Below are 60,948 nucleotides of genomic sequence, written 5' to 3' on the forward strand. Positions count from 1 at the left end.
TCAAGATGTAATTTATGCTGTTAGAATCACAGACAATGCAGTTATGTTATTCAAAGAGCACTCAATGTTAATTGAATACAAATATGATGAATGGATTTATCAGGTTAGTTAGGCTTCTGTTTAGAAGACATTACATATCATTAATGTGTGGTTTAGTCTGTGGCGATGTAAATTCCTGTGAAAGCACGTTAAGCCGTCGGTCACGCGCATTACCATTAGCATCTTTTCGGAGAAGACTGGTGCGTTCTTCTTCTTCTTATGTTCCTCGGCCAGTGTCCGTACCTATTTCGTTTGCTTGAGCCGTCTATTGTAAGTGTGGCCGCTGGCTCCCCACTGCATTACTCCAGTCAGCCGAGCTTACTCCAGAATCTTAGTAGGCCGCCCATGTCGTCGAGTGCTTCATTAAATGTTGCTGAGAAGCCAAGGTGTGCTGCGCATTGTGGCTAGAAATCTGGCAGGCCCTCCTAGCCTCCAAGCTGCTTCGCGTGTTTGTCTTTTATCTATTAATCCATAACTCCAAGTGTGTTGTGTAGTGGGTTATTCTCTGCAACCATTGTCATAATGTAGCCCGAGGAAAGGGAAAATAAAACATTAAGACTCAATTGCCGAGGCTTACATAAAATTTAGGAAAAATTGGTTGTGTTCATAATTTAATGTAATTCAACGTTTGTTATCCAACTTTTCTGATTCTAAGGCTGATTTAAAGTTTTCACTGAGGTTCAAAACACCTCCACATATCTGTGTTTAGTACCACGTATAAATTAAGTACCTGCAAGGCAAGGGTAATTAGGCTTTTCCTTAGCATCCATTCTCCAACCTATAGCTCATCATACGGCTTTTCATGACACATGATTCTTATTAGCTAAAATAATAAAAAACACATTCTGCGTTTATTTCTCTTACTATTTTGCTGTGACAAAGTACGCCAAGCTGCTATTGTTTGACATTGTGGCATCTAATTTGAATACATACTTCATTCTTCTTCTTGGGGTAGCGGTTAAGAAGGGCTTAAAATGACGTCGCGTCACGTCGAGCGTTGGTGATCTATTGTGATCTCCACTCTCTATAGTACCCAAACAATATCTTGGTGACAGCAAAACTTACTACACCGTTAATTGCTTAGCTACACCGTACAGGGCTAAATTATGGTTAAATACATTGTTGGCTTAACGTAGTTCTTTACGTTTGCCGTAGCTGAAAAATAATACTTGGTAATATGCTTCAACAAGTATTGATAACTCGATTTCCCGCAGCGATAAAGTTCAGCGGCTCCCACTAATTAGAGTACGAAGATTATGAGCACGCTACCGTAATTATGTCATAATACGTACTGCTAAGGCAAGCGTTAAACGATATAATTAAACAATAAAGGGACCTACTCCTCTATGTATATAATAGCTCTTTGCTAATTCAGCTAAGGTATTTAGTAGTCACCTCTAAGGGCTATCTATGGCTGCGCGACGGAAAACAGGAGTAGTGTGTTTTTCAGCCTATGTTTGTACATACAGAACTACTATCGTATTAAAGATCTCGTAATGAATTATAAATCTTCCGTTGTGTTCATTAACAGCCAGCACCTGGCTTAAATTCTTAACAGTCTAAATTTAAAGAGTCCCGAATATAATAAAAATTTGTTATTTATAGAATTAATTATTTATTTTAAGTTTATACTAATAATTCAATGATGTAGGTAACAGTTATTAAATATTACTTAACAGAATTCTAGACTAACGGGCTTATTTTTTCTGTTTCAGTTTTTAAAGTTAACTCGTTATGCGAACCGGTTATTTGATTTTTTTATTTACTTTGTTTTGTATAATTGCTAAATATAAAGTGAAAAATGTCGTATATTTTCACTACGTTTCGAAAGTTTGTTACACTAATATATTAGAATTTAATCAAACTTTCACATTATATAATAGGGTGTAATTTAAGTATCACGTTTTAAATCGATAATCTGTAGACTAGTGTGGTAAATAAAAACTACAATTTAAAAAAAACCTGTATCCTGTAATAATGCGCTCATATTCGTCCAACCGCCCGCCACCGTGCCAACTACTTATTTTCTCCAAATACACTTGCTTGATTGGCATAAGGAAAAGCGCGGGAAACGCGGTAATTTCTCATTATTGGCCAATCAGTTATGATTTGGTATTCCAGTAATACTAAAGAATAAAATGATTACTAACGCCGTGCCACGGAATATAATAAAAAAAATCATTACACTCCTTTACTTATACACTATGTACGTTTCTATGTCACTACTTATTATTCTCTCTCTCTACGTCGTGTTCCTCATTGCTGAGGGTCGTGATCCCGCGACCCCTTCCACTTACAACTTTTTGGACGATTTTGTGCCATTTGACTCGGCTTTGAGCAACGTTTAAAGCCGTATGCACTTTGGTGTCGAGAGCCGTGCGGATTTGATCCGACCAACGAATCGGGCTACGTCCTCGAGGTCTCTTTCCTTCCACTTTGCCAGTGACCACTATCTTTTCAAGATTGTCTCCATCTCTTCTGGCAATGTGACCGAAGTACTCGAGAATCCTCTTAAGACAGGTCGTTGATAGCCTTCTTGTAATTTTAAGCTGTCTCAAAATCGATGCGTTGGTCCTGTGTGCCGTCCACGGGATTCGCAGCATTCTCCTCCAGCACCACATCTCAAAAGCGTCAATACGTTGTCTATCAGCTGCTTTAATGGTCCATGTCTCAGCTGCATACGTAAATAATGGAAAAATAAGTGCGCGGACCAGACGCACTTTTGTCTTGATTGAGATATTCCTGTCTTTCCAAGTCCTATGTAGCTGTGACATTGCGCTTATTATTACGTATTGAATTAAATTGTGTCAGTAAATCATTTAGTTGTTTTCTATTTTCGACGGGCACTTTTAGCTGGGACATGATTAAGATCGTCACGCTATCGCGATGGGAAACCTTGGGCGTGACCTATGATAACCAACCTCCAATAACTAACTAACCTTACCATTTTGTTCTATTTCTAGTTCTATTTCTGAAATGTTTATTTTTAAACAATAATAATTAAAAATTGTATTATTTTCCTAATGAGGTAATGTTTATTAAAAATATGATACTTAACAATGAATCTGCAATGAAACAATAAATATCATCATCCACGTTTTGTTTAAAGAAAAAAAATGGATAGCATACCTTTCCAGGATCATCCTCCTTTACATTATTCCATTCATCAACATTATCATCATAAGCATCAACGCATTACCGACCCACTACAGGGCGCGGGTCTTTTCACAGGATGAAAAAGGTTTAAGCCGGGTCTACCTTTGAGGACATTATGGAGAACTCTCAGGCATGCAGGTTTCCTCGCGATATTATCCTTCACCGTTGAAGCAAATGATATTCGATTGCTCAAAACGCACATAGCTCTGAAAAGTTATAGTGCTGTTGATCAGAAAGCCTTCCCCACTAGGCTATCACAGCTGTTATTCCATTACTGGATAAATAAATATCTAACTCAAGCGAAACTAGCTCTCGGAGATAACTCCGCAACATTTGTCCGTAGATCCATCAGTCAATTTGTAATTTTTTTAATGAAAGATAGTTATTATTTTAGTAGTAGTGGATTTTTTTTGTGACAAAGGTCGTTAGGTGAAGTACTAACGCCTTGCTGATCTCTGCCTCCAAGCAGCATTGCTGTGTTCCGGTCCGAAAAGCGTGGTTTCCGTTGTTATAGGCATATATTATGAGGTGACCGGATGAAGGCGTAGGTTATATGGTGGCATTAAATAGGACGTGTTCCTGCCCTGCGAAGTGTTGCTCTGTTTATAGGCCAACACTAGGTTTTCCCACTGACCAACGGGTAGGCCATCTGTCTGGTCCGACAGTTGTACAACTAAAATAAAGTTCCAATGTCAATAAGAGTTATAAAAATAAATCCACATGCCGATTTATTAAATCTTATTCAAAGGGTTTATCGTTATAATTGTAGTAAGTTTGACTCAAAACTGGCTTCATCTCAATATTTACTTATCTTCAAATCAAAATGTAAACAACAAAAAGTATATTAGTATAGTCCATTATCAAAAATAATAAAATTAAATAAAGTATAAACTGAATGTCAAAAACCTTTCAACGTGAGAAATCATAACATTTTTTTATATCATTAGAAAGCATCATCTCTTAAGAAGAACTCTTTGTATCCACAAAGTTATATTTACTCCCGCTCTTTTCCATTACTAACTTGAACATAAAGAAGGTGTTTTATTTCTCTTGTAGTTGCAACCTTACTCGGATAGTCACGAGCAGGTACAAATGACACATGTAGGTAGACGAGTGCCTTTTTCCTTTGTTATCATATTTTACATAATACTTGCAATGCATTTTAGAGTCGTACTAAAATTATATGCTTCATTGAGATAACTTTGAATGCCTCATTAGATTACGAGCTCTTTATACTTTCTCATTCTATTAAAATCACGATATGACAACAAATTGACGTAATCAATTATTATTATTATATTTAATGTAAGTAGAATATTTCATTAAGGGTGTTCTATATATATCTAAGTATATTTTAAGCGAATGACAATATTAAAATTTACTCTAATGACATGAACCTTATAATAGTTGTAGCTTATACCTAAAATTAGAACATTCTTAATGTGCTTCCATAGGTATTTTTTCTTGCAGGCTTCCAAAACCATTTAGTTTGAGAAAGGATACATTTTTTTTATGTAATGGGCACTTACAATGAAGTGAAGCTTTGTATTTTTAAATCAATTAGTATGGATATGAAGTCTCAAATATTAGATAACTAAATATTATTCAACACTATGCAACAACGCTGCTATTCACGCTGAAACTCGCCTAAGATACCGTAGTTCCGCTTATCTAAGTAGTATTTTAAATAAGTAAAAATATTGATCTGTCAGCAGACATAAGCAGCTTTTTTGGCAGCTAATATTGTACCACGCTATTTAATCCAGCATAGGCTTTTTTCGAATATCTACCTATCACGCATTTAACGAATTTTAGTAGGTAAGTATTTCGTAACGTCCCATGAGTCATGCCAATTTATCTCAAATAGGCCAAGCAGCATTAGGTAATTACAATATTTCAACACTTAAATTATTTCCCATTATACACAAGAAATTAAGTAGAAATATTTTTTTAGACACAGCTTCAACTGATATAAAAGCAAGATATTGTAATTTATTATTTACGTTAAGATATATTTTTCATGCTATACTTTATTTATATTAATAGAAACGTACTTAAATGACATAAAATATCTTGCTATATTTAATATCAAGTTATTATAGCTGTGTCTGTAACAAGCCTTAAATTTTATTGATATGAAACCAAAGATACACAGTTACATAGAAATTAAAAAAAAAAAATTGTGCTTATGTTATGTGCAGTAATCATGATCTTTACCTGTATATCTCGGGTTTTGTAATACTATATCATAAATTTTATCAAATTATAATGTGCCAATTAAATTGTCAGGCTGCACAATGGGAGGCTGGAACGGCGTTAGGCGCGCTGCGTGGTCTGTCGACGCAAGTTCGTGCAGCGCGAGCCAGAGGGGGAGCAGACTCGGCACGGAGAAGAGCTCTCGCTGCCACGTTGCGTGCCCTTGTAGAAAGAACCCACGACTTCACAGACTCCGCCTATACGTCGCACGAACACAGACAAAGGATACTAGCCCTAGCTGAAAGAATAGCCTACGAGCTGGAAAGATTAGTAGCGGTTGCTGTGTCATTAGTGAGAGTCCTAACATTTTTTTAAGTAACGGCTCTTTGATATTTAAAATAATTTTATGACCGATATGTTGGATGGAAACTGGCGTTACTTTAAGGAATTCCATGATATACAATGAACATTCAGCTTCATTTGCTATAACCCACAAAAACGGGCAAATCCGCACGGTGCAACTTGTTACACAATTTGTACAGTCACTAAGAAATTACTTAGCAATTTTAAAGTAAATATTTCCTCGGGATGCTCCGGCGTCGAGACTCTCAATCGCAAGGTGTGCATTTTGGGAGATCAGTGTTTTAAAATATTGAGGAGATCATATATTGAACCGTGCCGATTTGTCTGGTTTTCGTGGATTGTAATAAATAAAGCTTAATGTTTATTGAACAGCATGTTTCTGTTAGCTAACGATATGGTGAATATTTTTCTGCAGTTCGTACGTCTGCGTTAAATGTTGTTTGTGCAGATAAATAATATACGTATGAATTTTTAGTTTAGGACTTTAACATCTGCGCACGTAATCTGCATCGTAATTTCATGTATTCCATGATGTAAGTAAAGTGTGACTCTTATAACATAATTGACAGTCAAGAATCGCCTCAAAGATGTCATGTACTTATAGTTTAGGGATTTGATTTTTTTGACAAGGTCCTGTTTTTGATTTTCGGATCGGGCAAAATCAATAAGTATAAGGTTTCCATTTCAACACGTTTGCACTAGCGGAGTTTCATTTTCGAAAAATCCGCGTTGCCTCTAAGGTACGTTAAGACGGTGGGCCCTTAACGGACACGTAAAAAAATCGTAAAAGCCCGCCAACCTGCATTGGAGCTGCTTGAGTTTAAGCCGAATGAATGACGAATATGAAGAATCTATACATACTTATACAACATGTTAATGAAAACCGAAAGGCTCTAAAGCCTTTATGGCACATTATTTACTGGCTCTGAGACTTATCGGTAAAACCGAAACGCTAATAGTTTTTGAGTATACCACTGCCATAGTTTTTACTAAAAACAATCCGATACAGCCTAACATCAATGCAAGATTTAAATAAAGTGTCTCTTGTCACTTATTTAATCTATTAAAAAAGGTACGCGTTGCGTACAAAGCACCTACGTACTATGTCTGTATTTCTTTAGTAAGGACGGCATAAGTAACACTTAGAATGTTTGGAATAAGTTTGTATGGAAAAATAAATATGATTCTTTTGATGTAATATTTTTACAGGGTGATTCCTTATAAAATATACTTATGCACCCTTCAACAGTATTTCGTTATTCGGTTAAACGTTTTTTCGAATATTGAATAGGTACAAAAAGGCTCAGGATGATAATGACATATGAACCGTCAAAATATTAAATTAACCATTTTAGGAGGAACAAAATGGAAACAGCAGCGGGGCTGCACTAGAAAGCGCATGTACTGGAGCCACCAGTGCAGCGTCAGAACTAGAGCGAGCCCTGGTGGTCGCAGCGAGAGATCAGGCCAAAGACCTTGCGCCCCTCGCTGAAGAAGCGAGGAAACTCGCTTCTGACCTTGCGCACATAGGTAATCGTCAACGCAAAATAGGTATAGTCATACTTGTATGCAATGCGAACACTTACATGTATACAATGCATTTGATTATGATTATGATTACTAACTTTATTTGCCATAGATACTAGCCCTTGTGTTACGAAACTTTGATGCAATCAATGTAATGATCACAATCCACCTACTAACACGCTTGAATGAAATTCTTTAATTATTTATGTATCAACCTAAATCTTAAGGTTTATGAAGAAAAAAACGGAACGAGTTCGACGTTTATAAATAAAAATATGCTTTTATTTTTTGGTTCAGGGGGGTTACCTACTAAAGTTAAGTTTTAATATTGTTTTGACATTTCATACCATGACATCAGTTGCGTGCACAGAGGTTATGCACAGGGTATGCAGAAGCCATAAATTGTAGAAAATCTCTAGTACGAGTTTAAAAAACCTCAAGGATAGGCATTGTAAGAGTTATAAAAAGCCTACCTTTTAAGATTTTCTTTATTTTGTATCATCTGCATACCCTCTGCATACCCTCTATGCTAGCCACTGCATGACATACCTAAATAAAGCTTTTAACAGCATACTGTTCTTTGGCAGCAATATTTTTTTCATTTTAATTCTAAGTTAACAATTACTTTGTTAAATGTCTCTTGTTATGTTTCACTCTATAATATATGTAAAAACCTAATAGCTGGTTTCCTTGCCATATTAGACGGTAGCTGTTATGATTTTAATGTTTTTTTATGCCGTTTTTATTATAAATGATTCATTTAGAAACTTGGATTGAAATTACATTGACTTTGTATTCATAAAATCTCATATCTTCTTCTCAATTTACAGTACCACACAAAAATAGTGTCAAGATTCACAATTATTGTGATGATTGCAATTCATCAATCAAAAATTTGTAATACACAGGCTAGTTTTTTAATGACAAAATTATACTGTAATACAAAAGTGTTCGCTCGTTTTTAACCAGATAATATTTTTCACGGTACATCCAGTGTATGTTTAAATTTCAGCTAGTTCCTGTGGTGAGAGAGAATCAGAGAGACTGCACAGTATAGCGAGCCAACTTCATGAGCAATTAGATCATATAATTGAGGCAGGTTATTTTTTGATTGGTGACTACTCAGATTTCTTTAAGTTCTAATTGTAAGATCATCTACAGGTTTGCAAATTGCTCAGGCATATAGCGATGTCGGAGACATTACAAGTGAGTGCAAAATTTGCGGAAATCAACTTGCGGATATACGGTCCACAAGTGGTGACTGCCGCTCGGACGCTGGCGGCACATCCCAGTAGTGCGGCAGCGAGGGAAAACCTAGATGTGTTCGTAGATATGTGGGCGTGGCTGCTCGCCGATGCAGCGCGACTCGCGAAGGAACTATTAGATTTAACGGACGAAAGACCAGACAAACAACAGTATAGTAGTTTACCTAGACCTGGAGTAAGTACTACACGCACTTACTAAACATTATTATATATATTATAACTAACAAAATTAGTGGAACATATGTATAATTAAACGTATTCAATTAATTACAATTATACAATTCATTATTTTTTATTTAAATTATTTTTCTCAATAGAAATAGTCTCCTAAATACCTCTTGTTTATCGAATTTAAGTTTCAATGTGTATTGTTTTTCTACCATTTTTTAGCTATCCTATAAGCAGCGTCTTTTCTTTAAAATGCTCTGCTAATTTTGCCAGTGAGTGTAATATAAATTTGGTAACATCTTTATTAAAAAAATTAACTACCTAGCACAAAAATAAATATCTATTCAGCATCCTTAGAAAAATTAATACAATTATTGATAAGTCTATCATTCCGTTGTTATCTACATAGAAACATGGAACAACGACAAAGCCTTTAAAAGCTGTGAAATTAGATTCTGACGAGCAAGCGAAAATTGCGAAGTCGGGATTGGAAATGAAAATGATGTCCTCTGAGATGGACGCCGAAACTGAAAAGTGGCAAGGAGCTGATGAAAATAACGATATTGTGAAAAGGTATGTTTTAAACAACTGTCATAACTTTTTATTACTATTCAAAAAGCTTTCAGGATGCAAACTGTAACTTTTTGCAAAATTCGATAAGATCGGTTGATGCGTCAACCACAAAGGCAATTTTTTGTAGGCTCCTTTTTATTATTAAAAGAACCCTATGTCCATCTCCTGGATGCAAACTATCAAGATCGGATCACTTTCATTTGGCTGATATTAGAAATGATTGGCATTGCGCTTGGTTTCATAAAATATATAAGATATTTACATTAATAGGTTACCATCAAATTTTATATCAAATAAAATATTTTATACAAAATCGAGTAGATATTTAAGTGATAAGTTTTAATGCGCATATACATAAGGTTATTTGGGAAAAGGTCCTAGGACTTCACCAATAAAAAGGATCAAAAATAATCGGTTCAAAAAAATTATTATAATTTGAGATATACATTTCAGTTTTAAAAAATCTATATCAACACTAACTATAGTGACCTTAAATGACATCGAAATTTAATCTTCTTCTTAAGTCTTAGTAATCCGTAGCACCATCAGGCCCTAAATGAAAACAAAGAAACAAATGTTTTATGCTATAATTATTGTAATGGCCCGTTTGCATAGACACCCTATTCCCAACTATACGTGTACATACACTCTAATATTATAATTTTTAGGGCGAAAAATATGTCTTCCATGGCCTTCGCTATGTACCAGTTCACAAAGGGTGAAGGTCGTCTCAACACTACACAAGACCTCTTCACACAAGCTGAATACTTTGCAGAAGAAGCCAATAGACTGTATAAAATCGTTCGCCAATTTTCCTATCAGGTAAAAAGTTGTAGTAAAAAAAATTAATTCATATTATTATTTACAGATTTCAAAGAAGGGAAATGGTACTCAACCCAATCTTTTGTATCTGAAATACATATATGTTAAACTCTTTGTTGTTCCTCCGATTTTAATGATTTGTATCTATTTACTAGTCCCTTACAAGAACCTGAGATACCTTATAACTATGAATTGGATCTAAGATTTGAGATGAAGCATCTAAGATCAAAAATGGTGCGGGATGAAACTTTTCAATATCCTTATTATATTTCACTAAATATGTAACTTAAAACACACAATACACTATAAACTTGGTAGCACATCAAAATCGTTTTAATTATTGATTAATATTCCGTTTATTATCATAAATACTTTGGCGACCGATGTTCGATCATGAAATTTAATTTTTTCCGGAAAACAGAAAAACAAGAAAAGAATGACGGTAACAAAATATAAACTTTCATCATTACGGGATGGAAAAAAAATCTCTTTTGTTTTTCTGAGTCTAATTTAATCTTAGATAAACTTAAAAAACCATTAGCGCTTTTTTTTCCGAAATAAATTTATTTATTTAAAAAATAGCTCGTCTAAATATATTAGAAAGAAGATTTACAGTTCCAGCATATTTGGCATAGATCACGGGGGTTCGATTTCTGGATCGGGCAAACATATTTGAAATGATTTCTTAAGACTAGCCCGGAGCGCAAGTTAAGCTGTCAGCCTACTTTATTATCTCTAACATGTGGTGAATTATTATCATGTTAGTGATAAATCCCCAGCGTGATGGGGCTTAGCTCTAAATCACCTCTCTGTATGAGAAAGTATTTATGCTTTGGCCTGGCAGTAAGATTTTAATAGGGGATAAGGATTTTCTTTAATATTTTTATATCAGTGCCATAGTAATGAGTACTTAGTGAGCAGATTTGGCAAGGAATAGGTTTGGGGAGTGCGGCGTCAACACTCAGCCTACGACTTCTGTGATATCTATTCCAGCTCGACTTTACTTGCGCGCCGTTATTCTCAATGAGTATAGAAGTTCACACATTATATACTCATTTCACACATGACAGCTGTTTTAAGTAACGTCCAACACTATAAAAGGCCAAACGTCAATCAAGGAAGTCTATACTTCTATATATCTTTCTAGTCAACAAATGACATTTGTTTTGATCTATATTTAATTTCCTATGTTAAGGTACCTGCCGGAACGATAAAAAAGGAGCTGTTGGAACATTTAGACAAAGTTCCTACGTATGTTCAGCAGCTTCAATTTACCGTGAAGGAGCCAACTGTGGGAAGAGCGGCAACCTTTAGCAAAGTCGACAATGTAATTCAAGAAACCAAACACCTCATGAACGTCATTAGTAAAGTCGTCACCACATGCTTTGACTGCGCAAACAAGGTGACATATTCTACCCTTTATTGTTGTGTGAATAAAATTTTCTACCTTTTACAAGCAACACATGGCACATTTTTGAAAGTATAGACTATTTTCTAGGAAATATTAAAATTTTAGTGCATCGGAACGTAATGTTCCTTAGGTACCTTTGGCGTGGGAGACGAGTGTGGGAGTGATAAAAAGGCACCAGAGTGTTGCACCCGTTAAGTACTTTAAAGATTATATTTCGTTCATGACTGTTAGACTTTCGGGGGTCAAATGTACAATTTTCGACCAAAGATATATTCTTGTTAAATATAAATTGATCTGCCTACTTAAGGAACAGTTAATTTAATGTTTTTTTTTATAATAAAGTTAAAACAAGAATAGATCTTTTTAGTAATTAGTTGTTAGATTGGTTTAGACATAGAATACCTACTTGAATTTAATTAAAGTCCCGTTTTGATTTAATTGTATACTATATTGATTTTTATTTCTGTTTTCCTATCGCCTTACTCTGGGTGGTTTTGAACACTCAGGGTCTTATACTGTTGGACAAAGCGATAAACAAAACCTCAACAAATACAGGGGGCGATTCGGTCTGTCTCAGTCTTGCACTATCAAAAACACCAATATTCATGTAACTGTGTGTACCTGTGTATGTAGTCACTTAAGCATGCATTGTGTAATTATTCTTCTTGAGAATTGTGTATAGTTGATCAGATTTTTTGTTAGAGAATATTACTTTATGATTATTTTTGATTATATACACAAGCAAAGTAAGCTAGAGAGCTAGAATAACGAAAAAACATTGTCATTAAACAAAAAAAAAATTACATTGGATTCTAAAAACAAAGTTCCCAAGAGCTCTTCCCCTGTCGCCGACGAGACAGGCTCTACGGACGATATTCTGACGTTTTATTTGTGGTCCCTTTTAAGTTTCTTTTTATTTTCGTAATTTCAGTACTCCCTCTGTATGCCCGAGAGAGTTCCTATGCATTGGAAGCCAAATTTACGAAAAGCATCCACATTTAAGAGTGAAAATAGTGTATTAAATGGATAACGTAGGTATTTGTGTGGATTTCAGTTTGGCTTTGGCGTATAACAAACCATTAATAGTACGATAATGTACTTTAACATGAAAATTTGACGTCGTGGTATTTATTGGAGATTAGTGTAGAAATGTTTGATGGAGTATATGATAGTTAATATCTGGATGTTGTTTATGTGATGTTGCAATTAATGATTTACTATACTTAGTTTAGAATCTGTGTGACTAACCATTAATCTTGAAGTTTATAAAGTGTCTATCGATCATTTTATAACTTTAAGTCATACGCTATCTCTATTATGGAGTTAATCGCTAGTAATGAAGTCAGCCCCTTAACTGGCGCTACCATTGAAAATCGTATTGTCAGAATTATTGGTTTGGTTATATTAGTTGTTCATAAACAGAATTGATCAGCGTGCATGGTGTTTATTGTCATTTCAATGGGTGCCGTAGCGGTGTCGTAGGCATCGAACTGGGCTTCGGTCTCTAATATAAAACGCGTCAATTCATTTCATCGATACAACACTGTGTCGTTTTTTAACAAAGATGAAATTTAAATACACGTTTCCGATTGAATAAACTGAAAAAATATTTTCAGGCGATTTCATTTTAAAGTTAAATCTTCACGAGTTTCGTTTATCTTTGTATAAGAATTGTTGGTAAATGTTGCGTTGCGTTTTATTTTCGAGCCGCAATGCCTCCAGCGTGTACGGATTAAAGTGGTGTGTTATTAACATAAACATTATTATGCAGTACAAATTGGACTTCACGGGTCTGTCGGCGGCTGGGGCCGGGCGGGGAAGCGCGCGGGACGAGGAGGCTGCGGGAGGGGCGTGCGGCGACGCGAAGCCCGGCGGAAGCTCGTCCGACACAGCCATGTGACAGTACGGCATGGGCCGGCGCGGCAAAGGCGACGCGCGCCGGACCAGGGTCAGCTTCCTCTTGTTTTAAGACAAACGTCTTACAACAACTCGTCGCCGCCGTCGGCTATGCAAGCGGTAGAATCTGAGTGTTCTTATTTCTGGTGAAACAAAGCTTTTACATATCGATCAACTAATACTTAGATACGAAACTGAACTATTAAAAACAACTAAGGCAAATTGTGCTTAAAAGTGCATAGCCGCAATGATTAACGCTTTGCAATATGTCATATTGCATTTCAAACTTATATCTATTTAGAAAATTGAGTTAACCCTAAAACACCTGATATTGTCAGGTCCTAGCGTTAATTGATCGAAATATTTTGTAATTTTTTTTTATCTTTCCACTATAATTATATGATATATTCTGTTAACGATATGGAGATATAATATACTTTAAAAACATCAATCTATATTCTCTTTTACGATTCCTACTAATAGGAAAAGCAATTTTCTAAAGTTTCAAACCGAGATAAAGCACGTCATTTCACCGTTTGCCCTGGGCGCCACAGAATATGCTAAACTTTATAAGTTTTATTTTTTTAATTTTTTCCATTTATTGAAGGGCTTGGTCACTTGAAGATCATAAAGAGACTCATCGATATCAAAATAAAAGAGAAAAGTTTTGTTTTTAGTGAAGTAGCGCAAATTACATGAAGTACTACGGTTTTATTTTAATTTTATAGTTAGCTGCCTATTTTTGTGGCGCCCTATCCGACTTAAATAGTTGTCAATGTGTCCATTAATTCGTTAATGTTTGGCGATTACTGGATGGATTCCAACTTCTTTTAGTTTAAGATGGATAGTACGATATTATATAGTAAGTTTTAGCAGACCACTTGCGACACACAAAAAGCGGACTTTGTTTTTACATACATAAGCGAAACACAACACGTTTGGCTGTGGCTCTAAAGTAATAGGTGTTATGATATAGAAAATAAATTTTATAGTTAATGTTACTGTATACCACGATTCATACTTCTTTCATAATCGTAATCTGTATAAGCTTGCTACGAAATAAAGTGATGCTAACCGTTAATACACTCAAGTTAAGAATTTTTTCTTGTTATAGACATAATATTGTGATGAGTAAGTAAAGAAAGAGTGAAAGCGTACAATAATAAATACGAAAACTTGTTACACTTTAATAATGTTACACATTGTTACAAAAAATACGTAAGCTACAACACAATGGAGCCTTTATTTTATGTTATCCCGAGCCTGTAAAATATTATATCCATTACTCTATTCTGTATATCTTTAATAGTATGTACCTATAGGCCAATAAATCCTCCCAGACGTTACATTATTTTATCTTTAAGCGATCTCTTGCACCCTGCACTTTCCGTGTCCTGTTTGCACACAGTTTTACGTTATCTATGCACGTTTGCTTCCTTATTTTATTTCCGCATTGATGTTTAGAACTCTACATGCTGCGTCAATACATTCTACTTTCATAAATACACATTCTGATCTTGCATTCAATGTTTGCATACCTTTTAATAGGCATTATTTTTCAATAATAAAATATGTATATAAAATAATATTTGGGGACGTTTTAATACGCCACCAACGAATTGGCAGTGACGGGAAAGTCATGCATTCATTGCATGAAATTGTGAACGATAAATGTAGATGTGTGTTGCATGTGTGTACGTGTTAATCGTAATGGATGTCGTACTTCATCTTTTCGACGGAGGATGTTTGGTATTAAGATGGGGGAAATTGACTCTGGTGGCTGACTACAGCTCCCACGTTGCCTGGAAACGTTCAGTGTTATATAGACCCCAAGGGCTCGAAGCTCATACCGGTACACCATAAGCGGTATCCTTTCTATGTCAAAAGTCAAATAAAAAACATCTGTATTCACGAACATTGCTACGAAGTCACAGGTTAATGTGATGTGCCAGTGCGTGGTATTTTCATCTTTTTGTACTGTGCTTTCGTATACACTGAGAGACTTTTTATTAATGTTTGTGAAAACGGATGTGTTTGACCTATATAATAAAGTGTTTATTAGATAATACCAGATTGAGCTTTTTTCAGTGGCGCTATCACAGAATACCTACACAACACAGAGTCCCTACCTAAAAGTTAGGCTATATGCAATAATTTAAGTATATCGCATCGATACACATTTATTTTGAATAAATTATTACACTATTTAATGTTATTGTAGTCCTGTGATAAGGCCACATGCTACAGACAAACTTTTGCACACGTGTTTGCATGCTACTGTGTGAATTGCGGCTGCTACGATCTGCTACGAGGGCTACGCCAATAACGCTTGGCATGTCACCCACTTCTAATAGCTGCAGTGTTAATTGTTACCACCATGGCAATAATAAACATATCAATGTAAATAAGCCGCTACTACTATAAGAAGCGACGAATCGTTATTTAGTGTTTAAGTATTTTATTGTTTAACGTGAAATACATTAGGTTACTAACGATCGTGCCTCGTTGAATTGCATTCACGCGAAATAACTCATACGAGTAGTTTTAACCTTTGATGTTAATTGGCAATGGAATCGAAATAAAAAATTACAATGAAAATATTAGTAGAATGGACACAGTATGCAAAATAAGTGAAATTCGAGTCGGCTTCTTGATATGAGTAATGTACGGGACAGCTTTTGTTTCGTAAAAACAACACGACAAGTATTTAGGCTTAGCAGGGCTCGGTAGAAGAGCAAGCTAGTCGATGCCTATTACTTTTCTAGGCCGAGAAATAATGACAACACCTTTGTTCAATCATTCATTCATTCTTTATAAAGAAAAATGTAAAAACTAAAACGTTTGAATTGTTCTTTTAACCTCGACATGACACGCCATTTATTTAAAATAATAAATTTAATTATTCGATAATCAATTGCACATCATTTTAAACAGTTGATCATAGTAATCACGATGGTAAATCTTTTACTACTCAAATTATACCTATGAAGGCGTTTACAATGTCACGTTAATTCGAAGTATCCCCTGATAAGAAAGATGACATCGAGAGGGATGGAATAAACTAGTGAAACTACCTCTATGGTAACTACAGATTTCGGACGGTTCGGTGATATAAATACTGAATACCTACTCACCGATTCAACTCAGTCGGCCTAGTGGAATTTTAATGTCTCACCACTGTAACGTGAGACAGTTTGATTAAAGGGGCACTGGGTGGAAGCAGGGGGAATCTTTACCAATGCACCCACTGCCTTATGGCATAAAATACAGCGCGAATATCATCTTTTTTAAGCGAAACGATAGCTATTTAGATATTTACTATAAGTTTATAAGCATAGTCAATAGATAGACATTGTGTGAGTGTGGGGCATTACATTATGGTTCTTAAATGCGTGTGGAATGTTTACCCACCTCTTAAAACTGACCTAGCATTAGGTTTATTAGGTATTGAAATAGAGTTATGATGAACTGCATTAGAATCGCTTCATGTTTGTTGTTATTTCCAATGCGTAAATTTTGTCTGTGGTTTGCATTCGACACACCTACTTATGCGGTCTATATAACACTTTCGTTTAGTGAAATTATCAATAGCATAGTCCTAAACGCCCACGCACTGATTTATAATTATTATCCGAATTCATTTGGATTTTTTAGTATATGAAATCGGCTAATTGCGTTAGTTGCGTGAGGGTTCGGAGAGCGAATAATTTAGTCAGTTAGAAGTTATTACCTCTAGAGCCCGCAATATTCCACAAGAGTGGTTCAAGCAGATAGACGTGATAAATATATTGAATCGCTATGATGCACGCCTGAATCCTAAAATATACTATTAAAGCTCGAGGCTCGATACTCTTGCTGTAATATAACACGACTTTTTGATGAAATACATTTTGAGGTGAATACGGATATGCTCATTTAAGATCAATTTGTAAGTTGTGTCTTGGTAATCATTAGATTGACTAAATCCGCTGATTAATTTTATAGCTCTAGAGGTTACAACATTTGACTGTAAAAGATTGAAATTATTTGTAAAATTTCTTATGATATTTGTAAATTGTTATCTAATAATTACATTTAAGTACTAATGTAAATTCTTATTTAATAAGATTTCTCACTTTTTTTTTACTCGAAATAGATAAAATCTAATCATTATATTATTAAGTAGATAATGTAATGTTCATTTGATACTAATGTCGGTCCGTATATGTAAGGAAATATTTATAAGGCTTAAATGACTAATTATTAGGTATATTTGATTAATTTAAAGAGCTTGACAAAGCTTTATAATAAGAGTTGTGAATCAAAACTTGTGGCCACGTATTGATATAGACTCAAACAGTACCTACGTAGTACTTAAGTACGAGTAGGTGTAAATCACTTACAAAGATTATGAATACTAACCCAGTTATTATAAGGATTGAGTAAATAAGTCATTCAATTCAAATAATGAATAGTCATAAAGTTATTAATGAAATTAATAAGAAATTTAGTTGGAAACCAAAGTAATTTAAATCACACAAAATTAAATCAGAAATTATTTAGATAGGTATGTACCTAATTTTGGAACAAATTATTTTTAAAAGCTTTTGTTTCAAATAATAAAACTTGGAATTAGTTTAAGGCTCGATTATCAAACATTTTTGATAATAACCAACTGTTATTTATTTCCTTTAAAAGAATCCAAATATCTAAATATAGTGTTCAGAAAATTTATATTTAACTAGGTATTATGTACTTATATAAATGCTTTTTGGCCACTTATGCAACTAAGCGTTCTGCGGTAGTTTAATAAAACGGAAGTGATAACTCAACCTATAAATAATCGGTTGTTTGTAGAATCAAAGTGGCATCGACTATTATAATGTCATAATCTACTACCATATTATAAATAATTATACTCGTCACTATGCAATAGCAGCCATCGTGCCTCCTAATGTAGTTAATAAATAAAACAAAACTGTATAGTCATCGCTGAAGGCAATAACTAATCGCACATTATTACTATACGGTTTCAGAATTTATCTTTCATCGAATAATATAAAAGTTTATTTAATTTTAACAGATCACTTTCCTAGGTGCGTTTTACTTTTGTAGTATAGTGCACCCAGAAAAGCTAAAAGCACAGCTAAACAAAAATTCGATCATTGGAAAGGTCAGTAACGGATAGGCATCAGTTTCATTATAATCCGACAACAATGCCCCCAGTGTAACATATGAAGTTAACAAACATAGCTCTAGTTTCTTAAGTATAGTTTCAACGGGTACACACCACGATAATATTTTGGATTTGTCGATATTTCGACCCAGTTGCATGGATCGTGATAACGACGGGACGGGGGTCCCGACGATCTTGTTGATGACGAAGAAATTTTGATTAACCACGAAAATCTTAGTTTAAAATCTTTAATAGCTCTTGTTAAATGACATTCCCGGTTCTCCATATAAAATGAAAGATTTACGCTAACTTAATCATAACCACATGGTTACGTGTACCATAGTCATTTATAAGTCTTGGTTTACCAACTATTAATGTCCGAAGCAGGTTCTAAAACGTGATATGAAGTTTTATTGACATCACTTAGTGGGGAAAATTTATGTCTAGTTCTAAGGTACTCAGTAGAAACCTATTTTCTTCATTGGAATATGAAAATTTAAGAAAAGTGAACAACAAAAGGTTATTCACAATCAGGCTTTTAGGGCTGTCTAATTTAGCTTCTCTTGGCTGCACGGTATATCACTCATAGTTATAACGTACCTACCTTCGTACTATACCTAATTCTTAAGGCTTCAAGAATCTTAAATTTACCTAAAACCTATTAAAACTCTATATAATAAAATACTGTTCAACTTATTTCAAAAATCGATTTAACTAACGTTTAAAATATTTGGCTTTCATAGGGTGAAATATTAACATTATTTTACTGATTAGTATAGTAACTAGAGATACAGAGATTTGTGATATTAAAGAATACTTTTTTGAAAGCTAGTACAACGTCCTTATGATTTCAGAGATTTTTAATGTAGAGACTTTAGTAGGTCAAAAAGAGAACACCAATAATAGTAACTATTAATATTAATACATAGATTTTACATTTAGACAAAGCTTAGTTCGGGACAGGGTTGGCAATAAAGATGGATGCCTGAATACAAAGCTTAGGATGAGCTAAACTTAGTATGAGATTTCAACACAATCGTAGAGACCTTATTGAGTAATGTAACAATTACATTACTCAAAAAGGTCACAAGGTCAAAAGTTCTAAAAACTCAAAAAGGTCTCATTGTAATTGTAACTTCAAAATAGAATGAATCTTATATTTCTCGTTTTAAAGATTAAATTCGTCCACACTTCAACAGCTTATAATCGTCGTCGTCGGAACGTTTGCAATATATAAATTAATGATCAAAAATGTGTATATTCAACAAGTAAAGTTCATTTTATTTTAAAGGGATAGTGTTTCGAAATTCGAAAAGGACAACCTATTGCGAGTGTTCAAATCTTATACTTAGGGCACTCAACGATAGGGAATTTTGTAAGATGCCTAATTACCTACTTACGAGGTAAGAAGGTACCAAATGACCATTTTGATTTAATATTGGTTCAAGAATTTTAATCAAAATGTTTTAATCGAAAATAATCCCATAGAAGTTACCAACTTACGTTTTTAAATCTTTCTGTGTTATAAACCTGAATCATATCAATATTAAAATTAACCTTATTTATTTTGGCAGTGACTTTTATTATCTTCTAAAGGCAAAATGGATTGTATAGATAAAACGAAACAAATGACGTTCGCCTTAAATATAATTAGAAATAAATAGTGACGTCGATGTTAGGGATTTCTTTTTATTTTTTTTGGCACTTCCTAGATGATCGATCTACTAAACCTTCTAAATGGCACAATTTTGCTAAAAGTTTATGGTTTTTACATTATTTATTCTTTTTATCATTTGCCTATTATCCAAAACCATAGTGAAGGGGTCAAAACTCAAACGAGATTCTTGAATATTTATTAAAAGCGTTAAAAGTTAATCAGGTATAACTTAACAATTGGGTATAAATAAAATCCACATCTTTGTGATTATGAATATTCGTAACACACTCTCAACTAGAGCTTGTTCACCATTTAACATGTATTGTAAAATTGGCAAAACTTGTATGAAATGCTAACAAAAGTTCACAAAATGCTTTTAGTGTGTCATGCTGTTAAGATTTCCATGCCACCGAGAATAAGGAAAAAATTTTTATTACATTGGCAGATATAAAAAAAAACTGTTGTTTCTTAACTGCAACTTATTTTTATTAAGAATGATAGTTAAATCTCAACTAGTTTTGGAAATTTGGGCTGTTTCAGTTTGTCATGAACCCATCTTCGAAACAGCAGAAACGTGAAGACAACAGATCGACATATCTTTTTCTGTTAGACTTCAAGAAGTGTTCTAGACTATTAACCAGGCAGATAACTGCTACTATAAAATAAAGACATGGCCTTCGAACCGCCAGTTCTATTAATTTACGTAACAACATCCAATCAATAGTGGGTAATTAATAGTTAACTACGTACGAGCGCTTCATAAATTATTACAGAAATATCGACCAGTTCCTTAGTAGGTAGATAGGTAGTTAGGTAGGTAAGTAATCGTCTCTACAAACAAACTATGCGCCTGGAAATATTTGACGCCCAAGTTTCGATCAAAAATTGACTTGAGAATTAAAGATGCAGTCCCATACAAAGTCTACCAATAAAGGTGACGGTTTTTTTTACTAGGTCTGTATTTAGATGTTTCAAGATTTAGTTAAGGTATAACTTATAAAAAGTTTAACTATTTACCTAGTACCTATATAATGAAAGTCCTTACTTAGAAAAATACATTTCGACATTTTAATTGCTTTTTCGGAAGTACGAATAGGTTGGCTTCTAAAGTAACAAAATATAAAAGTAAAAGTGATAATTTGCAAATAAAAACTTATTTTTCACGGAGACTTTTTGACGACTGTCATTATTGATCGTCGTAGTTTTGAATCTTAAAATCGTTTTGAAACTTAAAAGACTAATAGCCTAGTGTTACAAGAAATAAACATTCTTTTTTCGAATTTAACTGCAAAGAAATCCTGACAAAACGGACTGCCCAATCAAATTATAAGTAGAACCTAACAAGGTTTTAGTAGTAACGATCATCAATGGAGCGCCCTATTATGTACGTTAAGCCTGAAAGAGTAAACCCCCGAAAATTATAATGTAAATATTCGTGATAGAATTATTTAAGTCACAGATCGATAAAGGATTTAAGTGATCTTGGTCAACGCGTAGATATCCTATAATCGAATCAATAGGTACGGTAATTTGTTAAGAGCGATTAAATAAAATAGTATCGTCAAGAAACTGTTGTGATTGTTATAAATATATTCGAAGTTGCATTTTCATTAAAATAAATTACAAATATATTTTCCATAGTGCTGCCAAAGATTTATTATATTAAATATAGATTGTAGTCATGTTGTAACGGTATATTTCGAGGTTGTAAGTGGGTTTTTGGATTGTATATCGATGTGGGGTATGAATGTATGATGAAAATGTACTATGGCCCAGGATATTTGTGGAAAAACATCGAAACCGAAAATGAATGATGTTTATCACAGATGACACTATTCATTTATTATACAAATACTGACGTACCGTATAATATAATAAATGTATGGATGTGGCATGTATATGATCGAATACATTACCAAATAAATTCGTACAAAATACTTTGCGTTTTCTTTATTCTCTGATGTTATTGTTCCCATAACACGGGCACGGTCGTAGAATAATGCACGGCATTACAAAGCGCCTGGCTTTTTCATAATAGCAGTTAATAATACCATTATCACCATCATCGTCCTGCAGCTGGGCACAGACCGTCAACAGAAAAGGTTTTTGGTGCATGAACCCACCACGCTGTTTCGATGCGTATTTGTAGACCTGAAAGGCTATTTATTATAATAATATGGTAGTGTTAATAATGATAACCGGTACCGACGGCTTGACATGATCTTCAAGGCACATGGACGGACAACACCAATTTCCAAACTCCGGCCTGGCATTGAAAATTTTCTTGTCCGAACAACTCAATACCCACTATCGCAATAACTAGCCAGACACGGGAATCAAACCCAGGACTTCGTTATACTGTCAACCACCAATGACTAGGTTAAATTTTCATATAATAATTAGTAGGGTAATCAGAACCCCAAGGGACTTATGAGGTACCTACCAAAAATTGTTATATTGCCCAAGTTATACAAAGTTCCTTCATCTTTTAATATCAAAATGGGAATTCCGCAAGGTAAGAAGAAAAAATGCATCGATTTCCTATATATTACGTATTTATTTATATTTATTCAAAGGTACAATATATTACATCGTCTCAACTGTGCTTTCCAACATACAATCACATCCTCCGTGACTAAGCAAAAGATCGTATGGTAAAGTGGGTAGTGACCCTACACAAAATACAAAATTAAGCAATATACTTATTACTAAAATACCTAAGTATAACACGGAAGTCAATACTGTGGTGTGGAAAATAATACAAGTTTAACCATGGCATGTCGATTAAATAAAGATTATGCATGTCGTTATAAATTACGAGTAGTAGTATTCAGTACTAACTTGATAACAGTGAGATGTTTGTACCCAAGAGGTATCATCATATGCTTCATTATGCTTGAACTGCTGGATACTTCTCTCCTATCACTTAGGACAGAAGAATAAAGATCTCTAGCGAGCCTTATTTTTTTACAAATTTAAACAAATAAGGCTTCAATAAGGCTGACCCGCAAACTGATGTGTTACAAAGCCTCAAAAGGAACAGCATTTCACAGAACATATATGAACAATCTATATCTCTTTTTTCGGGTTACTTTACTGAAGTCATTTGATACATAATATTCCACATAATCCCAGACTGGCATACCAGCCATTCAATCTGACCTGTGTCCGTCGACCTTAATGAGGCACAACCGTTTTTGGACTCCTGTGGTAATAACATCTACTGCTTGTTAATAATATATATTTGTATTAAGGATAGTGACTAAAAAAATATTTACAGAAAGTCGAAGTATAGCAATATAATACGATACGCTATTTTTAGTTGAGTAATACAAAGTAACGTAATAAAGTTTATTTATTTTTAGCAGGATAGGAGTCCAATTTACAATCTACGAATAAACAATGAATAGAAAAACCATCGCCGTTATCTGTTGAGCAGTGCCCTTCATTCCCTTACGATATAAAGAACTAACCACCTAGCTAGAGCTAAGTTCTATCTCACACCTGAACTATGGTCTATGAGCATATTAATATCACTAAGCACAATATACCGAAGTATGCATCGAACGCCGTGCCAAAACTCGGTCAGGTATCAAACTGCACCGAATAAGCTGACTTTTTAAAACACCATATTATTTTTTATAAAGAAGTAAAAAATATCTTATCCTCGTTAAACTGAGGTCACGATAACTACGGCATACATATTCAAATCAGGAAAATGTCATACAGAAAATCCGGTCAGACTATAGAAACTGACCCGTTCTCATCCATCCCTTGGGTTGGATTTCTTACTTCGTAGTGTTTTGCAATCAACAAATAGTGATCAGATAATTTATTTTTATGCCCACCAGATGGCAAGAGGAGAACCATTGCCCATGTACAGAACCAAACTTCATGCAAGGATCATGTCCTACGAAGTCGCTCTGTGTCCTTCAACTTGAGGCGTAGGTGTTAAGTTTTTTGTGCCGGTAATTAAACCGGCAATCATTCCGGCGTTCGTACTTCCACGGCCAAACTCTCGTTACATAAACTATTAAGATCAGGTTGGCAGTGAAGTAAAAACAGATACTTCCACAATGCCTGTTTATTATTAAATAATATAATTTGTATGCCGTGGCTATCGGGACAGCTCCAAAAATTTTTAAAACGGTGTACCTATAACTTCGTATTTGAACTACAATGCGTAACTTCTAATATCATGAAAACTTCAAAGGAAAATCATTATTTTGCCTAGCATTATTAAAAATATGCTACCAAATACCACAATATCTTTAAAGACAAATATAGTGCCTACCAAATATATCTCACACATTTTGAGCTGAAACTATCACTTCGACCGCCGAATTCTGCTATCCAATTTGCAAAGAACTCGGCAAAATTTAGCACGCAAATGTCAAAACCTGAAGCACACGTGCTGCTTTTTGTTCGTTTGTTAATTCCAAAGAGTTTTAAAGACCCTAATTAAAGACAAACACTAAATTACCACTCCTTGAACTTGTTGTACATTTATTTGTCTTTTGTAATGTTTAAACAATTTGCAAAGGACCACTTTTGCTAATCTTTTTAGAGACTTTTTACTCAGACGTAGTTAATTATCTTTATTAAAATAGAATAACTAATTTCCATTTATCATCACGAGTTTGTCATGACCTGCCACAGATTTCGAAGTCTTAATAATCGATTGCAGTTAAATATACATTATTAAATATGATAAAGGTTCCTTTTATTTCAGCTTTAATCAAGTACCTCGCTTGGCACGTTTTCGATAACTTTGAGCGACCTGTCACGTATAAGAGCGGTGCAGAATCGCCTACCCAATCATTTTTCACAGTTAAACAATGGAATTGATAAATATATTGCTAACTCAACGTGGTTCAGCTGGTAGATCCTATCCCATCTTTAGGGAATATTATCGACCTTGACCTTGAGCTTTATGAAATCAACCAATCAGCTTCAATCAAATATTAATTCAAATTACACACACCATCTCTGGCTACCAGGACTTTTGATCTGAGATACTCATGATGTTTTTATAATTAAATCAGTCGGGATACCAATAACCGACTTAAAATGATCTTGCATGAACCCAATAATAATAAGTGCTCAAAAATAAACAAAGGCTCACGAAAACGGATTAATGTAAACGAATGTGTATAGTTGTTTGTATGGAAAAGAAAAGTAGTATATTAGCTGTGTATTGTTTACGTTAATTATCTTTTTTCGTTGGCAATTGTTTAATAGCACTACAATCAATATAATAAATTAAAATTGGCGTGTAAAAGTAACACATTAAATATATCATAGTAAGAGTGATTTACAATGTATTGTAACTTGTTTTATATGTATTTTTACATAAATCAGCAAAAATTCGCGACATAAAGGATTATCCCCACGTTATTTTTTATAACAATATGAACTTTTTGTGGTACATCCAGGTAATACTAGGAAAAGTGCCCGACGTTGTCCCATCCATCCCATGGGAAAATTGCTCACATACAGTTTTTATGTACTGTTTTACTTGGTCTATCCAGACATATCAGTGATATACTTGATATGTCTGGATAGACCTTAAGCAGTTTGTTTTAAAAGCTACTTTGGCAACTTTGTGGACGTATATCAAGACTCTTAAGCTGAAGAATTAAGAAATTATTGTGCTTTATCCGTAGCTTCTAATACCTCTTAATTCGATAATAGAGAAAATTTTATAAAATGCATGTAAACATTTCCTTGAAAGAAATTCATACAAATTTAGGCCTCACTTATCAAAATAAATGCTCTGTCATGGAAAAATCTTAAATACATAAATAAAAAGTTAAAATAACATAGTGAATATTGACAGCTTCATACACGTATTTATACGTGACATTTCAGTAACCATTTCCTATTGGCACATGACGTATTGGTTCCGTTTGGTGAAATAGTTCTCATTTAAACACATATGCAGATATAAGCTAAGATCACCGTACACCGCTTATAAATGGAAAAACACTATATTGAAATAAAATAAATAATTATTTTTGTTCAGTTAGTAATAAATACTAACTGAAAAAAAGTGTGAAAGGTTATACAATCACATGTAAAAACAGTTGTGTTGCCAATGCTATTTATGTAGCTTGGTTTTTCTTAGAATATTCATTTTTGAAAGGTTGAAATTTTTTCACTTTCAAAAGCCTGTTTCTTACGAAATACTACGGAACAGACCTGTGACTTTCATACGGCTAACGAAAAATTTTCCATAGGCGATTTATTTAACTATATTTTTGAATCCTTTGATGCAATCGGCATACTTATAATAAACAGGTATGACCAACCTAAGGCCAACATGTTGACGTCAATAGCAGTGCCATCATAATATTGACATTGGTGTAAACTGAGGTTTGTTTTGTTTACCTATAATTCTATATAAGGCAGTATTGATAGCTTAATTATTTACTTACTAACGAGGGAGGTAAAAGTACAACCTTTGTAGACCTTTCTCTAACATCAAAGTTTGTTTACATTAATTATCGCTTCTCGTTGACCAAAGCTTAATACCCAAATTAGATGCCGCCAAAATTAAGCGTATGAAGCTGTCTAATGATTTTGGTAACGTCAAATGTTTTTTGTTATAGTTTAAAAATTAGTTCCTTTAGTCTTTATTATCGTTGCTCCAGTGCAATATTATAATCATTGGTCTACAATTAAATTTAATTAGATAAATAAATTGTTAATAGATCTTCCACTTACGTTTACATACTTATTCCCGATGTGACATTCTTAAATGACCAATCTGAAATTGTAATAACGCATACATTCAACTTAATGTAATTTGGTACGAAAAAAAAGGAATGATATAAATAGATTGTACAAGAAGAAAACCACAAAGGTACTAAATAGATACAATTTAAAGAATGCATCAGTGGCGTCCATTGAGTTTCATAGAACCACAAAAGAGGCACTCTAGATTTCGCGTCGCACCTCTTTTACTCTTTTTTCCTTTCTTGTATTATTATGTTAACAATGCTATGAATTATTTAATTGTAAAGCAAAGTATGTATACAAAATATAAATAATTTTTTCTGTCATAACAAAAAGTCCTGATGTTTGTATAATGCTTCCAAATTATATTTATTTATATATATTTAATCTTTAAAACTTTAATTACGTCATAAGAAAAGTGAGAAAAAATAGACTATACATCACAGCTGTTTTAACGCGACGTGAAATAACCTCCTTTTCTGATCCTTGATTTAATATAAATAACTTTGACATTAGCTTAAGTTAACTTTACCTTATTCTTCACAGCGTCATAACACAGCATCATTCTAAATAGTTCTTTAGAATTTTGTTTTGTGGTCTAGTATGTATTAAAAACGATCGATCGACGATCATTGATAAAAAGTTTTGTCTCGAGTTGAAAACGGTTCGATCATGGGGTATGGGGGCATCTTAGCAGTGGAATTTTACTTATCGCCCCATGTACACCACTACTTCCATATCCTGTAACTTTTGAGACTGGTTGTCGAACGCTAGTCGTCATACCTAGCTCAGAAATTTGCGAGTCGGTTGTAAATAACCTCGTAAATTTTTTATGGAGATGACAAATCACTTCCGATTAGCAACTGTCAGAAAAGTTACAAAATACGTAAGCTGAAAACTATAGACGTGAGTAGTTCTCAGGGAGTATATCTATTCGTCGAATAATGACTTTAGTAAAAGTTATTGCCAACTTTTTAGAAACCTAAAGCTTAAAGACGATTTTACAACTCCTTCACAATCCCCCACAAAGTTCTCACCCTACCAACTTGGATATTTTATAACATAAAATAAACTTAGTTACGCTTACGGTATATTATATTACTTATACTAACATACCCTTATAAATGGTACAATTAAAGACATAAATTATATACAACAAAGACGTAATTTTTTTATGTTAAGAGTCGGTTACAGGAAATTTTGGAATAACTATAAATTATAATAGTAGTCTATATTTTACAAAAAGTAACACAGACCGAAACCATGTTAATGTAAAAAAATAAGGAAAATAAATCAACAAAGAATTACACAAAATAAAAATTAGCGACATCAAATATTTTATTGAAATGGCACTGCATTTAAATAAGTTATATAAAAAAACACCAATCTCGTGGAATCTCGAAAGTATGGCTATAATATTATTGCTTATTTCATTTTATAAGGTACGTTTCTTCAAAATATTACGATATATCGGGTACATACCTTGAAAGTATAAATAAAATCTCATTAAAACCTGCATAATATTATACAGAAAGTAGTTTATAGCCATTTTGGAAGCATTATACATGCCCCGCTTCAGTGATTTCACTGGTAGTACAATTTAAACTTGCTAAAGAATTGAATCGATAATAACTATGGCCCAAATAAAAAACCCTCTTAAAGATTCGATTAGAATAATAACAATGCGAGAAATGTAATTTTAATGATCAAATACGTTTAATTTTTTCTTATTAATAACATTTTTCGTTTCAAGTCAAGACACATCATTTACATATTGGTGTTTTTTTTCTCGTGTCATAACGACCCCTAGAGGGTGGTTTACACAGGGCCAAAATAGTTCCCCCCTTACTAATAAACGTTGTATAGCGGTCGTATAGTTACGCAATTCTGTCTTCTTCTTTCGTATGTCGAATTACTGATGACAGAAAGAGTTAGATCGTTGTGTAAGTATTTATCCGCTGTCCAATGTTTGTTAGTAAGGCCGTTAGTTAAAAGGTTCCCCCGAACGTGTCCTGAGAGAAGCATGTAGACAGTCAACTCGATGTTAGTCACGCAACAAGTACGGTGGGTGCGAAGCCGACGCGATTAAACGCGAGTTTAAAACAAACCTTTCTTTTTCTTATCCTTTTTCTCCTTGCCATCGACCGTCCTGAAATCAAGTTTTTTTTGTGTTACAACACTGATGGAAATCTATCATCAATATTATGATTATTATTTCGAGTTTTAACTACTACTAATACATATATTTTTTATGTATGGATATTGACTCTCGGCACTTCCAAGAATAATGTATGAAATCATCATATCTATACTAATATTATAAAGCTGAACTGTTTGTTTGGTTAACCGCTCTAAATCTCATTAACTACTGGTTCGAATTCTAAAAATCTTTTTGTTTTGCAATGTCAATTTATCGAAGAACATAAATATTCCATTAAACGACCATTAGGACTGTAAATGAGATGTTGCAAAAACGGGGGATAAAATGCTTTAGAGAGTTCAAGTGCGTAAACGGTTAAAACTACGCCAAAATAATGTTTGTAGGAATAGTTCCTCTTTAAAAATTTAAAAAAATGCCCGCGAAACGAATTGTCTATTTTTTTAGGTTGACTCGTACGCAGGCGCACCACTGGTTTTTATATGAAACTATATGAGACAAGTAGAAATATATTTATACTAATTACATACATAAGACGTAAACCAGAAAGTGTTGATTAAAAAATGTCAATCAATAACGCAACATTTTTTCATCGAACTGCCGACCCCTACCATTAAATGGGCATTTATAACAGAGAGCTGCTGATGAAGGCACATTCGGACTACGGACACTTAAGTGACAAAACGTCAAAATTTTTAATTAAAATAGTGATAAGTGATGACAATAGTGAAAATTTTATGGAACCACGGTGTCCTATTATTAAATACATATTGCTGCGCCCTAACAGGGTTTTCATTATAATTGCAAATAATTATAATATTATTGTATATGTAATGTGATGTAAAATGCAAATAATTTGAAATAATCCCTACTAATATTATAAAAGTGAATGTAAGTTTGTTTGTTACGCTAAACTACTTGACCGATCTTCATGAAACTTTTTATACATATTGTTGGAGGTATTAGAAATGACATAGTATACTTTTTAAAAAATTCGTCAAAGATAAGTTTGTCAAAAAATCTCAAAATCTCATATTTGACTACAGGTGTAGACTACGTAGCAGTACCCGCTGCCTCCCAAAATTACGCGGGCGAAGCCGCGTGGCACATCTAGTTATAATAATAAATTTTCATGGACAATAAGAAAAAATAATTATTAACAAACTCCTTATAAATAGGTTTAACAAGGTGCACAGTAAAATATGAAGCCAGAAGCACTAGGGATGTCTGTATAACGAGTGCCGGAGCCTTCCATCAATTGAACTAGGTAAAGGTGTACTCACTCCTTGCTGTTGGCTTCGAGCGAGCGTCGTCGCAGATCATCGAGCGAAAGGCCGGTCTCGCGCTCCCAAGCGGACTGTTCCGCGAGCAGCGCCCTCTGCCGGTCCTCAAGTTCACGCGCCTGTGCCTCGAGAGCACGCCTCGTCGCCTCGTGCCGCCGTGCCAGCTCCGCCTCGGACTCCTTCAGTTTGGCGCGCTTCTCGCGGACCTTCATGTCGAACACCTGGAACCATACGTGATTTGTCTATTGAGTGTTATGTGGGTGTTAACGCGCTTTAGTCCTGCCATAGGAAACGGACGAACGTCCAATCGTTTTTGCGTGACAACTTTTGGCTGGTGGGAGGCTTCTGTCGTGGCTATTTTATACAATTCTCAGACAGTTAAGTCATGTTATACGTAGTGCAAGGAAACTCTTGTAGTTTTCCGCATGCCTGATAGCTAGTCTCAATCTGTTCAAAGCCTTGCTAGAAAGAAGTTAACCAGGAAACCAGAAGTTTTCAAGAGATTAACTTAGTGTATGAAAAAGCGCCATCTACCTGCTCTGGCTTCCATACTGTATACTCATTGTTTATTAAAGTGTTTTACAGCGAATTAATATGATGTTCTTGATATAATTTATTTGACTAATAAAAATGAAGCCGCTTAGCTATTTTGCGTCCTGGTATGATTTGACGTGGAAACCGATTAGTAATGGATTTAATATTAACTGCCCAACCCCTAACAGGTTAGCTACCGCTACTCGCTACCATCTTAGACTACAACATCATTTCACTCGGTGAGATTGCAGGCAAGAGTTAAATTGTATTGGAATAAAAAAATAGATATCGAAATTATTAGAAGCAAACTTATTAGGATTTTATTACTTCATAGACACAGCAGAGATACAGTATTTAGACGCTATTGATCTCGTGGTAAATGCCGACAATGTCGCGTCAGTATATAATACTACTTAGGCTATTAGCGGTTTTTTCTTCGCCCGCACTTGCAGCACATAGTTTACGCGACCTGCATATGTTTTGATATTTCCGAGGTGAAAAGAGTTCGTTCGGAATTTTATCTTAACTATATACCTGTTCCATTTCGATTTCCATCTTTTTCATCTTAGAATCGTGTTCTCTCTTCTCTTCCTCCATTTGTGCCAATGGGTTCCTGGGAACAAAAGTAAATGTTATGTTTACGAAGTTATATGATTTCTATTGCATTCCATCACTCGTTTTATTATTGTATCACAATTCTAACAAGTAATAATAATAGATAGTTATATAGATATCAAAACATCCAACATTCTCATGCAGTCAAAATTGGTAGGGTATCAAAATTTGGAAAGATTAATATAGCGAATATAAAATTAACTTGAGTCTTGCGGACCGTAATTCCTATTATTATACTTAACTTTTACTTTAACATAAATGAATCTCCAAAGTTAATTTAAACTAAAACAACTAATACCTATATTATATGATTTAGAAGCTATATATGTATTTAAAAGTTTGGGGGAGTAGTTTTTTCGCTAGGCATCAAAAGGATTCATTCATCAAACAACATTGTAACCGTACATAAAGAAAATTTGATATTTTCCATTGTAATCTGTCCATACAGATTTTATAACAGAGACAAAATTTATTTGTGCATTAGGATTTTTGGGGAAACTATAATATTATATAATTTTAATATTTGTTGTATATCTATAATGGAACGTACATAAAATTTTATTCATTTTATATCAAAATCAAGATGCTGTGGGCAAGCAATAAATGAAGCGGTGAAAGTCAACAACTAATCTAGTGCACAACATATACAAACAGTATGTTAAATGCAACAGTAATTTAAACTAGTGAGATAGGTTGCACTACTTTCTAATTACGATTCAAAACTCCGTGCTGTAATGAATAATGTAGCAAATGAATAAACGCACACAACGACGTGTTTGTGTGCCAATGGAACTTACCACACGGTCATGAAACTGTTCATCAGTCCTTGCGGGCAGAAACTGAACACCAACACAACTGTTGTTAACGTACAACACGTGGCTGTTGCCACACGCTACAGTGGCATTAGCAACCGACACATTAAAATGCACTAAGTGCTTCCAAACATATTGAAACAATCATTGTATACAAAACATTAACATATGCAAATTTGAATCTTACCGCACAGCAAAATAAGATTCACGTTTTAATGTAATTGTAATCGATTTTACAAGCGACCTTACGTCCTGCATTTAATGACAATGAGTTCACTGTTTGAATCAATTGTAATGTACGGACAATAATATCAGTGCATGATTGTGACACACGCAAATTAGCATCTTCGCAAACGCATAATGTAAATAATGTGCGATAAATTGTTATTAATGCCACTGCAAAAGCGCATGAAACGCAAAGTTATTATGATTAATGACGTTTAGTCATGGATATTTTAAAAATTCATACACGGCGCCAAGTGTTGTCGCGTGTTCAAGATTCTTGCATTCCATTTTAATATCAATTAGCAGGAAGCAATAATTCGAAAGATGCGCTACCAGTGATGAATATTTAAAACAATCAACGACAAATATAAATTCATTTCTGCATGCCCAAACACAGAACATTCGAATAGTATAGAGAATGTAATATGCAACTAGCGGCAAAATAGTGTAACAAAATGAAAGTTTGTCAGCCTAATTAATGCAAGAATTTTAAAACCCGACGATTATCCCTACTTAGCCTAGCCACTGGCCTTAGCCGATCGCATCTCCACACAAAAGTTATCGGCAGACCATTACACTATTAAATGTTCTAAATCCTAATATAAGCTAGACATTGTTCCTGTTTAGATCGCATGTTGCTTGTAAATATTTTTCCTACTTTCTAATTTTGATGTTATTAATAATGTAACAATTTTTGCATATTTCGATATAAGTATATATTGTTGTGAATATACTACGACAATACACACATCGCCATCTAGCCCCAAAGTCAGCGTAACTTGTGTTATGGGTACTAAGATAGCTGATGAATATTTTTATGAATAAAGTACACATAAATACTTATAATGTACAGATAAACACCCACACAAATTGTGGGAATCGAACCCACGATCTTCGACTCAGAAAGCAGGGTCACTGCCCACTGCGCCACTCGGCCGTCAAATATATGTAATATATAAATATACTGTAAATAAATAAACGTATGAATTGGCTATGAAATACAGATTACTTTTCTAAATATACCTAAATGAGTAGATAATAGTAAAATTGAATTTAGCTTAGTCTAATGGCGAAATGTATTAATTTATTATAGAAAATTAAGTTTCCAATGTAAGTTACTTAGGCCTTTTTATAGGAATAAATGTCTTTAAACCTAAACCTAAATTATTAGTTTCGGTTTCGTTGTAGGTAATTTTGAGATAAAATTAAATTAAGCTTAGTTTAGGAAACAGAACATTTTTATAATACCAATCATCTGCCGATCGACTTTCGTATGGAAATGTGCGCGGCAAGGGCCACCTCAAGGTGACCAGACATGCAGCAATGAATATATAAACAGTTTTAGTATAAAATTTCATTCTAATTTTAGTTTCGTTAATAAAGAGTCAGATCGTTAGGAAGACAGTAATTTTCAATATATGAATAAGAAGTCTGGTCACCTCACAACGGTGACTGCAGTCTTATAAATACATCAAAGTTATTATTTTAGTTATACCAACCCAGTCTACTTAGGTTGTTAGTCCATGCCTTTAATGTCAAAATCAAACATCTATTTGATAGCGAACTGGCAGAATATAACATTAATATTGATTTAACATCAACTTTAAGGAACAAAGAAGTTGAAAGGGAAAACGTAGTAGTAGTAGGGTATTTGACTTTTCTGAAAGAAGAAGGTCCATTATTGAACGCGGTTCTTGTACACTTTAACAAAAAATAGAGAACAAATTTAAGTACTTAATATGAATTACATCTCCGTTTTTAAAGGTTACTACTAAAAATGAAATATTTTTATGCAATAAACTAGTTTGCATGATTGTTAACTAACCCTTTTAATAATACGAAAGTTGAAAGTAATCAAACAAACTTTTGGATAGAACAATAGATAACAACAATTATTAACTTTAAAATAAATAAGAAATGTAGAAATTTTTGGGTAAAAATTGTTTTACTTTTTTCTTTTTATAGCATGTGATAGTGTGTTGTGTACATCAACCTCGCCAGAACTCCATACTTTTTTGGACCATCTCCTCTCTTTACATTTCATTTCTCGCAGATCATGTATATTTTTCAAATAAAGCAAATTATTTATTGTAAACTTTTTGACAAGATTTACGCGCTTAAATGAACTTTACTTTTTTTACATTAAAACAATAAATATTATAAATATTTACTGTCAAATACCCTAAACATCTAGAAGAAGAAACAAATCAGGAATAATTATAATGACGTACTTGTTAGAATTCATCCTGTGCGGTTTTCCGTCGTGCGAAAGTCCGGCGAGTTTGCGGCATCGGTAGTTCTCGTAATGTACGGAGCTGGTCACATCCTTAAGGTCTTGAAGGTGTGTTCTTATCACCATATTGCGGAGTGCCAAGAAATCGCAGTGTTCTAAATTTTCAACTGGAACGGATAACAGCGTGTTTTTCATTGATCTTTCTCCTAATAATTATTTGCCTGAGATAAGGCTGCTCTAATAGTATTGAGACCGATAATAAATAAATTGTAGAATAAAAGTTTATTATTATCATAAATAAACTGTATTATTATTTAACTGTGTTATTAATATCATAAATCCAATTGCCCAATCGGCAAAGTACTCTCATTGAAACCAGTTTGTAAAGTCTAAAGATGTATGAGCTTTACTAACAAACGTTGTATAGCTTAACAATTTTCTCTCTCCCTCTTTCTTTGTTAAGCAATGTTATTGTATATATGTAAATTACATTAGAGATTCGAAAAACAAAACATTGTTTAACCATGTAAGTGTACAACGTAAAGCAAGAGGGAAAGTAATAAACGTTAGCATATGAACGCAGCATCCACGTAATGAATGAATGGGTAAAATACAATTGGTAGAATAAAAGGAAGTTCATGCTATCATTTATTAATAGGCAAATGCATATTGTTTGGCCATTGAAGGATGCAAACTCAATCTGCATGAATAATTTACTGTTAATGTATGCACATAATTGAACAAGTAAAACTGCATGTGGCATACGTTTTTTTTGAGTATTTTATTGTTTAATAAATAGAAAATTATTGTTGTTTTATTCATGGATGTTTAGAATAGTTTAGGTATCTAAAATAATTTCAATTAAAAAAAAAATCAAATGTGTTTGTGTTATTAAGATGATACTTTTACTGAGTTTACTTCATAGATTGCCACCTCAAGTTCGTAAAATCACGAGTATTAGATATTATCACTATCATAAAATGTTCAGTCCATAATCATACTTCTTTTAAAGAACTTGCACAACAGCTATGCCAATATGCAACTCTTTATAAAAAAAAAAAGTTAATCATTATACGCAATGATCGCTACTAGCTCACTCACAGGCAATGAAAGTAGTCTCACGCAGATGCAAATTATGCAATCGAAATAAAATATCTAAGTAATGCATATCTCAGCCAAACTGCACTAATTTGTTAGACTTCTATAAACCTGATATTGTAATCCTTAGTAAAAGCACTAATCACTACCCACAATTTTAGACATTGGTTTAAATAAACCAAAGATATCTCAGGTATTTTCGTTTTAAAATAAATAAATAAATAAATATACATCGACAATACGCACACCGCCATCTAGCCCTAAAGTAAGCGAAGCTTGTGTTATGGGTACTAACTGACTGATGAATAATTTCATGAATAATATACATAAATACTTATAATATACATATAAACACCTAGACACCGAAAAACATTGAAGTTCATCACAGAAACATTTTCCAGTTGTGGGAATCGAACGCACGGCCTTGGACTCAGAAAGCAGTTTCGCTGCCCACGGCGCCAACCGGCCGTCAAAATACACGCTACCATCCCAAAATAACGAGATTGGCGTAATTGAGTCCTGTGCCTCGAAAAGTGCGTGACTAGTACGCACATAGCTTCCGAATAATATAAATAACATGTGATAATATAATTATTAAAACCCTGCAATCAAACATTGGAGCAAAGTAAATGCCCGATAGATTATCAAAGTATTTATTACCTTCAGCGATTCCCCAGGGATATTTCCGGCCTCGGATTCGACGGCCGTCCTGTTCGATAACCGTGTTAGCACCAACCACAGCGAAGGGCACACGGCCCCTTAAGGCTTTACTGGTCTCGGCGCCATCGCCCTCTTCTCCCGTGCTCTCGGGAAAATCGTATATTTTGATTTTGTGCTGTGCTATCTCTTTCAAGATCTGAAAACATATATATATAGTAAATGATACTTGATTTTATTATTTACGTCCGAGCACCCGCCTTTGAGATTCGATAGTAAACTGTGCCAGCAATTGTGTCTCTCGTAGGATGCCGTTTTCTCCATTATCCAGCTAGCCAAGTGTTTCTTAGCCATTCAGTCAGCAGTGATTAGCCTAGTGGTTAGAACATTGGTGGCCTAGCTGTGCTGGGACCGAATTAGATCCAGACCTCTAAATTTTAGGAGTTATGTGCGTTTTAAGCAATTAAACATCCCTTGCTATAATAGTAAAGGAAAACACTGTGAGGAAACGTGCATGTCTGGGAGTTCTCCATAATGTTCCCATTGGCCTGTGAATTCCACCAATCTGCAGTTGGCCAGCATGGTGTACTACAGCCTAAAACCTTTGTCGTTCTGAGAGGAGGAACCGTGCCCTGGAGTGGACCAATCGGTATGGTGTTATATTTGAATTTAACTCATACTTTCTTAGTATTATGGAATCTTCTGTACTTGTTACCTATTTTAGTACCGTATTTGTTACACATAACTATAAATAGTTACTAATGTAAAACCCCATGAGTAATCAGACAAGCTCGACTAGATTAAACACATTTGAGGCTAGTTATCTTACGGCCTTATTTGTTTACGATAATAAAGTAGGTATTCCATATGACTAAGGGTAATTAGTCAATTGATGGATCGTGGAATGGATCTTTACATAATAACCGTACCATACTAATGTTATAAATGGTAAATAGTGTTTTTTTGGTTTGTTTTTACTTTACGCACGAAGCTACCACTTGATTTTAGGCTAGAGTTAGTTGAAAGGACGGAGTAACATAGGCTACTTTTTATCTCTGGAAAAAACGAAAAACGGCACCCACGGAATTTTTAAAAACCCCTAGTAAACGCAAAGTCGAACAAACTGGGCATCAGTATACAAATACATGTATCTAATACTAGATTAGATAAATGTGTTTGTTTACATTTCAATTTGGTTTACAACTTGTTTTGTTGTCTGTGTAAATCCTAGACACTCTGCAAAGCGATTTCGGCTCACATTACAATACAGCGTAAATACCGATTCATATGAGTTAATGCACTTTCTGAAACAGCAACATCACCCAAATCAGGCGAGATCATACTTGTGTGCTAACTTTTCTTTGCATTCAAAAATACTTTGTACAACGACTGTAAATTTTGTATCAAATAATCATCAATCATGACAGCCTAGAAATAACTTAAATTCTTTCGTTTGATTATCTTTAATCAAACATTATTACTTAAATACCTATTCTACCAGCACCAATTAAGGTCTATTAAAACAAAATTAAACCTACCTGTTCTTTGAAATCCTTGCATTCTTCGGGCGTCATCGTATCGGCCTTAGCGATGACGGGTATGATGTTGACTTTATCGCTGAGCCGCTGCATGAACTCTACATCGAGGGGTTTGAGACCGTGACCGCTCGGCGCAATGAAGTACAAACAGCAATGGACCCGTGTGTCCGGTGGTGCTGCCATCCGCGTCACCCGTGACTCCGCATTCAAGAATTCCTCATACTTCGATTCCACGAAATCGATGATGGGCTGCCAGCTACAGTATGAGATTAGTTTCGAGTTTATGAAAGATACACTCAGAAAACCTTTTAAATTAATGTAGGTTCAGTCGTATCTATTAAAGCATGCAATCTTTTATTTTATTTTTGATTTATATAGAGGAGCGCATAGCAATTACACCTCACGGTATTATGTAGGCTTAAGAAAAGTGCCCTTGCCTAAAAGTTGTGAATACCTATTCGTTGAGAATACCTACGCTTTATTATAAGATTATTAGGGTAGGTAGGGAAAAGGGATTTCGGAAGGTCATTTAAGATCTTCTCATATAAAAAATGCATATAAAAAACAAGAAGCACTTTGTACTTATTTCTCTATTGGTTATCCCGGTGCAGATACTAATCTCCGATTTATAGTTAAGAGGAGGAAAGACTTAAAGAAACAGGGTACTAATGGAGATCGCACTTTACATTCCTAATTTAAATACCCTCAGTACCTATTACCTTCACTTTACTGATCACATGTACGCAGGTTACACCGAGTGCGGTTCTTGAGGCAGGTGCTTAATGTATATTCAGCTTAACTTGGAATGTATTCGGAGCCTAATCAAAGTATAAAAACCGAAACACATGTACCTAATGGCAATCATTAAATAAAATAACCGCAAAAACGAACTGGTTTTATACATCTTACAACAAATTAGGGCATTTGTTGAGCAAACTGGTTTTGTAGCGGTAGCCGCAAAAAATTGGGTTATCTTGCTTTTTTTTTTTTAAATTTTAGTGGACAAGAAAATTACTGAGTAAGATCGTTACTGATAAATTACAACTACTCTGACTCAGGAAATGTAGATTTGCTTGATTGATTGTAAAAAAAACCTAATTCGTTTCATGTGGAATATTCGAAGAAATAATGTACGGTTCCCATTAAAATTTGCTTTTGTGTTTTACAAATGAAGAGATAGACATGTTCATGTTTATGTTCAAGGGGCTAAGAATAACATAGGCACATATATCAAAATTTCCACGCGAACGAATTCGCGGATAACAACTTGTGTTGAATATTTACATCTTCTTACCAATTACTATTGTCAACTGCATCGCCGAAGCCAGGTGTATCCACGATCGTGAGAGTGAGATTGACGCCATTCTCTTTGAGTAGTACAACACTAGTTTCTACGCCCACGGTTTTCTTAACGCGCAGAGAGGGGCCCGGATGCTTATCTTTATCGTACACATCCGTGAGGAACAACGAATTTATTAACGTTGATTTGCCCAATCCTGTCTCACCTGAAATCAAACAATTTGTAAGTATTAAAACATAAAAACCATCAGTTATTACTGATAGAACGTCATTATCTATATCATCTTAATCATCTTCATCATCATCATTACCGGCCCACTACAGGGCACGGATCTCAGAAACGAGAAGGGTTTATGCCGTAGTCCACAACGCTGGCCAATTGCGGATTGGTAGACTTCCCACACCTTTGAAACGTCACGGAGAACTCTCAGGAGTGCAGCTTTCCTTACGATGTTTTCCTTCACCGTTAAAGCTAGTTCTAATTAATTGCATAAATTAAAGCACATAAATCTAAAAATTGATGCGTTCCGGGCATCAAGCTCTGTCTCCCCGAAAGGGATTCTATCATCGCTTCACTATCCTCAGTGTCCCACTAATGAACACAGCCGCCTGCCTCATAAATTTAGCTGTTTCGCTCCACGCTGTTCTAATGCAGGTTTGCAGGCTTTATCGATTGTTATCACATGTCATTATTCGATATAGCCCGATTATTCAACAATTGTTATCACATTTTAATGATATACAGGACTGGTGCTCGCGCACAAGGGCGTGAACAACGCCAATAGTCCGATTCCGGGCATGGTAATGTCCAAAGTAAAAAGCTGTTATAATATTAACTATCTGTGCATTACTTTAATCAATCGTGACCCATAAAATGGACAATTTATAATATGTACGCCATAATTTTGCAACAAAGCCGACAAAAACTGTGCGTCCGACTATAGTTACCATTATAGTTATAACTCAAAGCCCATTGTTTTGCAGGAACCATTATTATCATTCAGCCGGTGAACGGGTAGAAGTTGTTCAAAACGTGGCTAACGTTTGAATTTGCAGCAATTTTATTTTAGAGAAAATAAAGTAAAAACCATCTCGCTTACCTACAACCATTAATGTGAACTCGAAGCCTTTTTTGACAGCTTTCCTGTACACCTGATTTGGTAGATTCGCAAATCCAACGTATCCATCTAATTCTTTGGTCTTGGGTTTTTCTATCTTAGGTAATTCAGGTTTTGGCGCAACTGGTGGGTGATCAGATTTCTGTAATGTTAACAAACCTTTTAATGTTGCTATCAAATACTTGGGACAGGCATTTCCTCACTCCTAGTATTTTAATAGAAACGATTTATGGAAATACTCATTCTCTAGACATGGATTGCCAGTCTTTTATTAGCTGATGTTTAATTTATATGCGATACCATTTATTTTTCATCAAATTGGGTGACAGTAGCAATGGATATTTAAGTCTTGCAAAGCCGCCCTCAAAAGTAAATTAATATATAAAAGACGTATAAAATAAAAGAAAATATTTCAAAATTATGTCAAAATTAACCATATCAACCTATGACCGGCCAATACAGGGCAAGGGTGTCCTCTCACAATGAGAAGTGGTTAAGGCCGTAGACCACCACGCTGGCCCAGTGCGGATTGGTGGACTCCACACACCTTTGAGAACGATGTTTTCTTCACGATGTTTTTCTTCACCATTGAAGCAACTGATATTTTTCAATTATCTAAAATGCACATAACTTAAAAAGTTAGAGATGCGTGCTGGGATTCGAACTACCCACTGGGCTATCGCGCTTCTCAAATATATCAAAACTACCTTCATAATATTCTCTGTACTCCTAAGCGGAGCAGTGACAGGTGGTGCTGTCGTCGGCACCGGTGGTGCGGGCATCTGTGGAGGCATCGCAGATGGTCTTCCTGCGTCGACTGACGCACTGTTGCTGAGTTTGGCAGCGGGCGCTGTACCGTTCGGTTCGTGGTGGCTGTTCTCTTGCTGGTCTGGCAGCGTCGCGGAACGCTTCGCGAGGGCATCTTTGAGAGCTGATGGGGCTACCGGCGGGGCGGGCGGAGCGGCCGTTGGCAGGCCCGTGGCGCTCACTCCGCCGCCGGTCACTGTGTCCGATTTGAAAAACAGCTCGCGCTTACTCTGCAACTGGAAACGAAATTTAACCTTACTAATTTATCTCTGCATCGATTTCTCGTCGACGGATAGTAATCATCAAAAATAGTAAAGGTTATCTGTACAAAGGACATGCTAAGCCGTCGTTTATTATTAGTGTTGCCCAAATTCAGTCTTGGTCTTGCAGTCTTGGTCTTGTTCTTGCGTTTTTGCAAGACCAAGACCAAGAACAAGACCGCGTATTTTTAGCAAGACCAAGACCAAGACTGACCGTGCAAGACTTGAGCAAGAACAAGACATAGCCTGCAAGACTCTTGCGTCTTGCAGCTAGGACTTAGCGCTATTTCACGGAGTAGTTAGGTGTAACAGTTCGGTGTATAGGTAGGTAGGTACGCTTAGGAATTCTATGAGACGCAAAAAACTATATCAAAGAATATGAAAAACTGGACCTATGCGCATTACGACTAATACCATAAACATAGCGAATAAAAAAATATCTATTAAAATCAAACTGAGTGCATGCATAGTTATGTTTTAACCATCGGCACTTTGATAATGCGGCATCAAAGGTTTTGTACTTACTTCTCAAAGAAATTTGCCGCTTTTCGGAAGTACATGGTTATGATACACGCGCCGGCGGCTTCTTTTGAAATCTAAAACAATCGTTGCCGCCGCGCCGAAATCATAACATTTGACACTATTCATGCAAAATAATTTCGAATTTTAAGAGTACCTACAGGTGTTCCAAAGAATAAATAAGTTTCAGATTGGTGATTTTAGATTGGTGGAGGACGCATGAGACAGAGTATCCGATTTTATCGAAAATGGCCCGTGATTTTCTCTCAATACCTGCAACTTCAGTACCTGCTGAGAGGTTATTTTCTAAAGCATCATTAGTAATTAGAAAACATAGAAATAGGTTAAGTGATGAGTCAGCCAGATGGTTACTTTGTATTAATTCTTGGTCAAAAGAATTGATATAAAGTATCATAACCTAATGATAAAGCTGTTGATTTGTGTTGTATTTTATTTTTTATTCAAATAAATGATAAATCGTAAAACTCTTTTATTAAATTTCTTATAAGTTGAGGGTTCAATCTCTTTCTAGACAGATAAGTATTGTTCTTTAAAATACAGTCAAGTTATTGTAATTAATTTGTTTTTTTACATGTTTTAGCAAATGTAAGCTTATAAATCATAAATGTTTATTAAGAAACAGTTACTTCCATGGAAAACGACATATAGGTCAGTTGATTTTTCGAATTTCTTATCAAATCTTCAGTTATTTATTAATCTGCTTGATCTTTACTATGGCTATGTTAATTCAAGCTCACAATGTTCCAATTCTAATACGTTTTTCTAAGATTTAAAGTAAACTTTAATAAATAGTAATAGACTAATAGGTAATTGCAAGACTTGCAAGACTCTTGCTGCAAGACCAAGACCAAGACCAAGACTGGGAGCGCAAGACCAAGACCAAGACCAAGACCAGGTGTATTGGCGCAAGACCAAGACCAAGACTGGCTAAGTCTCGTCTTGTTCTTGCATTTGGGCAACACTATTTATTATCAATACGTTGACATACTGAATTAAACATTCAATTACATTCAACAACAACTCTTGGTTTACGGCATGTACCTCTCTACTTTAACCAATTTTATGTAAGAGCAGGACGGAATTAATGCTAATGCAAAAGCGTAATATTTTTTTATGAGGCCCATGGGAGTTTCTGAGTAACGGTGAAATCACATTTGTCAGTATCGATTCGCATTTAGCTGGGTATTTTTAGTATCGCTTATAGGCATCTGAGAAAAAGGATACCATGGTTGAGTCTATCATGCCAACAGCATGCTATAGTATGTTACTAAATACCAGCTTTCTTGAAATAGCTAAAGAGTATATGTAAGTGCCACGCAGTAGTTGGCATTTGAATAATTAGTGGTTGCAATAATCGGAGTTGTATGACGCTTTCACATACGTTGACGGTTGTCAGCATTCTTTATTATGCAAAATGTAGGCTACACTTTTAAGCGTTTTATAAGCAAAAATGCTAAAAGACAATAGGTGCATGACTTTACACAAAATAAGAATTTTCAATACACAAACTGCGAATCGATGCTTGCTGACGATGTGATTTCATTCTGAAGGTCTTAGTACCGTTCGACAGCTGTCGTACCTACGTGTACCTTGCATATGTGTTTTACGGTTATTGCACCCAAATGTACACTTAGGACTTATAGCAAAAAATAAAAAGCTTGTACGATACACTGAAGTCGGCCAAACAGTCAACACTAAACAAACGAGCCGACCGACTAAACTAGGATTATATCACAGATTAGACGTTATTCTAATGCATTATATAGATGTGACAATGAATACTAACCCGAGTCAAATTTATGTTTTTAAATAGATGACTTTTTAATACTATTGAAACAATCCACTTTGTGATTATTATCAATAAAAAGACCGCCAAATGTTACATTTTATTTTTAAAGATGCCTGGGAACACGAATATTTTAATTGACGTCTATAGAATGTTTAAATTCAGTGGAAACGTGGAAACTATAGCGGCGCTACTCGACTTATACATCTATAATGTACAGCCGGCTACAACCACGGCGTCTGGTGACTCACCGACATCCAAGGCAAGTATGTAACAATGCCTACTTACAAATACGCATACTACACTCTAAGGAGCTCCTTGTAACGAATACTAGGCCTATTGAAATTTTTTATAATCGAACTGGGGCTTTATGCGTGTAACATATTTTGACGCCATTTATTACTCATCCCAGTACCTACACTAAGCTCGATCGCTTGGCCGGGCTGAAGTAAGTCACAAGTGTGCGCGGATACCTTTTGAGAATTCCATGGTATCTAGGTAGACCCGCCGGTAAAGTTAGATCGCACGATTTTAAATTGGGCTTGAAACGTCGATTATTCTCGCTTACAGATTAAATATACCATTAGCTGACGAACGACCATCAGAAGACGCAATACCACTTCCTCTGAACCAGAACTGAAAGATTCATCAGTAGTGAATAATTAATTAGTGAAAGACGATCAAGGTGAAAGAGACAGTTAGAATATTAAGAGGCTCCTACAAAGTAAGAATTATGATGTTTCAACGAAAATTAAACCGATTATAAACCGTCTTATTCCGGCTTTAGTGGCTCTCATAACTAAGAATGTATAATAAATAGGAGCTCAACCACAGGACATATAGTTATTATTATTTACAAAAGAGCAATAAAACACAGTTCTTACTGTACAAAAGACAGCACTTCTTAAACAAATAAGAATCACGATAGGGGACTGATTCACGTTAGTCGGCACGCACTAAAGCAAACATCTATATCTTGCACACGTGAATCATATCCAAACACGTTTTGCTAATGAACCGAACGACTATCAAGTTCAGAGTATGTTTTGTAAGACTACAATTTGGCAAGCCGGCATGTTATACTTAGCGAATATACCGTTATGGAGAATAATTTAATGTTATCCGGTAAGTTTGCTGAGGGCTTATCCTAATTCCTGAAACCTAAATACGTTGCCTATAAGATATTTATGTTTATTCCTCACCTCCAAACTGAAGCTACGCGGATTGATTGTAATGAAGTTTTGTTGTATGTAGTAATTGGAGTCATAAATATATAGACATAATCTTTTACACGAATTAGGCAACAACAAAAACACATCCATACAAAGAATATTCGTTTTAGACTAAAATCTTATTCCTGTTAGAGCATATGAGTTTAGCTCAGTTGCAAGTTACGCGTTGTAAATTCAAGAGGCGGGTTTTTGTAATAACATAGTAAAATTTGGTAACTGATCGGGTAATTTATTGGCGCTTCAGGTCGTCATCCGGTGTTTACGAGTACCAAAGCGTGGATATTGTACTGGTGTAATGTCAATACCATCAAAGGCATCCAACTTCGAAAGGCATTTGTTTGTTTTCAAATGAGGCGCGTATAAACAACCTACTTTCTATACTATTGATCTACAATGACTCAATGCAGATGGTCATGAGTAAACAAAGAATGCACTGAATGAATCTCTTTAGTGTCTAATCTGTAAATATGTTGACGAGTGACGACTCCCTAGCGCAGTGGTAAGCGCTTTGGTCTTATAAGGATATGCCGGGTTCGAGCCCAGGAAGGGGCAATTCAAGAACTTATAATTTCAGAATTTCCGCTAGTTTTTCGTTCGGAGGCTCTAAGGCTGTGTGTGGCTAGTTGCCACCCAACAGACAAAGCGATTTAGCGTTTCGGTACAACTGCCATACATACCCCTAACAGGTTAGCCCGCTACCATCTTAAACTTCATCATCACTTAACATTTTTTTTTTTGATAGCTTATTAAATAAAACTTTATTTGCGAAATAACGATGGTAAATATTATTAAACTCTTTATTTGTATACCACAACATTTAAAATGTAACAAAAACAGAAACATCGAAAGAAGTAGTAATACAAAAGGCGGCCTTATCGCTTAATAGCGATCTCTGCCAGGCAACCTTAGAATTAGGAAAAAAAAAAGAAGAGGAGAATAGACTGCTGGTGGTACAAATATTAAAATACATACATGCAAATAACTACATGCCAATACATAAACTAGTGTGCACAAATAGATAAAAAGTAAATAATATAATAAATAAATAAATATAAAAATAAACTAATATATATAATAACAACACTTACATAATTAAATACTTTAACATACAATAAATGAGTAAGTACATATATACATACTATTAAAAGTCGTTAACAATATAATGGGCCTTAACTGCTCTTTTAAATATCGCCAGTGATTTGGATCGTCGTATGCTCAATGGAAGCGCATTCCACAATTCCACAGCTCGTACGCTAAAAGAACGCTTATAAAATTTTGTCTTATGATAAGGCATACACAGCGTCAGCGCACGGCACGATCTTACACCAGATTGCTCACCAAGAAAAGTGAACTTCTCTTTTAAATACGAGGGAGTATTTAGATGAAATAACACACAGTACAGAAGAGAAAGTACATGCATATCCCGGCGACGACGAATAGGAAGCCACTTGAGTTTTTGTCGAAATACGGAAACATGGTCATATTTGCGAAGGCCAAATATGAACCGAATAGCCAGATTTTGAAGACGCTCAAGTTTATTAAGCTGATCCTCGGTCAGATTAAGAAAGCTTGCATCCGCATAATCGAGAATAGATAGAAAAAGAGAATGTGCTAGCATAACTTTGGTCGGAATTGGAAGAAATGATTGCAGCCTTCGCAACGAGCTCATCGCCACAAACACTTTCTGACTCAGCTCTTTGACATGCACTGTCCATGACAATTCCCGGTCGAGGTATACACCAAGATCTTTCACAGAGTCACAAAAAGGAATAGCGATGCCATTATAAATAACAGAAGGAATGCTCAGCCAATCAACCCTCGCGATCATTCCTGAGCTACCAATAACGATAGCTTTTGATTTTGCAGGATTGACCTTTAGCCCATATTGCCTGCTCCACTCAGAAATTGCAGCCATATCATTATTTATAGCTGCAATAGCAGAACCAAGATTTTGAAGGGTAGATGAGCGATATATTTGGATATCATCTGCATACATGTGATAGAGAGAAGAGATGTTTTGAGTAATAGAGTTTTGAGAGATGTAGTGAAAATAGAAAAAAGTAAAGGAGATAACACGCCACCCTGAGGTACCCCAGCCGCTACATCACACCAAGACGAAAAGGACTCGTCAATCTGAATGCGCTGTCGACGGCCATTGAGGTAACTCCGAAACCAGTCTATTACTGATGGAGATATGTTAATAGAGCGTAAAAGACTAAGCAAGATGTCAAAGTCAACTGTATTAAAGGCATTGCTAAAGTCAAGCAGAATAAGAATTGTTAGCTGCTTGTTATCCATCGCCCATCGAATATCATCAGTTACTTTAGCAAGAGCAGTAGCCGTACTATGACCAGGACGAAAGCCAGATTGCAAAGAACTGAGAAGGTTATTCTTATTAAGAAAGAGACTAAGTTGTTGAGATACGAGTTTTTCAAGAACTTTTGAGAGAAATGGTAATATAGAAATGGGGCGAAAATCAGAAAACGATGAAGGGTTGTTTTTTTTAGGTAGAGGAATAATCTGAGCAAACTTCCATTCTTCAGGGAATTTGCTACAGAGAATGGAAGAGTTTAAGATATGGGTTAGAATAGGGGAAACAACGTCAAGAATTGGAATGATCATATTACGGGTAATGCTATCTACACCAACAGCATTCGATGCAATGGATATTATGCTCTTCTTAACATCACATTCAGTAAAAGACTCGAAGGTAAATGGTAAAAAGTTAGGAGTTGAGTGGGAAGAAAGAATACTAAGAGTACGTTCTTTATCGGAACTATTAATTGTATCAGAAGTAGAAAAATGTTTATTTAGGAGTTCGATATCAACGTTAATAGAAGATCTATGAGATGATTTACCAACTCCAAGAGACTCAAGAAACTTCCAGGTTTTAGCAGTGTCACCACTTTCAACAGACTTATGAATATGGCGTCGTTGAGCATCCCTACACAATGTATTACAGCGATTCCGTGCTTTATGATATTTTTCCCGGTTAGCGTCAGTATTATTTGTTTTGTATTTATATTTCGCCGCAATCTTTTTGTCCATTAAAATTTTTATCTCTTCTGATAACCAAGGCGCCGGTAGATGTTTCAGCTTGATTGGTCTTAACGGAGCATGCGTATCGTAGAGTTGCGTTATCAGGGAATTAAATATCTCAATTTTGCGGTCAACTGAGTCAACAGCTGCGATAGCCGCCCAGTCCAGATGACTAGCATCATCACACAAGCGACGGCTGTCAATTCCTCCAAAGTTACGCCGCAGAAGTACCCTCGATTTTGCTTTAAGTGGACGTATTTTATATGAAAGATAAATCAAATCATGATAAGAAAATGCATCGGCAGGACACTGGCCATGCTTAAAGACGAAATCCGGAGAAGATACCATAATAAGGTCAAGAAGAGAAGGAGTACAACCAGGAGAATAATGCGTAGCAGCAAGGGGCAGGACAGACAAATTACAGGATTCCACTGTAGTCAAAAATTTCTTGCTGCGATAATCATTTTTGAGTAAACAAGTATTAAAATCTCCAAAAATAATGGAGTGGCTATAAAGAGGAACTTCTTTCTCTAATAAGGATTCAAATGAACGAAAGTAATCAGAAACGTATGGTGGACAATAGAACACTCCAAGAAGAATTTTGGTATGGGAAATAAGAACTTCAACAAGTAGGTGCTCAGCAGCATCAGGTAAGGGGGGTTGTGAAGACATACTAATAACAGTAAAAGGAATATAAGAACGCAAGTAGATCGCTACTCCACCACCCCCTTACCAACACGGTCATTGCGAATAAGCCTAAAACCTGGCAGCGAATAAGAGGTAGAAGGTAAACAAGTTTTAAGCCAAGACTCAGACACTAGTATAGCATGTATGTTACGGGAATCAAAAGATGCAAGCATATCAGGATAATGAGCTGGGATACTTTGTGCATTAATATGAATGACATTAAGGTTCTTCAAACAATCTGAGAAGCAAGAATCAAGAGTTTTATCAAGTGGAAGGAAAGATGTACTGTGGAAACTATCATCACTAGACGACATAGACAGAAAAACATCACTGTCCATACTAAATAAATAAACTTACACAATAAAAGTCTTCATGTCTGCCGTTAACTTTTTCATCTGTATGTGAAAAGCAATGCTTCATGTTGTTAAACATCCTCTTCATTATTTACTTTCATATTTTCAATAAATATATATTATTCATATTAAATAGACTGCTAGCTGTCAAGTTCGGAGGAAAACTGTATACTAATGTTATAAAAATAGACCATAACAGGAAACAATGTAAAACTAATTACTATTATGAATCAGTTCAGCGATGGCATTGGCATGCCCGATTATAGATAATGTGGGCGTGGCTTTTATTCCCTGGTGGGATCAAACTCTATAAAAATGTTTCTCTGTCAAGAAGCAGCGGGGAGATGTAAACTATGACCTCTGTCGATAAATGAGACTGCGGCCAGAAGCAAGACATAAAAATGCTTAGAAAAATGATGATGAATGGATTAATAATGAACTTGTTGTCTAGCCACAGTAGGTAGATTTTGGTATATAACATTTATGACTGTGAAAGTAAATTAAAAAATGAATCAGGTAAATTATATACCGTAAAGAAAATTAATAATAGGTATGACGTCCGTAACTGTCCGATCAGTGCCTTTCAATAGTTCTTTCTGTAAAACAATCGATTTACCTACACGAGTTGGTAAGGCTAGGTAAAAAGAACATTTCCGCGAGGATTGAAAAGGTATATTTCAGAATTAGACTATTCTTTGTCTTCATGCTAACCATCATATTCAACTGATTACCGGCCCTCTATTGGGCTTAAGTATCCTCTCAGAATAAGAAGGGTGTAGACCGCAGTCCACAACGCTGATGTGCGGATTGTAAACTTCACACGCCACTGACAACGTTTGGACAATTCTCAAGTATGCAAGACTCCTCACTATGTTTAACTTCACCGTTGCAGGAAATGATATTATAAACCGCACTCTCAAACCGAAAAGTCAAAGGAGCGTGCCGGAGATCGAACCTAATAATCCTTAACTAACCATGTTTTTAATAGGTAAATTATACTCTGATATTTCTGAGAAGTTAGGACCTAGATTTTTAAAGCGGCGTACATATCAATTGACACTAGGCAAGTGACAAAATGTGATGAAGCATAGAAACGAACGATACGCAACAATAACTTGCGTCATGGGCGAGTGGACACTATGCAGGGGACGCTGCTCTTCTGTTAAAATAAGTTAAAAGACCACAATATTCACAGACATTGGGTTCAAAGCCCACAATATATATAAAGAAATATTACGCATACAAAAACCTGTCTTCGGATCATAAAATTAGCGAACCCCCTTACATATCAAAAATTTATTTGAAGCTGGACGGAGTTATAGTATAGAGTAGGGCCGACTGTTGTTCAAAAATCTCTGAAGCTAAACTAAGCCAAGTCCTTCAATGTGGAAAAGTACAACTATTTTTAGATCTGTAAATTTAGTTCAGTCATAATCATCATCATCACTTGAACCGATTGACGCCCACTGCTGGTCATAGGTCTTCGGTATAGCTCCGAAATCCACGGTCCCGGGCCGCTTGTTTCCAGCGGCTCCCAGCGTCTCGTTTTATATCATCTGTCCTCGTCGTTGGGGGCCGACCAACAGTGTTACATAAATCATTTAATATTGAGAGGTTTCATTTAAGTACTTATAAGGCACATAAATACAAAAATATTAAGGACTCATGCTTTGTTTTATTTTTTCATAATTACATAAAATACACAATTTTAATAAGATTGGAAAACATAGAAGAGTTCAATCAAACGTTGATGCAAATTGACAAGTGTTCAGCAAGACCTATGGCCAAAGTGGGGTCAAATCTGTGACGTCAAACATCAGTGTGTAACTGCACCTGTCAATTAACGGCTCTGTAGCAAGTATAAACTTACGCAATTACTGTATGATGAATCATTCATTCAACTCTTCAGTATACAGTTAGTACTTCTCACGTACAGTTTATAGTAGTACGAGGAGTACTGAATACGCATATCTAATTAGGTAATGCTGCCTAATTACAGCAGCGTGTATCAAAATGTTGCGCTGGCAAAGCTCGAAACAAATTATTGTGCTACGATCTAGTGTTTCAGCTTATTATTTTACAGTCTCAACGATCTACTACAATTTGGGATTATGTACGAAAAATATACCACCCTACGAGATATTGCCAGCTAATAAGCAGTTTTTACTCAATCGCGAATTACCGATTAGATGGGCATGACAAAAAACGATTGGTTAGTTGTTGTTTTTTTTTCATCTTTATTTTTGGTTTCGTATGGAAATGACCGACCGCAGCAAAAGAGTTGGTTAGTTATTAAAGAAGTCCTATGGTAATTCTTTAATTTGAAAAAAACTAAAGTAAAAATATTTGGATCCATCTTGAATTCGCATGTAGCTTTGAAACATCTTGTAGTTAGCAAAAAAAAAAAAGAAGAAAGAGTTGGTATATTGAATACAAAAGAATAATGTGGGTTAGATATCCGCTCGCAGCTATTTATGTATAGCTAAAATTCTGTACATGTGATAGTGAATGAAGAAGCAATTCACGAGTTTCCGGCCGTCTGACGCCCCTCCTTAGACTCTATTACTTGATGAGCTACGGTATGAATGTTTAACTAACATTATAAAATAATTGTTTCGATCATTTAACGAATGGTTGGTTTTGATTGCAATGCAATTAACTGTATGTCGATGTCGTCCAAGGACTACTTGAAATCAATTAATAAAGTGTAACACTGGGTAAAAGTGGGCATAATGTTAAAAGATAAATAGTTAAAATTTAGAATAACTATATTGCTTCAAACACAACAAAATAATAGGAAAATGTATCTAATAAAAAATCTTTTAGTTTCAAATTTGAAAAAAGTTTGGAAACAACATAACGGACATAATTTTCTGTTATAATAGTTATTTTAGGTAGGTACATAGGACAAATAAAACAGAAGGTAATCCTACGTGGCAATAATACTTTATTGACACTAGTAAACCCAGCCAGGCAAAATATAGAAATAATCGGAGTGCGCGAAAACACAGCTTATCGAGTAAGCCACGTCGTGAATCATCAGTTTAAGAAAGAATTCTGAGTTTTATGGTATACTTTTTAAATCAATATAGAATAATAACTAACAACCAACCAGGCGTTGATCAGATGGTAGTTACCTATTTGCTGCGATACATGTTTGGTTCCTATTATATTTGGTGTGACTAGGTCCTGTCTTTTAATTTAACATATTATTTCATTTAGGAGCTAAAATCATAAATCATTATCATGGTGAATATTATTTTATTTCCGTCCTCCACCTCCATCGCAGTCACCAAAGAGTAACAATATCTTCCCTGAGTAAATCTTAAATAATTGAAATTGTGTTGAATACGTACCATCGACATAAGGGAAATACCCACAGCTGTCGGGTAACGATGTTTCTTACCAAAACAATACCACCGTTCCACGGGAAGTCAGCCTTAATAGGCATGTGCACGTGCGTTAACGTCTACGCTTGACCGTTTAACAGTTCAAACGTCTTGTACTTTTAATCTAGCTTATTTCTTAGGCTTCTTGTGGCTGGCTCTACATATAGTTATTTATGTGCGAGTTCTTCCAATAAACAAGAATTTAAAACATCGTACTATGAACTAAAATGTTCTTCAGATAACAATATCTGTTCTTCTCCGGAAGTTTGCCTTTTGGGCACAAATATAACTGTTTCTGTTTAGTTCACATATCTAACTTATTTACTTAACATCTTTTAGCAGAGAGCTTGTTATTATTCCTTTATTGTGCATTATACACACTAACTGATGATGGGGCAATCTTTTAAGGTCAACTAGGTAGCAAGCCGAATGGATTTTAAAATTAAGTATAAGGAGGGCGAATAAATACCGATTGTTCTAACAAATATCGTAGGTCAATGAAACGCCAATCTATATTTTGCTTACAAAGAAAGAAGAGGTTATTATAATGTCCGCATAGTTATGTTTTTTTTTAGATACATCTTAGGAAAGTTAATGAAAAAGTTGTAGTTAATATCGAAGAAAATGAATTACGCAAAATCGGCAACGCATCACACTAATGAGTTCTAATAATAATAGTGATCTCTAGGATACTTTTTATAGCACATACAGACCATTATTATTTCAGCGATTTCACTGTCGATCCAAAGACGATAACTGTAATTTGGGTCGACGTCGGTTCATTAAACAATACTTTCTCCACGCGATTCTTACTAACTGTTCTCACATACTGCATTTACTCGGTTTTAACAATACTGAGTCATCATTTTCCCTAATATATTTTTTTTTTAACATTTCAATAAATGAACGTCCATTGCTGGGCATAGATATTTTGTAAGAATCCCCAGTCTTGTGCCTTATCGAGATACTCCCTGGGAAACGCTTTCTGCCGTTCGTCTACCTAGTGGGGGTTTACCAACAATGCGCTTCCCAGTGTCGTGCTTTAATGTTTTTAATTAAAATTTTCTTTCATAAATAAATGAATATACCTATAATTTCTTATAATTCACTAGCTGTTGCCCGCGACTTCGTCTGCGTTTGATTTTGTTTTTAAAGTATTCAGTATCGCTAAGCCTTAAATGAGTATAGTAGTATATATATAACATGTGACTGTCAATTTATTATAGACAAATAATTTGCAATAAAATAAAATTGCGACTATAATTAAAGACCTAAGCTATCCTATCTCTTAAGTTGGACCAGACTGCTCACGGTGTGCAAATTTAATTTAAAATCGGTTAAGTAGTTTAGGAGTCCATCGCGGACAAACATCGTGACAGGAGATTTATATATATGATTCATTATGGTACAACCAGGCCTTGTACCTATCCTTCAGTGTAAATAACGAGCGTATTATAAGAGTGGGTGTAAGATGCCCAAGCGTAGGCAAACCAGAGAATAGAACGGGTTGATTGAGATTGCTCACGAGAGATGCAGCATTATCATTTATAACACTCAAAGATAATTTTATACCGAAAAACAACATCTTAGTGATCATATGACAGTTAGATTTAAGAAATGCACACTTATAACCGAGGCATCGTTAACGGTAGTTAAAAACAATTAAAAACTGATTTTAACGATTCAGATTTCGTCTGAATCATTTGAATTTACAGGATAAGTAGAAATTAATAAACCTTATTGACCGCAATGCAAAAATATAATCAATAAGAATTAAAAATAGACAAGGAACTCACACTAGTGCCCGTTTTCGCTAAAGTTACAAATCACGTAAATCGAATGCCTCATAATTTAGGCGATGTCTTCAGAAACGTTTCACCAAATCTTAGATTATAAATATTGGTGAAAGGCTGATGTTTGTCTGGGAATCTCCTAAAATTGGCGTTACGTTACGTTTTTAGTAAAAACGGACACAAAACATTTTAAAAAATTAAGATTTTAATGTTTATAATATTATTCTTAATCGAATCCTAAAATGTTAAATAAATAAAGTATATGAACTGTTTATAAGCCGAATAAATAATTTGTTTCTGGTAAGGTGTAATAACATTACAAGAAACCAATATTTTTTTCTTTCCCTGCATACAACATGACGACGAATAATGACAATTGCTATAAAACTACCGCGTTGTACTTCAGTGCACTCAAATATTGATCTTGTCGAGCATTGAACTTTTTTGTTATTCACTGATATCTCTTACAGGTCTGGTTTACAAAAAAGAGTTCTTATTAGTAAAATGTATTTTATATTTTAATAAAATAAGAACTAAGTATTGATGTCTGTTTAGAGCAAAAAGAACTTACTACAACATATCTAAATGATAAGAAAATAAAGTTTTTTCTTTTTTTCTCACCATAGCGACTAATAACCAACACTGAAAACTTTAAAGTAGTAAAAGTTTGTTTTCTAAAATATTGCTAATGTCGCAGTAAACAAGCCCGTTGATCAGATCTCTCTCGAATGCAACACACTACTGTGCATCTGTTTGTTGCATTATTCATTTCACCGCATAATGTGTGAAACGAAGATTGAACAAGCAAAGATTTTTAAATCCCTACTTAATATTATAAATGCGAAAGTAAGTTGGTTAGAAATACCTTCTTTTACTTTGCAGCGGAGCACCAGAACGACGTTATTTTGAGCATGGATATAGTTCTAGGGTCTGAGAGTGCCATACGTTACTTTATATTCTGAGAAAAGAAAGCATGCCTACAGGATTTTTAGAAAAACAAAATCCTCGCTGAAGAGGTCGTGAACAAAAGCAGCAAATATACTTACATACAAACCGTCAACAAAATAGAAGAAAATTTTAACAGGTCTCAAACTGTTATGTTTATATCATGGTACGTAAATAAATAAATATACTACGACAATACACACATCGCCATCTAGCCCCAAAGTAAGCGTAGCTTGAATGAAACTTCAACGAACATATGTTTTTTCAAGATACTTTGTTGTAATAATTATAATTGCTATAGGTAACTGTATTATTACATAAATTATAATTAACTCATTTAACATTGATGAAGAGACCCTGAACTTTTTAATAGAGGTTAAATTAATTCCGGCACATTAATAGTGTGAATATGTAACAAGAATTAGCCAGGAATATTACAACATAAAGGATAAAAGCTAATTAAAGCTTGTGAACAGGTTGCTACAAAACCCCAAATGTATGTGTAAAAAGAAATGAAAGGATCTATTAGTAGAGTAGAGGAGAACGTCTAAAATAATACAGACAAGTCGACGCCACGATATTTCTAACAGGAGCTATTTAAAAATTTTCAACACTCCATAAAATTTAAGTTTAAACCGTTTTCTAAATTCCCAATCAAGTTACGTATTTGAAAGCACAAAAATAGCTTTGTATTTCTGCTACACGCTTTCTCGTGAAAGCGCCGAGAGAATGAGAAACATTTATGACAAAATCTTATAACAGGCTTGCTATTGTTCATTACCCCATATAAGTCCATGATTCTATCAAATGAGTTCGTGAGACACATTCACTTGTAGATAAAACGGCAAACTGAGACGCCAAATGCGTTTGTGACTTATTACAAGAACAGAGTCAACGACCCAGTCACCAAGGATAGAAAATGGATACGCGTTGATTTATTGTATCATACGACGAACATAAGGGAAAGTGATTCAATTTCGGGCTCTTCGGAATGAGAATTACTCATTCTAGTAAATTTTTTTAAACATATGAACAAATCCTTCTTTTCAATAGTGCAAATTTTATTTACAATAACAGGCTATCTTCAACCAAACTCTTAATTATCATAAGTTAAGAATAGATTTATTTAAATATCCGTTGTTTTAAGAGTTAAGTATAGTCAGGTTTTAAGATCTTATTATATGTGCGCTTGAGCAGTGAACGTTCTTAAAATGATTTTATAGCATTTCGATGGATCGTTTAATTATAATTAATGCTACTTCATTATCTGCACAGAATCTAGGCGCCAATGAAGTCGGACTTACTGACGCTCGGTCGCTCACGTGTCGCGTCACCCTACTGATAGCTGACGGTAAATCAATATGCCCTCCTGCTACCACAACAATATCATCTATATTTCAGTCTCGTATCTGTTTCTTATGACTATAATTACCTCGGCTTTCCTTCGCAGTGATAAGTTCCTCCATATATCTCGTGGACTTGTCCATCCAACTTTAGTTTTATCAATTCCACTATTACCAACACTACTAGCACATCTATTTATTTTATTTGGATGTGGCGTACCGTTAGTTACTGCTCGATTCGCCATTCTAAACACATAAAATAACAAGAAGCACTTAAATTAAAATCCCACTTTTGTACTCAAGTCTTTCACATACACTACTTTTGCGACAACCTGAATGTTAAACACTTCACCTTAAAACGCATTTTTAATTGTACTTTATATGTAGTTTCTTGTTTAAAAGACTTTTTCACATTAAACCACACATCAACTACTAAAAAATGTAAATACGTAACAGCATTATGTTATCTACAAGTAATAGGACTGATTGATAATATGCTTGCGAAGATTAAATTGTTTGTTATTAGTTTTAATCGTCGGTGTAAACTAAATAGACCGTTTTAACCTGAAGCACACTCACGTCTGTATCAGTTTGAGGTTAAGTTACCGGCACTACCGGCTGTCGGCTGGGCAGGGCACACAAGCGCCCCATAGAGGTCCCTTCACACGAGGTGAAAAAAAGCTGAACAGATGTTAACGTACATTTGTTTTATACACCTTTCAACTTCTTTCGTATTTATAAAAATATTTTGCTTCACTCAGAACACAAGTCACTTTTGATTGATTCGTAGAACAAAAAGGATTTAATGAACTTTAAGTAAAGTTTACTTAAGTTACAATTTAGCACAAGAAGTTTAAGTGCATGAATTTTTAAAATAAATTATAAAAATATATTTAAACCTGATTTGTGGTCAATATCGATAAGTGTGTTCAAACCCGCGCTAACCCAGTCAGGTACGAGTTAATTATGGCTATACCTACATATATAGTAAAAGGATCCCGAGACCGCCACACTTATACCCACCAGACACACAAAAGCAAGGACAGATTCATCATAACAAGATAAGTTAAACATCATTTTAGGTTCATCATAACTCTTAATACGATCGCATGAAAGTTGAAAATTCATTGTCATCGTTATGTTTATAGTTACGTTTTTACCGAGACAATGCAAAAGGAGAACGTGCCCTAACCGCTTTTGCTGGTTTATGAAAAAAAAATACTTAAACCAATTCAGTTGCGTAAAGTTTATTGGAGACGAATTTGCTATAGTGCCTTGAGGATTTTTGGGAACAATACGTTTAAGATGATGAGTAGGTATTCCAAAAAAAAGGTTAAAACAAAATAGGTAATGATTTTATAATGATACTATTATTAAAACTGTAAAGACCTTCAATGAAAAAAAGTGTGTTATTGTAAATGGTTATCTGATTCATTTCCAGTAAAGTAAAAAATTCTTTCGATTTTTATTTATGCAATTTAAAACTGGAAAAAAGGGGAAATGCACAGAACGGTTACTACGTTCTGAAATCGAATCCGATATCAAGCTCTTAAAATTATATTTAGTGGAAACTAGCAAGTTGATAGTTTAAGTATAACATTACTCCTCTCTTATCTTCCCACTTTTCTGTCCTCTGATATCGTGTAACAGATAAGGAGAATTCCTAGAATATGGAATACAGCACCTTCTTCAGTCTATAAGACTTGTTCGCGATTACACTAACAATTGCGGTATTCATTTGTATACAAACACGTTGTTGGCAGCATTTCTTAAAGAGGTCAGCGGTGAGCATGCAAGTGATGTATCATTTGTCATTCATACCTACGTATTGGAGTATAACAAAAAATATTTTTGATTCACTTTGAAAGCGCAACCGTTCATGACATGGTTATATTGGTTAAAACAATACCATTTAAATAAACCTTCCCCGAATTTTCAGGTCAGGGTATGGCCGTGAAACAGTTAATGTCTGTTTAGTGAATTCGACACATGCGAGCAGAATGGCCGCCGCTACATGGTTATTTTTAACCCTGTGTAGACATGGGGTCAGTCACCCGCTTAGTCCTTCACCGGCATGGACCAGTCCTATCACATGAGGAACTTGCGTGGGAATACGCCAGCTATATATCCTTGTGGAAGGAATAAAAGAAAACGTTCCAGATGTACGCGGCGACAACGTACAAATATCTCACAACTGTGACAAATACCGAGAAACGCTTAAATAGTTTTGGTAAAGCACTAACTATGAGACAATAATAGACAACATTAAACGTAAGTAAGTAGAAGGGTGAAACAATGGATCGCTACGCTTAAATAATTGCACCATATAATGACTACATCAATCAAAACTCATTGAGGCTATTGTAATGTAATGAGTCGTTTCATTTGGTGGACATTTTAATAATAGCACAATTTTCCGTATCATAAATGTTGTTTATCTTGTTACGATTGATGATAGCATGATTTCGCTAACATCCATCAAATGGCGGAAACCCAGCAATAGTCTGGTTTTCAGCAATGGACTTTGAATGTCAATTCCATAATTTACATCCCAATTTTATCATTTCTTACATTAGAATTTTTTGAACCATACGTCTAAAAACTTGTTGTCAATAAGGATTCACAAAAGCGAGCAAAAAATACCATTCGTTATGTGTATAACCTGGCTTCGTTTACATGCAAGTCTTGTTGCCCGTTTTTATTGCGGATTTACGCTTCTTAAATAGGCTTGCATCGATCGTTGCTTTACCGGTTACTTGATAGTACAATAATACTTGAGTTCTTGTGTACCTAGAAAACTTATTAGTAAAATCCTATTTTCATTTCATTGGAAGTAATAGTTTTCATACTTATGTTACATTATAAAAGAAACGTTGAAAAAAATACTCACAAAGAAAAGATGCGTTAAGGGCGCAAAACTCGATAAAACGATCTTATCACATTATATTTCAAAATTTTCAGAAACACTCTCTTTTAAAAATGTTAACAGACAGTTAGTTGACTATGCAAATTATTGTTTAGCATTCAAGTGAACTATTAAAACGATAGAGCATCGCTTATACAAGGGTTAGCGCAACTAAAATAAGGCACTTCCCTTTTTGGGGTGCATTTATTTCGATTAGGGGAACTATTTGAGGGTGAATAAGATGTACGGCAAGGGGGGACTTACCGTTGCAGTATCGGTAAGGGTGGCAGTAGCAAAGGTGGGTCCAATGTTCGTTACAGAGGTACTGATACATGTCACACTTCCAACCTGGTTGTTAGAGCTCTGTTCAATAATGCGCTGGCGGAGCGCTAATCTTTCAAGGCTAGCCAGTCGATGAGATCCACCTGTTCCTTCTCTGTCGCGTTCTCTGAGTCCTGTTGCACTGAGATTGCTTCCTGCATTAAACGATCCACTATATTTTGGGAGTGTCGGAGGAGGTACCGGTCTAGCGGAACCTCCTCGACCAAGTAAAGAACCGCTGGACGTATACGCGTAACTATTCGGTGTTCCAAGTGTCGCTGTTCGAGGAGCTGCTCCGATACCATTGAGGGGTCCGTTGGTACCATTGACGGCGCCGCCATTCACCGTCGTCGTACTGCCGTTCATGTCCTGCAGCTGATGTCCGTCATGCGAGTGAAACAAATCACACACTGTCAGTAGCCGTGAACAACCAAACGATCGCGGTATGGTGCGGTATGTAGGAGCGTTCGAGCCGGGTGCCTGTCGGAGGCGGTTTGACAGCTCGCGCGGTGCAGACAAGGCGCGCGGGCGGAAACTCAGCGCCCCGCGCTCGACGTAGTCGCTGCCATTCGCCACCGCCGCCGACCCCAATGAATCCCAGGATTATTGCCACACGACTGCCCGACTAGAGGGTTGAAAATGCATTGTTGCATCTCTGTCAAGGTCAATTCGGGGATTCTTGGCAAATTCAACATATTGTTTTGGCTGATATGGTTCGAGTGCGAGGACTTCGTTGAACTTTAAATTCGAATGAACTTACAATGGTATATTTTATTCCAATACGAAGATAGCCTAACCATGTAAATTTACTGGCCTTAACGCAGCATCTTGGCACAATTAATAACCGAATACCTTTTTTATCACCTTAATAATTGTGTATTTTATTTCATTTAATTATAAATTCAAAAATTATGTAAAATGTGACACATTGTGCATCTTGTGAATTTTTATGCTCTTCCAATTTGCAATTAGATTCTTATACGTGACTGATCTAGGTTTGTACATAAACTAT

At 35.1% G+C, this 60,948-nt stretch overlaps 2 protein-coding genes across 2 annotated transcripts in view; one reads left to right on the top strand and one right to left on the bottom strand.

Moving 5' to 3' along the window:
- Positions 1-13,789, top strand: part of LOC120631581 (alpha-catulin) — a 106,533-nt gene extending 92,744 nt beyond the window's left edge. The window contains exons 5-12 of the mRNA XM_039901222.1: positions 5,485-5,742; positions 7,110-7,284; positions 8,294-8,376; positions 8,443-8,721; positions 9,124-9,287; positions 9,956-10,109; positions 11,305-11,511; positions 13,292-13,789. Of these exons, the coding sequence (XP_039757156.1) occupies positions 5,485-5,742; positions 7,110-7,284; positions 8,294-8,376; positions 8,443-8,721; positions 9,124-9,287; positions 9,956-10,109; positions 11,305-11,511; positions 13,292-13,420 (1,449 nt within the window). The 3' untranslated portion in view covers positions 13,421-13,789. The remainder of the gene's footprint in view (positions 1-5,484; positions 5,743-7,109; positions 7,285-8,293; positions 8,377-8,442; positions 8,722-9,123; positions 9,288-9,955; positions 10,110-11,304; positions 11,512-13,291) is intronic.
- A 14,499-nt stretch (positions 13,790-28,288) lies between these two features.
- Positions 28,289-60,581, bottom strand: LOC120633861 (septin-7). The gene is given in 12 exon segments (XM_039904234.1): positions 28,289-29,115; positions 30,408-30,628; positions 31,476-31,554; positions 34,825-34,993; positions 36,585-36,780; positions 38,120-38,375; positions 39,414-39,624; positions 40,519-40,678; positions 41,244-41,579; positions 59,880-60,381; positions 60,383-60,560; positions 60,563-60,581. Coding segments are annotated over 12 exon segments (2,379 nt in total). The 3' UTR covers positions 28,289-29,063.
- Positions 60,582-60,948: the final 367 nt, after the last annotated feature.

Source organism: Pararge aegeria, chromosome 2, assembly GCF_905163445.1.
Source record: "Pararge aegeria chromosome 2, ilParAegt1.1, whole genome shotgun sequence".
Classification (NCBI taxonomy): domain Eukaryota; kingdom Metazoa; phylum Arthropoda; class Insecta; order Lepidoptera; family Nymphalidae; genus Pararge; species Pararge aegeria.